The sequence below is a fragment of the Macrobrachium nipponense genome, chromosome 27 (genome assembly GCF_015104395.2).
Source record: "Macrobrachium nipponense isolate FS-2020 chromosome 27, ASM1510439v2, whole genome shotgun sequence".
Classification (NCBI taxonomy): Eukaryota; Metazoa; Arthropoda; class Malacostraca; order Decapoda; family Palaemonidae; genus Macrobrachium; species Macrobrachium nipponense.
The window spans coordinates 33,431,985-33,504,073 of record NC_087216.1 but is presented as its reverse complement, the minus strand read 5'-3'; the positions used below and the strand labels follow the sequence as shown (position 1 = coordinate 33,504,073).

Here is a 72,089-nt window from a genome sequence, read left to right as displayed (position 1 = left end):
ACCTTCATAAAAAGGTGCCAATTGAATATGCATTTTTGAGAACTCCCACAATTGGGCTATGAGATTTTAATAAATTGTTATAAATAGGTTTGTTTCCTATTTGATTTGTGATTTCAATTTTTATTTGCTTTTTATGAAAATTAAGTTAAACCTAGATTTTTGCTTATACAGTATTCTGTAAAATACAGCATTGCAGTTGTTATAAAAGGGTACCTTACTTTTACTACTTTGTTGTTGTACTTTTCTTAGTTTATTATCAAATATTGCTTAAACTTTTGCCTAATCAGCATGCAAGTTAAGTCTGCTTCGCATTTTGATTTCATATTATTGGTTTTGATTATCCCATGCTTTGTTTGATATTTTAAATTCTGATATATGCATGTTTTGTTTGCATGACTTGTATGACTATGCATGCAAATGAAGCATGTGCCATTTCTTTTACTTGTTTATGTTCTTTGCAAGAACATTTGTGTACAGTCGCTTAGGTATGTACAGTATACAGTCATAAGCACAAGCCCAAAAAAAGGAAAATAATTACTGTATACTATAATGGTGAAATAATAAGATAATATGAGAAGTTTTGTTTCATTCTAACTGCTTCTTCTCAGTAGATAAAGATTCATTAAGCAATAATGTTAAATGCCCTCTCAAGTTTTAGATAAAGATACTTAGCAATTAAAGTTACATTAACTGAAGGATTTTTATTTAATGATTCAGAAATGCCTAATATATAAGTCATAAGCTATGATAGAGCCCTATAATCATCTTAACAAGCAATATTAATCGATTTAGTATTCAATAACTTTTATTAAAGAGAGGTTAATGCAGCACTAAGAATAAATTTTAACATTTAAAAAAGCCGCGCTACGCCACAGCCGAGTTTTAGTGAGGGCATGATCAATAGATGGGCGCGCATTCTGACGTGTTGGATGATGTTTTTTTAATGGTATTAATAGTCAGTTTCCCATCTTTCGTGTATTGTCTTTGGTTAGGACTTCGGAAGTTGGGACTACCTCACTAACTTTCTATTTGGCAGAACGAACATTAGGCACTATAGAGACGCGAGGCTGCGAGGGGGGACTACGGAGCATGATGCATGAATATAAAGTCAAAATGTAAAATAGTCATAGGGACCGCATGCATAAACGATTTACACGTGTGCAGTATACAAGATGATTACAAATTACCTAAGGAATATATATATATATATATATATATATAATATATATATATATATATATATATATATATATATATGTGATGTATATATATATATATATATATATATATATATATATATATATATATATATATATTCCTTAGGTAATTTGTAATCATTGTATACTGCACACGTGTAAATCGTTTTATGCATGCGGTCCCTATGACTATTTACATTTGACTTTATATTCATGCATCATGCTCCCTAGTCCCTCGCAGCCTCGCGTCTCTATATAGCTAGTAGTGCCCAATGTTTTCGTTCTGCCAAATAGAAAGTTAGTGAGGTAGTCCCAACTTCCCAAGTCCTAACGAAGTCCTGAGGTATTCCTTAGTGTCATGGCTCCAGTAAGTCGTAGAAATAATAATATTCAAAGTATCCATTGTGTGAAAGGTATGAAATTCTCGAAAGTTCTTACAGTGTAGAAGGGTTGAGACATCATAGAATGACTGACAGCCATTCAGTAGTTAGGCTAAAGGTGAGGGTTAGTACACAAGTTTGCAAGTGTAAGGTTTAAAATGATAAATATTGCGTAGGAAAGAAGTTCCAGGAAATAAAGAAAGGTCTGTGAATAAATAGCAGAATTTTTTTTTATTTTTTTTTTTTTTTTGGTTTTTTTTTTTTTATAGTAAAGCTGGGTTTTTGGATAAAGGAATAGCTAAACAAAATGAGTGAAATACAAGGACCTTAAAATCGCATTGATAGGTAGGTTAGTTCTCATCCAGACTATACAATGTTTTATATATAATATATATATAATATATATATATATATATATATATATATGTTATATTATATATATATATTTATATATATATATATATATATATATATATATTTTACTTGGGGGGGATGGGGGAAACCCTCCCATGTATTTTTTTATTACCTGGTAAGCGTGGGAAACACTAAAAACGGGGTGAAGGCCCCAGAGGAAGGACCCCCCCCACACACAGGCTCCCTCTCTCTCTTCTCTCTCGGCAATCACCCCACATCTCTCTCTCCTCTCTCTCTCTCTCTCCCACCTCTTTCTCTCCATTCTAACAGGTAATGCAAATGAGAGAGTTGCATCATAACATAACATTTATTTACAAGAATAAATCAATTAACTAAGTAATCCAGTCTTACAGCTAACTTAAAACAACTCATTGTCAAGTCACCCAAAAGGTCACACCTTCCCTGGGAACTCTGTCCCACAGAATCCAGAACCATCTGCCAAAGATACAGAACACATTCTGGTAAGTACACACACAAGTTTAAAGACAAAGTTAATAAAATGGAACATCTTACAAGCATATCAAACAAGCCACCCCTTGGCTAAAGTAAAGGTAACACTTCACCCATTCCCACCACACTAAACACTATGTCAAAAAACTCCCCCGGCGAATGCCACGGCATCTTTGCCTATGACTCGAAGCCCTCTGTCAAAATCCCTCCCATAGGCTTGGGTATGAACGCTTTCAACAGAAAGAGGCGCACACGCACATACGAACACACAGTTCGCTAGCGCCTCGCGGTTCTAGCTGCATCTAGTTTCAGGCAAACTGCACTTTGGGAAGAGTTCATAAACTGTCGTACATTGACTCGACGAACTAAGCACTTTTATCTCACGCCATCCTCTGAGAAACTCATTCATCAGCTACTCTCAGGTCGTTACTCTGCACTGTCCTCCACATTCCACAGGTTACAGAGAATGCACAGACAATATAATAATTAATCAAAACCCTATGTCTTACAGATTGCTCGGCCTCGCACCTATATGCTAGCTCCCGCCTAGCAAAATTGCTTATACAATATAAAACATTGGCCGGCTTAAAATAAATAAGTAAAACTGCACGTCTCTGGCATTATAAAATAAAGTCTTTATCACGCTTTAATCTCCCAATAACACAAAACGCATTTTCTCTGATATTTTCTGCATTAGGATTCTTGAAACATCCCCTCTTCGCTTGTCTGCAAGTAGCTGAACAGACAGTAGACTGTAGCAACTGTAGGAAGACGGAATGCCTCCCTCATCGTAGAAGACTCTCACGGCTTCTTGTAGATCCCCAAAAAACACGCTGTAGAATTCTCTCGAACACCCCACGTGGAAAATACTTGTAATCACCCTGGACAACATGGCAGCAACCTCTCTTCACGGCTGGTGGACGTCTTGCTGGTGTCGGTGAACTTTTTTGGGCGTTAGTATGTCAGTCAGGTCTTTGGTCATCTAAGAATTACCCAACTACTACCTCTATCAAACAATGATCTCAAAAAGGTCAGAAATACTAACTGAACGTCTCCCAATTAACTCCCTTAAATATGACTACTAAAATGGATAAGTCATTATCGCAACTCTCTAAGAAAAAAAAAAAAAACATCAAGTTCTCCAACTCAATTCTCCAAACTCGCACATCAGCACACACACAACTCAGAAATCACAGCAACTCCAGGGGAATTCTGCACTCACATTTCGAACTCGAATGTGCTCACACAAAAAAAAAAAGAAAAAATTCGTAACAGCCCAAGAAAGAAAAGAATCACGTAACCCCCAGACCCAAAAAATATTCTCGCAAGCTGATATTTAAACAACCCACAAAATCAGTAAAATCTCCAACTTTTAACAGCAAAAACCCCTCTACTGCTCAATAATTAATCACAATGAGACTTAATGTCAAAAAAACTCCCATTACGTAAATAGCAACCCTCGAAAAATTACACCTCCCGGTAAAATCAAATCTCCCGTCCAAAAAAAAAGAAATGTTACTTAAAGCTCAATCCCCTAATCATATCTCTCATAGGAAAAGGAGAAAAACAATAATAAAAAAAAGGAATAATCACGAGTAGATTCCCCAATCACAAAATACATAATACATGTATAATATGCATAACTCCCGCGTTTTTATCCCCAAGAAAATGCTCCATGTAAAAAAAAAGGTTATGGAATTTGCCAGAAAGCAAACTCTCATACATGCGCTTTCCGTGAAATGCTATAGCCAACATTTTCCCAGATATTGCAAAAATTCTGATCTATCACCATCAGAAGAAAAAGAAACAGCACAGCTCAGCCCACACCACGGCTCATCACATCGCCTGTCAGCAGAAAAAAATCACCTGGCGGACGCATGCTCAAACAACAGCACAAAAATTGTCTAGTCAGACACATAAGTTTGGAAACTCATGATTCTCAAGAAAAAAAAGGTCCAACTGACACATTTCACAGAATTAAACTCCAGGTAATGACTAATGTGTTCAAAAATTTGTCTCGAAGACTTATTCTCTCAACATGACTTTTCCCAAATTATATTTCTCCAAGAATAACACACTTGTGAACATGAAAAATGCACACACATCTCCATATGACTCGTAATGCAGTAATGCCACTTCTCTCTAAATAGTCACGAAATCAAAAAAAAGGAGAACCACAGAAATCTTCTCTTGTCTCGAAAAAAAAAACTCCATAACCACAAAAAAAAGGGTTACCCGCCCAAGATTAATTCCAACTCCATTATGAGACATCATATCAATAATAACACCACTCCGGTTATAGAAATATTTCCTCCATTTGGTTTAATCCAACCCCCTTATATTATTCTCTTATTTCTCCAATAGCCACATGTCAGTAGAAAAAAAAAACACCACTCCAAGAATAGAGAATAATCACCTCTATTTCGGCAAATACAAAATATTTACCTCTATTTCCACAATAACTCCATGTGGAACAAAACAAGGCTCCAAACAATTATATCTCCAGAAAATGTGCAATCAAGGCATCTAACTCACACACTCCCAAATATTGCCCCATAATCTCCAAATATGTGTCTCCATTTGCAACAAAGATGGCTGCAAAATAATTGAACTAAACATAGCTCATACCACATTGGCAAATATCAAAAATGGCCAAAAAATATATCTCCATATATTATATCTCAAAATATAACTCCAAATAATATATACCTCCAATCTCTCCAAAATAATATATCTCAATTATAACTCCAATTCTCAGAGAATAACTCAATGTTATAGTAAAAAACTATAAAAAAACTCACTCCATTTAGCATAACTGCTAAAAAAAAGGGCAAAAACTCGGCAAATAAAACTGTCTAGAAAGTTCTAGAAAAAACCACCAATGTGCCACAAGTCATTATAACAGAACTCCAAATTCACAGTGTCTAAGCAAAGACTTCCCCATATGCACTACGACATAAGCCACTAGAAAACTTAACCAAGTTTCCTATCTCTCACAAAGTTGTCACAAATACAACTAATGTATTGTGCAAGAAAACTCACAATTTCTGGAACACAAATATCCAGAGAAAAAATGTAGTGCCATTACGTATGCATTCAAAACATGCAAGAAATTCTCCCCTATATTACTCTATAGCATCAAATAGCTAAAACACAAACACTTTCTCTTAAATGACTCTAAGTCACGAACTGAGATAATATTCACACTAACTGGAGAGAAAAAACAAATTCAAATTCACCCATGGTAAAAAAAACTTGTGTCAGCGATGGCTAACTTCCAAAAAAGGAGAAAAGAAAAATCAACGGCACCATTAACTATCTCCCGTAACTCACTAGATGTCAAGCAATTATCTGCTGAACTCATAAAAAAAGAAAAAAAAATACTAAAATAATGTGTTGTTAGTTCTTCCCATAATCACAAAAGATTTCACCTCCCTTGACAGCATTAAAACACCCACGTATTAGTATATAAAAAAAATCAGTATCAGAAATATCATTATCACAAAATCACCAAAAAAAATTGCTATCATCAAAATCATCAGTATCAGTACAAAAATTAACACCAAAGTTAATGCTTGTCCATTCTCCAAAAATTCAGCAAAAGTTCAGCAAAATTCCACACAATTCACCAAGATTCAGTCAGATTCATCAAGATTCAGCAAACAAATCATCCCCGTGAATCACTGAAAATATTCTCCAAAGTTACAAGAACTGAACAAATAATTAACACAAGACTTCTCCCATTAATTCATTGTAATAATTCTCCCTGAATAATTATCTGTAATAATTATTGAATAATCTCCCATGAAATATCTCAAATCTCTCGTAAAACAATTCTCCCGTAATGATAATTATACTTAGGCAAACCTCCAGTGACACATCTCAAGTATAATAATTAATAATAATAACAATAATAATAACTCTCCAAAGCAATAATTCTCTCGCAAAGGGTGAAATTCAAATAGCATACAACAGTATTGCTGATCCCTATGACATACAATTTTCTCAAGCATGCAACACCATGACATAACACCATTGCCACACAACACAGATACAACACCAATCATCGGCATTTCAAAATAATTTTCTCCAACACGATAAAAAAAACCAATCTGTGTATCCCCCTTATATTTGTGTCTTTCAAGGCACAAAGAAACACATAAACACATCCCGTGCATGTTAACTACTTTTTCCTCTCATTTCGGAAAAGAAAAATCTCTTTTCATTTCCTTTTCTCTTCATAACCAAGGGAGAGAAAAAAAAATATCTTTTTCTAAAAAAAAGACTCTAAACTTTCTACGGGCATTTCACTTCATCAACTAATCAATCAGCTGATATCTTAGCATCCAATGTCAAGGCCAAATCCATCTCCCAACACAAAGAGAAAAAAAAATTTCTCCCCCCCCTGAGAAACAACCCCTCAGTCAAGCGGCAGAACACTCCCCCGAGGCATGCCAGTAGGATCCCCATCCCTGCACTATCTCTCGAGTGAGGCTAGTGGTACCCATGCAAACTATCCTCCCAAGGGATGCCCGTACACCCTCGCAATGCAAGGCGCCTCTCTGCAGAAATATGCTGAGCCCTTAAATTGTGGCCGCTCTGTGTCTCTAAGCCAAAATCTGCTTATATAAGCACAGTTCCCATGCATAGAAAAATACACTCCTATGTTTTAAACAAAGACGAATGCATACGTCTATTATAAACACGTGCAAATAAAGAAAACACTTCACTATGGGGAAAGAAAAAATTGTTTTGACCTCTTGAACCAATCCCATAACCCTGAAATATTTAAACAACCCACCCTCCTTTCAAAACAATAGTTTTAACACTCACCCACTCCATAATGGGAACAAAAGGAACTCGAAATTCTTCGTAAAAACGCGGTAGTGATATAACAAAACGACCGCCGCACAGGTATCTCGGAACACTCGTCATTGCACAAAGCAAAAGTCACACTGGGTGCGCTCACTGCTTCAGGGGCTGACTCCCATGGGGGAAAAAAAATGCTGAGTCCCCCTAAAAATCCTTCCCTCCCTTTTTAAGCACAGTTTTAATCAGACAGACATTTTCTCATTTTTTCCACTAAGTAACTGAAAACTAACAGTTTAACGATTTTCCACAATCCCACAAGCTTTTGTCGTTCGCAAAACTATCGCTAAGTCACGGCCCCTTTTTATTTTTCTAACTGGCCACTCATATCTCTACATTGGCGTTCCTAGGCATAAAAAAAGAAAGAAGACTTTCTATATCCCCTTTTTAACCGTCTGCCACCACTATTACATGGGGAAACCTCCATGTATTTCATACGGTAAGCGTGGACACGAAACGGAAGGCAGACCCCCACACACAGGCTCTCTCTCTCTCTCCCGGCAATCACCCCACATCTCTCTCTCTCTCTCTCCTCTCTCTCTCTCCACCTCTTTCTCTCCATTCTAACAGGTAATGAAAATGAGAGAGTTGCATCATAACATAACGTTTATTTACAAGAATAAATCAATTAACTAAGTAATCCAGTCTTACAGGCTACTTAAAACAACTCATTGTCAAGTCACCCAAAAGGTCACACCTTTCCCTGGGAACTCTGTCCCACAGAAATCCAGAACCATCTGCCAAAGATACAGAACACATTCTGGTAAGTACACACACAAGTTTAAAGACAAAGTTAATAAAATGGAACATCTTACAAGATATCAAACAAGCCACCCCTTTGGCTAAAGTAAAGGTAACACTTACCCATTCCCAACCGGACACTAAACACTATGTCAAAAAACTCCCCCGGCGAATGCCACGGCATCTTTGCCTATGACTCGAAGCCCTCTGTCAAAATCCCTCCCATAGGCTTGGGTATGAACGCTTTTAACAGAAAGAGGCGCACACGCACATACGAACACACAGCATTCGCTAGCGCCTCGCGGTTCTAGCTTGCATCTAGTTTCACAAAGGCATTTGGGAAGAGTTCATAAACTGTCGTACATTGACTCGACGAACTAAGCACTTTTATCTCACGCCATCCTCTAGAAACTCATTCATCAGCTACTCTCAGGTCGTTACTCTGCACTGTCCTCCACATTCCACAGGTTACAGAGAATGCACGAACAATATATAATTAATCAAAACCCTATGTCTTACATATATATATATATATATATATATATATATATATATATATATATGCTTAAAAAATCACTGTAGATGCACGTGACTTCATAAGTAAGCGAATACCACAGGAAAATAATAGTCAGAAATCCAAGCGTTTTTGTCTTTACTCAGACATCGTCAAGGAGTTAATGAAGTACAATTGGAGATAAAGGTCTCAGGTACAAAACAAGATCAAGAATACCAGATGGTTAATTGTCAAAAGGGTAAAAATTAAAAGAGATAATCCAGGATTATCGGGTATCAAACGGTCACAAACCTAACCGAAACTACAAAGTATCTTTACAGTCCAAAACATGTAAAAACTGAATATATTAAATTTTGTTGCTTATATTTATCTACAACTTTTTTCATAATGAAAGCATCAAGTTTAAATAAACCAAGACTTAAATTTAGAACATTTCTATTATTTCGACTTGAAACAAGATTCAATGATATTCCTTTTAACTGTGTCATTATATGAGATTAAGGCTTTTGGTTGACTCCAGTTAATAGGATGGTCTAAATCTCTCATATGTACGAATAATGCATTCGATATTTGCCCAGTTCTCACAGAATATTGATGGTTGCCCGTTTGAGACATTGGTTAAAGAAAGATTTACATTTACCGGTCCTAATCCGTATAGAACTTTATCACATTTTGTATTATGCCTTTTACCCCAGTTTCCGTCTGATTCCCAAGGTGATCAGCAGGATGCTGGTCACCGCGAATCTTCAGATGATTCTGGTGGCACCCAAATGGCCCAGGCCGTTTTGGTATCCGGACCTGGCTGGGCTTTCTGCTTGCTGGAAGCTCCAAGAGAGATTCCCCCCTGGCACAACCTCCTGTCCCAGCCACAGTGGAACGGTACCACAGATTGGTTCGATCCCCTGTCTCTCATGGCTGGCTGGAGAGGCTTTTCTCTCCGAGCAGCAACAGAGATGGCTGGGTACCTCAGGCAGTCCTCTGCAGCTGTGTACCAGGGGAAGTGGTCCGTCTTCTGTGGTTGGTGTCTTGGATGGGGTCTCTCCCCTCAGAGCCACTATTCAGCAGGTAGCAGATTTCCTTGTCTTCCTTCGCCGAGAGAAGTTCCTCTCCATCTCCGCAGTTAAAGGCTACAGAGCCGCCCTGGCCCTAGTCCTTAAACTGCGGGGAGTGGATATCTCCAACTCGTTCGAGATCTCCCTTCTAATGAAGAGCTTCGAGAGGTCTTGCCCACCCAGGGAACTCGACTGGGGTGGGATGTGACTCTTGTCCTTAGGAGTTTGACTCGAAGACCCTTCAAGCCACTCCGAGAGTCATCAGACAGGGATCTGACCCATCAAGACCCTCTTCTGCTGGCCCTGGCATCGGCGAAGAGAGTAGGGGAACTTCATGGTCTTTCGATGTTAAACATACGAGGGGATGGGGATCTGTGACGCTCGATTTTGTCCCGGACTTCGTAGCGAAGACTCAGAATCCTTCGGTCCCTGACGACCGGTTCGAGTCATTCACGATCCCCTCCCTGAAGGACTTCACCGACGATGATGCAGATGAGATGCTGCTTTGTCCTGTGAGGGCGCTACGGTGCTATCTGAAGAGAACTCGGCACCTCAGGCCTGAGTGTCGACGCCTCTTCGTTAGCACCGGGTTACCAAGAAGGAGGTGTCCAAGAACACTCTTTCGTTCTGGCTTCATGAGTTAACCAGGAGGGCGTACGCTGGGGATAGGAGTGACAACAACCCATATCCCTCGCCCGAGAGCCCACGAAGCCAGAGGTATTGGTCCAACCCTTGCATTCCGCAAGAACTTCTCCGTGGCACAGGTGCTGAAGGCAGGGGTTTGGGCCAACCGGACCACCTTCACATCTTTTTATCTTCGGGATATCACCCACAGGTCCTTGGATACCTTCTCCTTGGGACCCGTGGTGGCTACTCAACAAGTTGTGTAGCTTATCCAGCACCCGAGCGGACAGAACAGCATCGCATCCTTGTGTGACTGCATGAATGGACGAGTGAAAGAGAGTGTGACTGGCTTCTCTTCCTCCTCTTTTCTCTCCTCTACCTGTGGGCAGAGGGCCGCGGTCGTCACTACGCTGGACAGGAGGCAGATGCAGGTAAGCTACGCTACTGAGCACCATCCTATCCTTTTCAGTAGGGATAGGAGTGGTTATCCACCACTCCCCTAACAAGGGGGGAAAGTTGACGCCAACAAGAGACAAACCCATGACTTCATATTGGCTCTTGAAGTAGGAACTAGTTCTTGCTTGCTATTCATAAGAGGCACGCTTTGCCTCCCTCTTATGAATTTGGTCCCAAGAAGGTCTGACCACTGATCCTGCGGTGCACCCACCTCGATCAGCTGGGCCGAGGCTAGGATCCCTCCCTCTGCTCTTACGACCAGGAGGGAACCAAGGTCAGATGAACACCAGTCCTGTTCATAAGACTCAGATTCCACCCACCAATAAGTGAGTCTTCCTATTGTTAAAGGACTGATGGTTTGTATTACGTATCAGATCAAATCACAATTTGTCGGAAAATTGTATTTTTCCCAACTGTACAAACCTGAGGTCCTTCAAACATAGTCCCACCTCATGCCATCCCTCACTGTTTCCTGGGCCTAAAGCAAAGTGATTCTTCACCTCTCAGTCGTGCGGGACCACCGACTGTCGGACAAGCAGTTAACTACCGAACCTCCTTGTTCGAAGCTTACGATTAGTTCCAGCTGCCGCTGATTACATTCCTTTTGTATAGTTAGGAAAAATACAATTTTTGACAAATTGTGATATTTGGAAGAAGGAAAGAAAGGTCAGAATGGAAGTAGCAAAAGTGAGAGTGAGAGTGAACGGGAAGTACAAAAGGCTGTGTATATGAGAGAGGTAACCCGATGTGCACAATACGAGGAATATGGTAGTAGGGACATAGGGGACTTTTTAAAGGAATATGAGAAGTATTGTGAGTCTAAGTATGGGGATAACAAGAGTCTGGGCAAGAGAATTAGGTAGCTTTTTGACAGGATTTTTGTTGAGTATGTTTGGGGTAATGATGAGTGTAGGGAATGTGCAGTATGAGAGTGTGAAAGCCAGGATTGTAGAACAGGCAAAGAGGATAAAGAGTAACATTTGATATAGGAGAAAGCCTGATTTTGAAGAGGCAAGAATGAATGTTGGTGAGTCGTTGTCAATGTATGTGTGCAGGTTGGAAACATTAGCCAGGAAAAAGTTTGGGGACGAAGGGATAAACGAGTGTCAGGAGTTAGTGCGAAAGTTGTTGGCGACTATACCAGAGAGCGTATACGAGTTTATGAATCTAAAACACAAGGAGAAAATGCGGTGGATGAATGAAATGTTAACGTGGAATGACATTTTAGAAATGGTAGAGGATTACGAGTTAGATAGGTGCATGAAAGAGAGTAGAAGTGTTAGTGTTAGTACTGAAGTAGCGAGTGGTTGATAGGAGCGTTAGAGCAACTAACGTGAGTGTAGTTAGTCCTAAAAGAGATAGGAGTGCAAGTGTTGGAAGAGTAGGATCAGTTAGTTGTGAGCGAGAGCAGCAGTGTTACAGATGTGGTAAGCCAGGACAAGGAAGAATGAATGTTGGTTGGGGCATTAGGAGCGTGCTTCGGGTGTGGGCAAATGGGGCAATTAGTGAGCGAGTGTAAGAAAGATAGGGATATTAAGTGTTACAGGTGTGAGCAGATAGGGCACATAGCTAGTGGATGTCGGGGTACCTGTATGAATGTGGTTTGCGGCAACTGCGGGAAGAACGGGCATTATGCTAGGATGTGTAAAGAACAACATGTGAAATGTGTTGAATGTGGAATGGAAGGTCACGTGGCGAGTGTGTGTAGGCGAAAGAGGATGAGTCAGGTTGGGAATTTGGGAAACTAGGTGTTGAGGGGATTCAGTCAGGTGGGTCCTCTAGTGTGCAGCAGTGTGTTCAGGGGAATGTGATGAGAGAGTGGTTGAAAGTGAATAAATGTGAGCCAAGTATCAGTGAGCAAATGGGTCTGAAAGATCGGCAGTTGGTGTTGGTTGAGTATGGAAGAAAGCAGAAGAAGGTAAGGAAAGGGAGAAACGTGAGCTGCGTGATAGAGGGGTTAGTGTTAGGGTAAAAATGGTGGATAAGGCATGTAATACGGATGACTTTGAGGGTTAGGAATGATACATATGGCGTGTGTGGGTTTGAATTGTCAGGGTTTAGTGAAGTTTCACCAGGAAGGGAATCAGATGATAAAGATGTGGTTGGCAATATGAATGAGTCTCTTCAGGAGTTTGGCAGAAGTGTAAATGAGGTAAGTGATTTGGTGGCAGAGTTACGAGATATATTGGGACAAGAGTTGGAGGGGGTAGATGAGATAGTGAGTGGGATTTGGGAGGATGGTAATGAGGGAGATGGTAATGGGAGTCTAATTAGAAGTGGTCTTGGAGAAGTGGAGGGCGGTGTAACAGTGTGTATGAGAGCCCTCAAACAAGATCCAGGGGGCCTGCGTCTGAGCATCCATGGGTGTTGCGGAAGGCTATTTAGTGTAGGTGTTGCGAGTGTAAGGAGACGTTGTCAAATGTAACCGGGGAGGAGATATGGAGGAGTTATGGGAGTTCCATTTGACAATGTCCTTGAGAGAGAGAGAGAGAGAGAGAGAGTGTGTGTAATTGTTGGATAGATAGTTAGCGATTGACTTGGCTGTTGGTGAGTTCTGGGTTGTCTGCTGGTGCAGCTGGAGTTAGTTGTTAGAGTTCTGTGTTTCAGTCAGTTTTTAGTCAGTCTTTAGTCAGAATTGGTGATGATTAGTAGAGTCAACAGTGGTCTATGAAGTGTTGGAGGCATTGAAAGTCAGTTGAGTTGTGTTGTTGGTTTGTTGTTTGGTTGTTGAGTTTGGTAATGTTTGCGGAAGAGTTGTTGTGCCTGTGTTGTTAGTTTTGTTGTGCTATGAGTTTTTGTTGAGTTATATGTGAGTTGTTGAGGATTGTTGTTGGTGAGCTGTTGTGATTTCTTGGTGTTGTTAGTGGGTGTGTGTGTGTTGCTTTTTGTGTTATTGTTTTTACATGTTGGTGATTGTTTGTGCAGTGGTCTTTTGTTGTGGTTGTGTTCCTTGTTTGTTGTTGTGTTGTTAAGTTGTGGGATTGTGGTCCTTGGGTGTTGTTTGTTTGCTGTGTTGTTGAGTTGTGGTTGTATTCCTTGTTTGTTGTTGTGTTGTTGAGTTGTGGGGTTGTGGTCCTTGGTTGTTGTCTTTGTTGTTGGTGGTGTCTCAGTGACCTCGACCAGCGGACAGCACAGCCCGGAGTATCAGGAGTTGGGCGAGTACATGTGTTTTTTTTGTTCTGTGTGTAGGTAGGTCAATTGTCCTGCGTGTATTCTGTAGTGCAAAGAGAAAAGTGTGACTGAAGGTGAGTTTGGTAGCTAGATTGATTAGGATTATGTTGGGGGGGAATTTGCCTGCTTGTTTTTAAGCTTGTGATCCTGCCACAACAAAACACACACACACACACACACACACACATATATATATATATATATATATATATATATATATATATATATATATATATATACATATATATATATATATAATATATATATACAGTGGGTCCCCCGTATTTGCGTTCTCCAGATTCGCATATTTTTATCTGGACCATATCTACCCATTGTTTGCTGTGAATTCGCCTATTCGCAGGATTTTCCGACGACAAATAATCACTAATTAGTGTATTTTGATGTTATTTTCATGCCTAAATACATTTTTATGATACAAAAATGATTTACTAATTTTAAAATATTAATATTGATCAATACTGTATTAGTAAGTTTAATAAGATTAAATGATATCACATAATAACTAAACATTCTCTCTCTCTCTCCCTTACAGGGATGTATGCTTTTTGTGTGATAAATGATTTACTAATTTTCTAATATTAATATTAATGTAAAGAGCAATCACTTCAATAAAGAAAATACTACATTGAATTAGTAAGATTTTAGTTTATAAATTTTAAAAATTATGTAAGAATGAAGGAAATCCCAGTCTTCACGCATCTTTCTTTCGAACTCCAATCTCTCTCTCACTCTCTCTCTACTGAGATGAGAGATTTTTATGGTACGCTATGTATAATATGTTTATTAATACTTTCTTATAATAATAATAATAATAATAATAATAATAATAATAATAATAATAATAATAATAATAATAATAATAATAATAACTGTAATTAAAGAAATCATATGTGAAAGTATTTTACAAATACTACGAAAATTCTCTCTCTCTGTCTCTGTCTCTTACAGAGATGTATGTTTTTTGGATGATAACTGATGTACTGAATTTCGAATATCAATATTAATGTAAACAGCAATAATATCAATTCATTAAAGAAAATACTAAGGTGAATTAGGAAGATTTTAGTTTATAAATAAAAAAATTATGTAAGATGAAAGAAAATGCATTTTACCCTGCATCTTTCTCTTTGAACTCCACGTAGTTGGCTGGGGTCCAACAACTCAAATTTATCAAGTGTCAGGAGGGGGAATGCCTGTTGCCCTCTGAGGATCACGTAAATTCTCTCTCTCTCTCTCTCTTTTACTGAGATGAGAGAATTTCTATGGTACATGTGTTTATTAATATTTTTGTATAATAATAATAATAGTAATATAACTCGTTTCAAAATTCATATGTGATAGTATTTTATAGAAGTACAATAATCTATCCATTTCAGACTTTTATATAAGGATAACCCCCCTGCCCATCTCTCTCTCTCTCTCTCTTTTGCCACACGAGATAGTATGTCCTAGTGGTAACTCTCGACCTCTGTTTGGGCTGGAAATGTATGTATAAGTGTATCTTTAAGGACATTACTACATTTTATGGTAAAATAATGATATACAGTTCTAGCTTACAAATAATATTAAGTTTAATGAGATTAAACAGTAACAATAACATTCTCTCTCTCTCTCTCTTTCTTACTTATGTATGTTTATTTATTTTGTAGTATAAATAAATGATTTACCTTATAACTAATTTTAAAACATTAAAGAAGAACTAATTAAAAAATAGCGATTCCCAGTCCTTTTTATACGTGGAGGAAAGGTGGGCAGCAGGGAGTAAATGACAGTTTGATATAGTATTGGCGGAGGGGAAGGAGTCGGAGTTTAAGAGTTATTCTCTCTCTCATTATTATTCTCTCTGTCTCAGAAATAATTCATAAGTTCACTCTTGATGGTCAGATATATGATGTTGCCATTCACGGGTCTCACTCTCTCTCTCTGTTATTGGCTGTAGGTATATATTTTTAATGTTAAAATGTTTTAAGATGACTGAAATGATATTAATATAACCTCAAAGATTAATACAGTAATAGGTTAGTAATTTTATGTATATTTGAATAGGATGTTATTAAAGGTGTACATTTGGTATCTGAACTTTCAAGATAGGCAGTTATAAGCATTTTTAGTGGAGGTTCTAACTATTCGCAGTTTTTCACTATTCACTGGGGTGTCTGGTACACATCCCCCACGAATACGGGGGGAACACTGTATATCTACCTTGAGGTATAGTATCTTACAAGAAGACTTTTTGAGGCAAGATACAGTTTTGATCACGGCCTTTCATGAAGACTACAATAATCTGTCAGTGTGAACTTGATGTGCATTTTACCATGCATACGAGTTGATCAGCGCACCAATTGCTATTGCCCCTTTGGCATGACTCATCTGGGCTGGAAACTGTGCAGAAAGCTTTGGATAGTCCTGACCCAACAGAAGTGACAGTTTGTCAATGTAGTTTCGTAGTACCACATTTGTCAATGTAGTTTCATAGTCCCACATCCTGTTCCCAGAACAGGTATAGTAAATTCTCAAGTGTAATCCAAATGCTGAATCCTTTGAAGTTTTATAAGATTTCCGAAATAAAGGAGTGTGGGTGCTATGATTATCCAAGGAAAATAATGTTAATTTAAATGTAGCATACATTTCCATAACATTTAATACAATATTCTTACACCAATCATGTATTTTATTCAAGTCTAAAAGCATTATGCGTATGGAGTAGTGACAGCTTTTCACACACTTAACTGCAACCTACTTATTTATAAACCATGGCATGCATTATAAATCTGTAGGTAAGTGCAAACTAATCATATTTTATTAATAGGCTTGTAATTTCTGTTGATTTGGACCATATTGGACAGTCTGTTCTACACAAAGATACATACTATCTTGGCTGCAAGAAACCCAAGTGACTTTAACCAGTCATGGGCTACTTTTTGTGAACTTGGACCTTTATTGTAGCTGTAGAACACAAGGAGCAGTGATCTACATGTACTCTCTTTTCAATCAACAACATTGAAATTAGACATACCTCTTTGTAATCACCTCATTACAGATTAGATTAGATTATAAAATTTTTAGCACATAGCCAAGCGCCGGAGCCGAGGGGCCATTCAGCGCATATATATCTTTAAAAAATAAAAGTCACTGTCGTTACAAACAAACATACACACAAACCGATTAACATACAAATCATTCATTCATAAAAACCAAACAAGAAACCTAAAGCAATTAAGAGAAAATTAAAATTCATAAAAAAGACCAATATTTTTTAAAATGTCATAATTTGCTCTGCCTGAGCACCTTCACCTAAAAATATTGCGAAGAGACTTATTTGCCAGCAAACAAGCTCTACGTTTGTTTTCAAAATGAGGGCACTCCACCAAAATATGCACCACAGTCAAATCCACATGACATAAGTGGGAACAGCGAAGGAACCTGCCTATACCGCTCCACTCAATCATTAGATACCCGTGAGTATATTTAGTGTGGCCAATGAGTAATCTAGCTAAAACTATCTCAGACCTTCTATCCATCCGGCTATGAGGCCAAGGATGAACAGAAGGCCTAATCGATTTCAATTTAAGATTATTATCTAAAGTAGACCAGTGGGCCTGCCACTGGTCTCTACAATAAAATCGAATGGTACTTTTAAAATCAGATACAGGGACGCCTATGTTGGAAATGTGGCCTAAGCCTAGTTGCAGCCTTAGCAGCAGCGTCGGCTCGCTCATTCCCAACAATTCCAACATGGGACGGAGCCCAACAAAACCTAACAGAAAATCCTCTTCTATTAATTAAAAGATAAAACCAATCTTGTACTTCTTGCACTAAAGGGTGGCAAGAGACTAGGCTTTTTAGAGAAGATAAAACACTCAGAGAGTCGGTAAAAATGGTAAAAACCCTGTTAGTACAAGAACTATAAAAAATATATTTAAGAGCAGTCAAAACTGCCAGCAGTTCAGCTGTAAATACAGAAGAATTAGAAGGAAGCTTCTTTTTAATGATATTACCACTAGTCACTACAGAGCAACCAACACCATCAGAACCCTTCGAGCCATCAGTATATATATGATGAGAATCACCATGTTCGGAAGCATGGTCCAAGAAACTTGCCCTCAACTGATCACCAGAATTGTTGCTCCTGCTGTCCCTAATTGGGCAGATCTCTAGGCATGGTCTATTCCAAGGAGGAAACTTTGAGGGCAAAATTTCAGCTACTGCAGGGGAAAGTAATCCCACCTCCCTGGCAGAGCTTGCTAGTCGGACCTCAAGCGGCTTTGGCAGTCTCGGTCTATTTGGGGCTCTATCAGTTGGTTCTCTAACGTACTTATAGTTAGGGTTTAGCTTTGACGTAAGTATTCTTGATATGACTCTCAAGCCTAATTCCTCCCTACGGATAAATAGTGGGGTAAAACCCGGCTCAACATATAGGCTTTCTACTGGTGAAGTTCTATAGGCTCCCGTACAAATAAGTAAAGCCATATTATGGACATCTAATTTCTGCAGTGTTGTCTTGCACGCACATTACATACTTTACTCCTTATGATTTTTTATATCTTGTATTATTTCCCAGCCTCTTTGCATCACATCTCATTCACAAATTGTGCCTCTAAATGTATGCTGGCCATAAATCTCAGCATTTTGCAGCCTCACCTCTTAAGAATTACCTCAGCTCCTTTTCAGTGTTTAAAGCTGATTCCAAAGAGCAAATGTTTTTGTAAAGGAGTCAAGAGTTGGAATCTACAGTATTCAATTTATCAGCTGTTTAGTAATCTCTTCCCATTTTTCCAGGCACCGCTAGACTATATTTTTAATACCATCCCAATGCTACTATCAAAATCCAGTGTATTTCTAAGGTAACAAAAACGTCATATGAAAAACTAATATCAAAGTTAATAGTAATTTATTGTCATCTCCATAAAACCATAGAATTAACTTTTAAATGTGAAGCCTACAAAGTTATCATGTACTAATGATGTGAAAATCAATTTTATGAACTAAACAGTTCAAAATGACAACAATAATTAAACTTTTGTTTTGCTGATACAGTTTTGAATTCCCTGGGTTCAAGTTCAAAGTGCTGTAAGCATGCATGTATGAGAACAGATAACGAGGAAAATGAGCAGTAATCATTCTGGCATTACTGAAGATTAGAACCAGGAATAACAGCATCACAGATATATAATCATAAACATCCAATGCACAGAATCAGTAAGAGTGATAAAAGAAATTACAAGTTATATATACTGATAGTTAAATATTTATGGTTAAAAGTGTGCAGCCAAAGGAACATCTTGGTGGTTTGTGGATATTGAAAATACACTTCCACACTCATCTAAATGATATACATATATATACAGTGATGTCTGAGTGGCCATACACATCATACATCCTTCTTGCATGTAAAACGAAGTCGATATTATTCAGTGAACAGATTCTAAAAGCTGTGCCACTCGAGCACATTCTCTGGGGTTTTGCAGACCGAGTAGCTATAACTGACTAGTAAACCTCATGATGTCAAATACATTGATTAATGCAGTACCAAACAAGTAAAATTGCGCACAGTAATCAGAGACTGTGAAGTGTAACATGGCCCTAAGAAAAAGAATAGGTAACAAAAATGACATAGTATGATACAGTGCTAAAAACAGGTTGAAGTAAACAAAAAATAATATAGTATACTGTATAATCTAATCTAATTACAAAATGCCTACAGTAACAAAAAAAAAATTGATCATATCACATGTCATGGATTTATATATCCAACTAGAACTAAAAGCAAATAGGAATACTCTGTATTTTACATATTAAATAAATAGAGCTTTATTGTTACATGAAGCAAATACACCTCCAAATAGAACATGTTTTCAATGATGTACAAAACAAACGATGATGATGACAACGAAAATGATAACTTTAAAAAACCAGTCTTGAATAAGACACTGGGTGAGTGTGGAGAAAAAAAAAATGCTGACTGCCTGATTCTTTTAACTGAAATAACTGGCACTTCTACACTCTCTTGGAGTGAAGGTTTACCTCTTCAAAATACTAGTCAAATTTATGCATATTTTAAAGACTTTCTTGATACAATAACCATCAAATAGCCCTGTAAATCTTTTCATTACTGAAATGAATGGAGAGTTTAATTTTTCAGCTTTTCTAATTTATTTTTCAATTATTCTCTAAATATATTTATGGTAAGGGACAGTCAGGTAAGAAATGCAACATTCTGAACCACGTGTGAGATCATCACTGGTAAGTTTAATGTTTGTGATGTGCAATATGGCAGAGATGTTAAGTATTTCATAGATCTGTACTAAATCTAACAATGCCAATGTCCTTCACTTCCTGTGACCTATCTAAATGTTTTGGATTCTTATTTCCTCTGACCTGAAAATAGAGAATTTTCTCCTGAACAAAGGGTATGAATTTTTATCAGACCAACTGAACAAGTGTTTTATCAGAAACGTTACCATACAACTGGTTCTACATTTAGTGATTTAGCTTCCATGCACTTTTAAATAAGCTAATAATAATATAAATCACTACAATTGAAAAAAACGTGCGATATTACCAAATTCCTATAAAGCACAAATCTATTGGAACAAATTGGCAAATGCTTGAGCCGCAGAATGCTTTGTATATAAAGTAACTAAAATTAAGAGAAATCAAGCATTGATTAATGAGGAAAGATTGTCAAGTCAAGAGTATGCATACAACACTGGAGATATATTTGCTTCTCTTTGGAAAGCTGTACAAATCTACTGAATCTACTGAAGAAATTTACAATCCTAACTTTTCTATATTTAAAATAGCAACAGTTATATTGTCTTGAGATCCTCTATAGTACGCATGTAGAACTAAAGACTTGGCCCCATAATCTGGCTCGTGAATGTGTTCGCGGACATATGCCACAGCCTCTTCATTCGTTAATACGTCCCAAAGCCCGTCTGTTGCTAGGATTACAAAGTGTGCCTGAAACAAAAAGAACACCAGTGAATAAAACGAGAAAAAAGGGTGTTCATGGACAAGGTATGGAGGAGTAATGATGGTAGTTTAAATTTGACAACGTCTCCGAGGGTTGCGTGAGAGAGAGAGAGAGAGAGAGAGAGAGAGAGAGAGAGAGAGAGAGAGAGAGAGAGAGAGAGAGAGAGAGAGAGAGAGAGAGAGAGAGAGAGAGTGGTTTGATGGCGGGCGTAAGCACATGAGCTGTTGTCTGTTGTGGCTACCGCCGAGTATATCAGTGGCAGTAGTGTGTTATGGGAGTCATGAGAAGCGAGGAATTCGGTGAAGTCAGAGTCATACTAAACAATTGGTTTGGTAGCAGTGTTGTCCATTGAGGGTCAGTGATATTGCGTGATTTGAGTGATTTTGGTATTGTGAAGTTGTTGTGCATGTGTCTGTCTGGTTGTGGTGAAGATGAAGAGGTTGGTTGTGTGTTTTGGTGTCTGAGTTGGTGGTTTGGGACATTGTTGGTGTTGTCAGTTTGTTGTTCTGGGTTGCAGTTGGCATATGATTTGTCATGTTGTTTTTGAGCTGTTGGTGTAGTTTGCATGGTGGGTGTTAAGTTGTTGTATGGTTGTGGTTCTCGGTTGGTTGTTTTGTTGTGATTCTCAGAGGTGGTTGTGTCTCGACTAGCCTAGCCTAGCTATATCCAGTAGATATAGCTCTGTATTTTGGTAAGCCAGTTGTCCTGTGTGTAAAAAAGTAACGTAAAGGGGATAGTGTGGCTGTGGGAAAATTTGTCAGCCGATACAATTAACATAACTTTGCTTGCTTGTGACCCTGCCACAAAGGTATCTTTAACTCACTGAAGATACCTGGGTTTATTGATCTCATTATATTTATCACAAATTAATCAATTAAACTCTCTGAAAACAACAAATGTACTAATAGTTTACCATATGAAATAAACTACAGAATGAGCTTGTTATTTTCTAAACTCTATGAATAAAATACCTAGCAAATAACATGAAAATTATCATTTGCTTCTTCCTATTATCTAAAAAGTCTTGAGTAAATTTTTTTGTGTTTTACACTAAGATCTAGTGTTTACAGAAACATCTAGTTACAGCTGAAAATCTCAGCACTGAATTTCCAATCAAATATTCATACTTATTGAGGAGACTCCTATGAGCTATACAGTTATGATTCTATGGTATGGTTATTACATTTGATGCTACAAAAAAAATTCACAGCAAAATTTTACACCTATAACATAATATTGACCCATACTTTACTATGAAGAATAAAATTAAATGTTAAATAATCATTAGAATGGTGTCTGATATTTGCTATCAGCACCCAGATGCCCTTTGATGAGAATTATAAAAAAAACAATCCTTTTTCCTTTGTGCTGGTTGTGAGGAAGATTTCTTCTGACAAAGGGTTTGCACTGTATACTCTACAGTACTGGAATATTTTACAACAAGCAGCAAAAGTCCCTGTAACCCTGATTACAAGGATATGGATTTTATAATTGGTACTGGTAACACATTGCCTTTCTCTTCAACTGAAGGGAGGGATATCCTGCTTCCAGAAAGCAGGGCGATTATCAGAAATAAAAGGAAACATGGAAAGAAAGTTGATAGTTCCCAATAGAAATTCAATGGAATGAGCAACATAACTTATCCATTTCCACAAAGTAAATGGCTGATAAACCAGCTCGGAAGAGTGACTGTCCTTCAATAGGTGCATTCATCCAATCAATTGCTAAAATCCCATTGGCTAACCCATCCATCATGAGTTTCCCCCATTACAGACTGGATTAACAAAGAGTTTCTGTACTGCTTACTGCACAAAAGAAAGTGCCTCTTCAAACCCTTTCCCTCTAACAACTATTCCTTCTTCCTTTTCGAATCTTAGCGCCAGAAAAATATTTTTCCAATAATTTATTTCTCACCCCAAATTCAAATTTATCCAAAACAATTTCCACAACCAATAACTTCAGGAAAACTCACCTTATGGTCACGCAGACTAAACGTAAGAACATCAGGCTCGGCAGTGACTAGCTTACGAGGCTCCTTCAGTGGAAAATCTCCAAATGCACGTGAGGTGGCTAAGATGCCAGCCACTCTCCACACCCCAGTGAAGGTGATGAATCCACCAGCTTCCTTAATTCTTCGTCTTTCCTTCAGCTGGGCAAATGAAAACTCTAGTTAAATACATGGATTCTGAAGTGTTAGAGGTGAGAATATTAAAAGAAAATTTAACTTTTAATACCTCATTTCTTTATGATTTTTCCATAATATTATTTAAAGACATATGTGACAACCTAACTGTACACTGTGTAACAATTTGGCCATACTTGTGTTTAATGTTTGAAGAGAAATAAAATCCATCAAAAAATCATAAAAGATTATAAAAAACCCACCCTTTTTAGCTCAAAAGATAAATCTCCTTTACAAATTAATTATTGTATGGAACAGAAACTCTACTTATTAATTTTCTGTACTGTACAGAAACACCTACAACATCAGCACTTGAGTTGTCCATACCTTCTGTTGCTGTATTTTTTATTATCTTTATACCTCCTGTTACTGTATTTTTTATTATCTCTATAAAAACTAAGTCACTTTCCCTCCCGTGAAATCTGTTAGCAAGGGCAATTTGCATTTGTCTGAGGTATGAAAGTATAACGCTACTTGTATGTTAATTGTGCATTCCTTGGTAAAGTATCTGACATTCAGTTCATTTCTGGGAGTCGTACATATATAAAATGTTAAGGAACATGAGTCTGAAGAAGGCTATGTTAAGTTGTGCCAGAACAGATTTGTGATGCATATCTCAGGATTGGTGGAAGTCAAGGCAAGGCTTGCATCCCAGTGACACTCATATATGCTAAATTTAATTTTTGATTTAAGTAGAAAATGAAAGAAGTCTTAATAATTTACCAATGAAATAAACACACAAAACAATAAATTACAATGATAAAGTACCACAATAAATTAAATTACCTATTCACTAAAACATAAAAGCAAGAGACTCAATATATCTCCTTTTTCTACACAACAAAAGTGTGTAACTCAGAAATTTAAGTGCATTTCCCTTGTCACATTTTTCAAGCCTTTACTTGAACAATCTTACCTGATTTGGTTTATGGTCAAATGACAAGGGGATGGTTGAACCCTTCATATCTCCCATTACAGCACGGGAGTCGCCTACATTACCGATGATCAGCAGTTCCCCATCCAGAACTGCAATCACAGCTGTTGTCCCTATAATTAAATCATTATCAATATAGTAGTACTATAATTGCAGCTGGTGCATTTGTAAGTACATAAAAATTTCTGGTAGGTAAAACAAAAATATTCCACAATAGAAAACCATAACCAGTTACAATATGCCTGTAGAGAGTATGCTTGTGCTTATGAAATATGGTCAACCACTAGCCCCACACCTACCCTCTCTCTTCTCTCTCTTCTCTCTTCTCTTCCTCTCACTCTCCTCTTCCTCTCCTGCTCTCTCTCTCGTCTCTCTCCTTCTCCTCTTCCTTCTCTCTTCTCCTCTTTCTCTCTCTCTCTCTCTCTCTCTCTCTCTCTGTTTTTTTTCTGAACATTATTGACAAACAACTTATTTCAACGAACAGTTTGTTTTTGTGGGTCTTTTTGCACACTTCTGGAACTGCTCTATTCAGTAAAACCTCATTCAGCAGGTTACTAACTCTTTGGCTTCCTCCATAAACAAAATTATCCAAATTATGCAAAACAAAAATAATGCATGAATAGTATTTAAAAGCTAATCAAAATTAATTAAATGGATTTATTTAAAGAAATTATTCTTTTCTTTCTTTTGCAAACATTAAAGAGCATTTCAGCACAGAAATGTCAAATTTGTTTTTAGATATGAACTACAATGTAGCTAAATGTCCCTAGGCTTTTATGTCTTGAAGAAGCTTGTCTATACTGGCATGCTGAAGATACTAAAATATTTAAGGTTATTTCTTCATATTTCTGTAATTGTGAGGGATTCAAAGGTTGTCAGTATACTAAAATTCCTGAATAACAGTAAACACTTGAAAGTTGTGACAAGTGTAATCCTCATACAATGATCATTGAAGATACAGTTTATCCTAAAGCTAAATTTAAATCCACAAAATTAAACTGTACTTCATGCTTGTCATTTAATTAAAAAGATTTACTATATGGCAAATTTCCCTTCACACGTTAAAATGTTTAAAAAAAAAAAAAAAAAAAAAAAAAAAAAGTTATATATATATATATATAAAATTATTATATATATACGAATATACAATTATATTATATATTATTATATATTAATATATACATATATATTATGGTTTTATAATGTAATATAGATATATATATATATATATATATATCTATATATATATATATGTGTATATATATATATATATATATATATATATATATATATATATATATATATATATATATATATATATATATATATATATATATACACACACACACACACTACTGAGACTAAGGTGACATACCTGACATATCCGTTCTACTTTTACACTCTTCCACAACCTGATTATCGATAGCAATAATCTGATCTGTCAGCAATCTTGTGTAGTTGACATTCTTGTTTATGTCAATGTACAGGTCATCCACCCCAGAGGGTTCTTCTCTCTTCTCCTTGTTTCCGTTGGAGTTGCTGTTACTGATGATCGAATTTCTCTTCTTAAGGCTGACGGTGCAGTAGCTGTCATCTTTCTTCATTGGCGAAGGGTCAGGGTCCTCTTCACATGAGATGTTCTCCACGCCAGTGCCACTCGAGACTTCCTCTTTTAGATTGCCTGTCGCTTTGCAGGATTCACTTGTAACAGCCTCTTCGTTTGTGCCACTAGGTTTTTCTGGCTCGTCATTCTTGGTGACCAGTTCCTTGTTGATGCCATTTGTGGGTTTGTCCGAAATGAGGGATGCCTTCCTTGGCGGCACATTCACCTTTGAACTTTTGGTCCTGTCGCATGGGTCTAGAGTCCGGAGCTGTTTGATCTTCTCGATGACATTATTGAAGAGGTGTTCCTTCACGAATTCTGCCGTGTACTGTAAACAGAGAATAGAAGCCATAACTTAAATCCACAGTCTGGAGTTTACCAAAACATCCAATACTAACATCTTGGTTCAGTGTGATATCAAAATAGTCTTCATACTCTAATAAAAAAAATTAAAATATCCAATCATACACTGTAATGCTTTAAAATGTTTCTTCAAAATACCATCAAAATCTTAAATATTAATAACTTGATGTTTCAATTATACATAATGTAGAGTAAGTTTGAAAGCTCTGTATATAAACAGTTTCAATACTAAAACTCGTTTAAGCTGGTCTTATGCCAGCACTTACTCCTTAAAGAGCACATATCACCAAAAGGCAATGATGAACTGGTAAATACATCACTTATAATATTCATATAAAAAGTAGGTACGTACTAGATGTGGACTCGTAAAAATAAATATTACACTATCCAATACATTGATTTCTTTAAGCTGGCATTGCAAAACCTATGGTTATTGATTGCTCATGTATATTTCTTCAAACAAATAAATTTTTGATTAGGATGTCTAAAATACCATTCATGATATGCCACATTCATTTGCCTAAATTTTTCCAGATTTATTTTGAGTGAATGTTTTTTTTTTTTTTTTTTTTTTAATTTTTTTTTTTTTTTTTTAACAATTTCTGAGTAACTGGTCTGACTATGGGCACAGTAATGTGTGCAGACTTCATTAAAAATCATAGTATTATATATATATATATATATATATATATATATATATATATATATATATATAATTTAAAATCGATTACCACCTTACAAATGGTTATCATTTATGACAAATCTGAAAGATAATTGCGATCTTACACATGCTCATTAAAGATAAACAATCGACAACGGTATATATGATAATCCCAACTGGATTATTTAGCTTAATAACAGGTACTCTGAAAATGTACTCATGCTTCACACAGGATTAAAAAATTTTGAGAAATGAAGTTCGCACTCTTAATTAGCTTGGTAATCATCACCAGTGTTTCTTTGACATAAAAGTTGGTCAACTGGTAAACATAACCTACTCTTCTGTCCCTGGACGATATATCACCAATTTACAAATAAAAATAGGGAGGTTATGCTTTGGAAAAAGTGCCAGGTATTGTCAACACTTGAAATGATACACCCTATCAGCAATGACTGAAACGGTTATTAATAATAAAAATAAATTGAAATAAAGGAGGTCGATCAGTTGTTCAGCTTTGACCAAAATCTTTTGTTTGCGCTACGACGAATTACTGTAATTTTCCGTTCGATAAATCAACTCGTGTTACCCGTGCATTGCTCCTTCAATGAAGGCGAGTTGAAACGAAGACAACCATCGACGCAGGTTGAATAAAACCCGATGAATCAACGTATTTAAACAAAACGCATTTCCTGGTTCACTGAAACGGGGGCGATGTTGAACCTCTATGAACTGCTTTTAAATTTAGCGTCGCTACTAAACATTTTCTTTTTCTCTTCATGTTCCTCCCAACCACGCAGCCAACATAGGTGATAAAAAGTGAAGTCGTGTGCTAGCTTGTCCTGGTGTGACATCACTTTACAAACCGTCCGTGACAAATTCAGCATTGATAAACTGATGATCACTTGTGCCAGATTTCGAGTTTTTTATTTGTTTTGTTTTGTTTATGATATCGGGGAAAAAATGTTGGCGTACTCGCGGTCAAGTAAACAATAAACGGATATAGATTACGAGAGAGAGAGAGAGAGAGAGAGAGAGAGAGAGAGAGAGAGAGAGAGAGAGAGAGAGAGAGTCATTTATATCGTTTCAAATCCTTCCTTTGTTTTAATGCCACTAATACCCCAAACTACAAAATGAATTACTTAGAATCTGATTCTTTTACCCATAACTTTAACACTTACACACGTATACTATAAGGTATAAAAATAAAAGTGCCTATTACAGGGAGTGTGTAGGAATAAAATTAATTTACCATTTAGCCCATACGAATACATGTACGATCAAAGGGAGGTTTCACGGATATGCGCTCGGTGGGGGGGGGGGGGGGATTATTCGGGTTGATAACATAGGTAGACGATCTTGGCATCAACTACCAAAATACGCAGTAAAAGAACACAAGAGACAATCTTCTCCATCTCCGTCTCTTAACGCCTGCCATGGTTGTTAGTCGACAATCGTTCGTCGCAGCTGAGAGACGAAGAAGAGAAGTTTGAAGAAGCAAGAAGAGAGGATCAGTGTGTGTCTCTCTCTCGCTCCCTCGCTTTGCCTGCCTCTTTTTCTCCCTCCGTCTCTCTCTCTCTCTCTTTGTCTCAGTCTGTTTGACTCCCCTCCCTGTCTTCGTCTCTTTTTCTCTTGTCTCTCTTTCCGTCTCCCTTCTCTTATACCAAGAAAAAATCGGGAAGATCTGATAAATATACAGAAAAAAAGTCTGCAGTCATCTTCACCTACTAATGAATTAAAACGCTCAAAACATTCGATTATATATATATATATAGATATATATATATATATATAATATATATATATATATATATATATTAGTGTAAACCGTTTCAAGATACGGATGTACTTTCGGGATGAGCCGCAGTGACGTCACAGAGGACGGGGGACTTCTTGGTTTGTATCTCCTGGGTTCAGTGAGTCGTGTGATTTTCTTTTTTTGTTTTTCTCTTCTCGAGGAGTTTTTATTTTTGCGTATTTTACGAGTCGGTATTGACAAACATGAGCCCAACACTATTCAGAGCCAAACTTTCTAGGGGGAAGATGGGTATGTATGGATGTAGCCTACGATATATATATATATATATATATATATATATATATATATATATATATATATATATATTCTGGGCAGTTATACAATTAATTTCATCAATTAGCCAATGTATGAAACCAAAAGTGGGTTCTGTAAAAAAATAAATAGATAAGCTCTAATCACGACTCAATCAAAAGCCAGGCATATTTTCTGTCTGTGTCGGTATGTATGTCTTTCTCACGCCCTCTCACGTTGAGCCCAACGTGACATGCGTTCAAAAAAAAAAGAGAGAGAGAGAGAAAAAAAACTTTTTATTATTGCCCTAGGTCCTATCACCCCTCAACACCCAATTCACCCGGCCCACCACCGCCGGCGTTCAGCAAAAGCCTTCTTTCATTTCCGAATCTCTTCCGTAAAGCGCCTGAGACTGAGTGGGTCCCGTTTAAAGCTCTGTGTGTGTGAGAGAGAGAGAGAGAGGTCTCTGCCCCTTCCCGCCAGGGGGAATTCATGGCCACGAAGTGTGGGGCACGCTGCCAAAAAGCAGAGTGCCCATGGACAAAAAAGTTTTCTGGCCTGACGCAGGAAGAGTTGGCACCTGAATTCTCTCTCTCCCTCTCTCAAGAGTACGCACTTCCGATCGTAAGCTTTGCCATTTCTCAGTTTCAATATACATACATATATGCATATACATATATACACGCGCACACACAAATATACATATATCTGTAATGAGGGTCAAATGAGTGGTATGTATGACTGTATACTTTTTATCAAAGACTGCCCTAGGATAAGTTGTAAAAAAAATCTACTATAAAGATGTAATTGGTTTCTATTCCTCTTGGATGATACGATGTCAAATTAAATAATAATAATAATAATAATAAAATATACATAATTAATCCCTACAAGGGTAAATAACAAATACTATATAAATAATACACTATATATATATATATATATATATATATATATATATATATATATATATATATATATATATATAATTTAACCAAAAAGATATATGTTGAAAATAAATATGCAAAAAGAAAGAGAAATTGAGAGATAATACAATGACGACGATAAGCAGAGAGAAAGATTAAGAGAGGTAGATACGAACAGTTTATGCAAATTAACCACCTTGCCTTATCTTTTAAACCACTCCTTTTATCAACATTGGGAGTGAAATCTTCTAGCGCCATTAAAACAGAAGTATTATTAGTATCCTCATTATTATTCTATCTGCTAAGACATTGCTCTACTGGCCAAGCAAACCCATGTGATGAAATAAATAAATAAATACATAAAGAGGCATAAAAAAAACTGCATTACGCAACATCCATGTATGACGTCATGAAGGTCACGTCTACCAGCCAATACGCGAGATCATTCTATGACCAGATCTGTCTGCTTTACGGTCACCAGGCTTAAAATAGCTGTTATAAGGTCACCAGGCTTACAATAGCTGTTATAAGGTCACCCAGCTTACAAAAGCTATTATAAAGTCACCAGGATTACAATAGCTGCTATAAGATCACCAGGCTTACAATAGCTATTATAAGGTCACCAGGCTTACAATAGCTATTTATAAGGTCACCAGGCTTACAATAGCTTTTATAAGGTCACCACCAGGCTTACAATAGCTTTTATATGATCACCAAGCTTACAATAGCTGTTATAAGGTGGTCACTGGGCTTACATCAGCTTCCTAAAAGGATGTATCACTCGATTCTTATTATGGAACGAACAACAACTCAATCTAAATTGAAACATCATATGTGAAAGACCGCTAAGAGCAAATATGTTGCTTTCTAACCAAACGATCACATGCACAAATAAATAAGCAACCTTGGAAGGTGATGTAAGAGGACGTGTTGGCATATAGCTAGTTAGTGCAGTCTATTTGCACTGGCACTCGAGGTCCCTTGGCTCATATTTACGGTTTTTTTCAATAGTTTTCATTAATTCACGTAGTTATGATTACTAGTTACGAATGCAAACATATAACAATAATAAAAATAGCTGTTACACTTCACGCACCACTTAATAACAACCCATTTGGGTATAAAACAATTAAGTAACACTTAAAAAAATGATTATAAGTTTTTTGGCACAGAACACGACGGCCATTACGCATAAATCGATCACGCAAGTGAGGCATGACGCAACCGTAATGAATGACATCGAAATGATGCGAATTACGCGACGAATCACCCTGACGCCAATTAAGACACGTACTCAGATACCTCAGAGGTGTTCTGCATTCGCCATCAAAGGCGTCTGTGTGTGTGTTGATGCAGCACTAAGTGATTGGCTCTCTCTCTCTCTCTCTCTCTCTCTCTCTCTCTCTATATATATTATATATATATATATATATATAATATATATATATTATATATATATATATAGATATATAATATATAGATTCTTTTATAGTCTTTTATGGTGTTTTTACGTTGCATGGAACCAGTGGCTCCTCAGCAACGGGACCAACGGCTTTACATGACTTCCGAACCACGCCAAGAGTGAACTTCTATCACCAAAAATACACATCTCTAACCCCTCAGTGGAATACCTGAGAATCGAACTTGCGGCCACCGAGGTGGCAGACCAAGAACATACTGATCATGCCAACGAAGCGCTACACACACACACACACACACACACACACCACACATATATATATCTATATATATATATATATATATATAATATATTATATACACACACACACTAATATATATATATATATATATATAAATATAATATATATATATACACACACACAACAGTACATGGGAAACACGCAGTTTTACATTAGGACTGGACTGTTCTTCATACGCTGAACAATAATAATAATAAATATGTCAAGGACTAAACTATCCTGATATGTGATAAACAGGTAAACGAGAGAGAGAGAGAGAGAGAGAGAGAGAGAGAGAGAGAGAGAGAGAGAGAGAATTTTACGTTCTCTGTCAGTATGCTTGACGTATCATCGCCACTACAACTTGAAGTCAAAAGCTCTCTTGAACGAAAATTATAAGGCACGGAGAAGATGATAATAATAATAATAATAAAACTTCTGTTTTACTGCCGTAAAAAAACAATGTAATTTTAAATGCCGACTGGTTTTAACTGCAAAGTAAAGTAGCTCTCTCTCTCTCCTCTCTCTATTGAATTTTGGAAATGCTTAAGTACGACGTGCACACACATTTCCTCCGTCATGTCTCTTGCTAAAACTCATACAAAACCTTTTAGGATCCTTTCCCCGAGTTGTTCATACGTCAAACCTGAAACATGATCTGCGTCAATAGAGATCTGATGTTCGTACACGCAACCACACAGTACATACCAGACGACACAGTAACAACACCGATTTGGTCTTCTTGTAAAAAAAAAAAAAAAAAAAAAAAAAAAAAAGGCAACTTAACAGCGTATTTTTTATTGTTATCATATCTAATCTATTATAAATATCAATATATTTTATATTTTAACTAAATCCTAATCGCGTGAGTCACTGAAACGAGGAAACCCACTGATGTCAGTGTATATATATTTTATATATATATATATATATATATATATATATATATATATATATATATATATATAATATATATTTACGCTAACACCATTGTGGGTATCACGAGTAAATTGTATTATTTGCAAACTGCATTAGATTTTAATATGATGATAAAAATACGGGCATTTAGTTTAATGATGGTTTTCTCATAATTGTTTTTTCTCTTTTTCCATGGGATTTTTTTATGGGGGGGCGGGGGGGGGGGGGGGGATAAAATCTCGTCATTAAACTAAATACCCCTACTTGCATTAAAAGATTGAAATCTAATGTATTTGTATATACTGCACCATTTGCAAGAGTTAGAAACTTGAACTTTTTACCAATAATACAATATGCATACCGACATAACTGTGGATCTTTAATGAAGAAAGACTTTATTTATTTATTTACGCTAACACCATTGTGGGTATCATGAGTAAATTGTATTATTTGCAAATTGCATTAGATTTTAATCTGATGATAAAAATACGGGCATTTAGTTTAATGACGGTTTTCACATAATTGTTTTTTCTCTTTTTCTTTTGCCGTGGGATTTTTTTTGGGGGGGGGTTTTTTTAAGGGGGGGGGGGGGCGATTAAACTCGTCATTAAACCAAATACCCCTACTTTCATCAAAAGACTGAAATCTAAAGTATTTGCATATACAGTACCATTTGCAAGCGTTAGAAGAACTTTCTACCAATAATACAATATGTATACCGACACAACTGTGGATTTTTAATGAACAAAGACTTAATTTCGATGCTGAACTTGTACATATTCTTTGATAAAAAAAAACTCAAACTATTTCCTCATTATTTGTGTCGCGAGAATGATTTATCTTACTTTCATGATCTTTCATTTCCTTCGGTACAAAGTAATCACAACTCTTCCTGGTTGGCCCAAAGCAACGCCCCGTGCTGGCATATGACCAACTTCACCCCGAACGAGCAGGACCACAGCTGAATGTCTCATGGCGGGTTAAAATTGTAGCTCGATTTGCAGAAACACCACAATAATGGACCGAATTTTCCTCTAGTTATGTCCTAAAGTGAAGTCAATGATTTTCACTGACATCTTGATCAATTTCATGACAACTGGCTCGAGTGGAAAAAGGGTTAAACTGAAGTTAGGTCGAATTTATTCTAATTCAATTATGCAGCTGCAGGAAGGAACGAAGCTCAAAAATGTGCACCTCTGCCACCAGGGGGTACTACACCCGACACGTCAATTCTTCCGAGGTGGGTTCTGCCTTTAACTGCAGTCACATTTCACATCACGTGTCTCCTGGCTACACACTATAATTAACCACAAGCAGACACACGCACGCACACACAGAGAGGGAAATTTTACCTGGTGACTAGAGAATTTCCCGGGAGCTCCACCTGCCCCAAATGAAATTCTGGCACCTCACCTTAAATATGTCACTAGGCCCCAAATTAAGAAAAGAGAAAGTCACTCACACGTATTTATATATATGCAGCACACTTCTGCTCCCTAGGAACACGACAAAATAAAAATAAAAGTTTCACAAAAAATATGAAGCCTAATTAGAAAGTGAATATACCTTCATTTCTCTCATGTCAATATGAAGATTAACATCCACAAACTCCAAAACTCCCTCCTGTCCCCAAACCCGGCCCCACCTCTCTCTCTCTCTCTCTCTGTTAAAATGAAGAAGAACGTAAATCTATCTGCCTCAGACCTGTATAGACTATCCGTGCTTGAACATCACGAGAAACACAAGACTATCTCTTTATCTTATTTTCGGTTTTCCAGCCTAAATATAAAAGGATAAATATCCTCTCTACGCCTGAATGTCAACATGAATATTTAAAAAGTAACACTCCCTTTCATGGTAAAAATGACAACAAAAATATGAAGAAGCATTTAGAATTGCTCGAGCTCTACAAAGAAACCACCACAAAATGCAAAGCATCAGAGAAAGAATAATATGAAAGTAACGTCAGGCCTTTTGCCAACACCATCCATGAAACATCCTTCGGCTCTGCAACGCTTGCTTTTTTTCTCGGAAAATCAAGTCACAGAGAACTAAATACTTCCGAATATGGATACGAAGCAGCGGCAACTTCTGCCTTTTGTGGTTTTCATCAGAATCCTGGACGTGCTGCCAATTATTCTTGCAGAATTCAGTAATACCCCAAGTTACTGTACTTCAGTACGTATCAGGTTCAAAATCATGATTATTTTTTCCTACACAACCATTTTAGATGTGATAACATTTTTAGATAAATCTCTTGATTTGTGTGTCAATTGTCAATGCTGGTTACTTTACATTAGGAACCATGTGGAATTATTGACAGCTGTAAGATATCTAGAAAATATTCAAGCGCAGACTATAATATAAAGTCTTTGTTACTTATCAGCAGTCCAGATCTCCAAAGCGTCGGTTAAGTTGAGGGGCTATTGAATATTTAAATAGCCTCGATTTCTTGCTGGGAGCCTAAGGTCGATTCCAGGCAAGGGAAAGTTACTTATTTCCTGAAATAAACACTATACCCTCTTTCAACCAAAAACTCAGGATTATATACTTGACATTTAGTTGACTATTGTGGAAGTCACCAGACCAATAAGAAAGGACCATGAGGCTAAAGTAATCAGCATAGAGGGAAGAGAGAACCATGAGACTACAGAAGTAGGCAGACTGAGAAAAAGCATGCAACAGTAGTCAGCAGACTGGGAAGAAATGATTGTGAGACTACAGTATTCAACATATTGGAGAAAGGACCATGAGTCTATAGTACTCAGCAGACTGAGAAGAAAGGACCATACAGCTACAGTATTCATCAGAGTAGAGAGAAAGGACCATGAGTCTAGAGTATTCAGCAGAGTGGGAGGTGAGGACCACGAGGCTACAGTAGTCAGCAGAGTGGGAATAAAGGACAATTAGGCGTATTCAGCAGACTGGGAAGGGAGGACCATGAGTCTACAGAAAGAACCATTAGGCTAAAGGACCCCGAGGCTACAGTAGTTGGTAGAGACTAGGATGAAAGGACGATGAGTCTACAGTATTCAGCACACTGGGAAGAAAGATCAATGATGATACAGTAGTCAGCAGACTGGGAAGAAAGGACCTTGAGGCTACAGTAATCAGCAGATATTTCTCAAAAGTTACTAGATATGTCTCAAAAGTTACATCTTGAATAGTTAAAGCTTCAGATTCATTCAGCAAAGATTCATCCACCTGAAGGGGAGGATGATTATCTATGAGTTTTATAAATATGACTTTTTTTATGATAAGATTTTGTGTATACTTACCACGTAGTTACATAGCTATAGTTTCTAAAACCGTAGGCAGCTAGAATTTTTGAAATTCGCGGAAGCGCTAGTTTGTTTTGGTCAGGTGATACCCCCCGCCCACTATCGGGGGAGTGAGGAACCAACACCGTCTGAAAATCAGTTGTTTATGCCCTATTATCCATGTGAGGGGAGGAGGGCGGGCTTTGATCATGTAACTACTTGGTAAGTATACAAAAATCTTATTTTATCATAAAAAAAAGTCATTTTTATGTATGCAACTTACCAAGTAGTTACATAGCTGAATCCCACATTGTAGGAGGTGGGATCCATGGAAATGCTCATAACTTTTTAAAATTTAATAAATACAAAATATATATTTAGAGCTAGCATCCATGCAGATGCTTGTTGGTTCCTTACTTGTTAAGAGAGCTGAACAGTTGATTACTGCCTCTGGAAGTCACTTGTCTTAACTCATAGGGACGTGGCGGTATAGCCATGGCTCGTCCTCTAAACAGTGGGACCCATACAGCTAAGGAATGTCCGTGGCTAGCATGGTCAACCAAAGGATGCCCCTGCCCAGGCCGCAGTACCAAATAACCAAATGTTACCAGAGTAAAAAACATATCACCTTAACCATAACCATAAAATTCATACCCAACTCTACACTTGACTGAAGGGTACTCCTAGTACATCCATAGTACCTCCAGGCTCCCGTAAAAAACTCAACAACCTCGTTCAAGGCGAAGAGATAGGCTAGGAAGGTATGACTTCCTACACACCCTTAACCAATGCTGTGCCCACCGCTAAATACGGACCTAGGGTACTGCAATTTTCATATACTGTTTCAATATCACGCAAGTAATGTGAGGCAAACACTGATTTACATTTCCAATACGTTGCTTGAATAATCGAGTCCAAAGAGAGACTGTGTTTAAACGAGAGAGAGGTTGCCACTGCTCTTACCTCGTGAGCTTTCACTTTAAGTTTATTAAGGTTGGTTTCTTTCACTTGTGAATGAGCATCTGCAATCACGCTACGTAAGAAGAACGCCAGGGCATTTTTAGACATCGGGTGCACCGGATTCCTTACAGAACACCATAAACAATCGGACAGGCCCCTCACTTTCTCTGTCCTTTGTAAATAACATTTCAGAGCTCTGACCGGGCAGAGCAACCTCTCTTCTTCTTCTGGTCCTACCAAGTCCGTGAGGTTTTTGATACTGAACAAACAAGGCCACGGTTTGGACGGGATCTCGTTTTTTGCCAAAAACCCCAAGGTTAATGCGCAAACCGCATTACCCTGTGCAAAGCCTATTCTCTTGTCAATGGCATCTATTTCACTCACTCTTTTAGCTGTAGACAGAGCTACTAGGAATTAGTTCTTTCTCCTTAAATCTCTTAACAATGCTCTTTGCAACGGCTCACACGGAGTTTCCGACAACCACTTAAGTACTACATCTAGGTTCCAAGATAATATCTTCAAACCTTTGGGTTTTTCTATATCGAAGGACTTAATGAGATCTGCAAGATCTCTATTCGACGACATTTCCAATCCTCTGTGCTTGAAAACAGACCCCAACATCGCCTTATAGCCTTTGATAGTTGCAGTAGACAGATTTCTATCTGTTCTCAAATATAATAGAAAATCTGCTATTTCTGTTATAGTTGTTTTAGAAGACGAAACATTATGCTCTTTACACCAGGCTCTAACCACAGCCCACTTTGCCTGATAGACTTTACTTGAAGATTCCCTTCTGCACTGCGCAATAGCTCTCGCCGCTTGTCTTGAAAACCCCTTCGCTCGTAAGGGTTGTCAGACAGTCTGTAAGCGGTTAGAGACAGAGTGGATAGTCCTTGATGGAACCTCCTGAACTGGGGTTGTCTGAGTAGATCTGTTCTCCGAGGAAGTAACCATGGCCAATCCACTAGAAAATCTAAAAGATCTGGAAACCATTCCTGCGCTGAGCAGAATGGAGCAATGAGAGTCATCGAAACGTTGTGATGCGTTTCGAATTTGTTGATGACTTCTCTCACCATCTTGAATGGAGGAAAAGCGTACATGTCTTTGTTCGACCAGTCCAAAAGCATCGCATCTGTCGACCATGCTTTCGGGTCCAGGGCTGGTGAGCAGTGAAGGGGGAGACGATGGTTTCTTGCTGTGGCAAACAGATCTATCATAGGTTTCCCCCAGTTTCCACAATTCAAGGCATACCACTGGGTTCATCATCCATTCCGTGTGAAGTACTTGCCTCCTGCGGCTCAGTTCGTCCACGAGAACATTGAGTTTCCCCTGAACGAACCTTGGAATTAATGTGGTTTGATTCCAATTCGCCCATACCAGCAGGCTCCTTGCCATCTCGCAAAGAGAAAACGAGTGTGTCCCTTCTTGTTTCTTTATGTAGGAGAGTGCTGTCGTGCTGTACCAGTGCATCGCCACTACTCTGTTGCGAACTTCGTCCGCGAACTTCAGCAATCCCCAGTGGATGGCGGTCAGTTCCTTCCGATTTATATGCCACTGTTTTTGTTCTGCATTCCAAACGCCTGATACTTCATTTTCCCCCAGAATCCCTCCCCAACCTTGATCTGATGCGTCTGAAAAGAACACTAGGTTGGGGCTCTGTGGGAGGAGGGATCTCCCTTCCGCAAATCTGTCTCTTAACTTCCACCATTGCAGGTCCTCTTTTATTTCCTGTGAGATAGGGAACACAAAAGAGTCCGGAAACTTCTTCCTGTTCCAATTTGCTCTGAGGAAGAACTGTAGGTTCCTCATATGCAGTCTCCCTAGTATTACGAACTGTTCTATTGAGGATAGAGTGCCCATAAGACTCATCAAATCCTTTGCAGAGCATTCCTGGAGAACTAAAAATTTCACTACCTTCTGTAGGGACGACTCGATTCTTTGTGGGGATGGAAAAGCCTGAAAACTCACTGAGTTGATCCTCATCCCCAAATAGACTAATTCCTGACTGGGGAGTAACTGCGACTTTCGTCTGTTTATTAACAGTCCTAGATCCTGAGCTAAAGTGCACCTCTCCTTTGTTTGTGACTGGAGAAGCCAATCGTCCAAGTAAAGGGATATCCTTATCCTGACTAGATGTAACCATTTCGCAATGGGAGCTAGCACTTGGGTGAACATTTGTGGTGCGGTCGAAAGCCCGAAACACAGTGCTCTGAACTAGTAGATTTTGTCCCTGAAGACAAAACGCAGAAACCTCTTTGAGTTTTGGTGTATTGGGATGTGAAAATATGCATCCTTCATATCGATGGAGATCATCCAATCCCCTTGACGGATTGATGAAAGGACAGACTGATTCGTCTCCATCTTGAATTTTGTCTTTTGAACATAAAGGTTCAGAGTGCTTACGTCCAATACGGGTCTCCATCGCCCTGATGACTTTGGGACAACGAACAGACGATTGTAATACCCCAGTGTTAGTGGCTCCTCTACTAACTCTATTGCTTTCTTTTGCAAGAGAAACTAAACCTCTTCTGATAGGGCGATGAACTTCTTTGAATTTTCTGAGTAAGCTGTCAAAGCTATTGGAGAGCCTGATAACGGTGGCTTTCTCTTGAACGGAATATCGTATCCTTCTCTTAAAACCTTTACGATCCAAGGTTCCGCCCCTCTTGCTTCCCATTCTTCCCAAAACTGATGGAGCCTCGCTCCTACTGGCGCACGAAGGACTGATACACTACTTCTTGGTCGAGGGGTTGGTTGAGGATTTTTTAATAGATTTAAGGGTGAAACGTGTTCTGCCCCTTGATCTTGGGAAATATCTACCGAATCCCTTGCCCTGAAAGGGTTGTCCTCGGCTGGTTGGCGAGGGGCGTACACTTGGGATATTTTCTCTAGTCTGTTTAGTGGAATGTGAGAGAAGATCCTGTGTTGCTTTCTTCTGCAATTTGGAGGCAACTAGCACTACTGTCTCTTCTGGAAACAGGTGCTTCTTATCCAAGGGCGAATACAACAAGGCAGACTTTTGGGTACGAGATACTCCCTTGGATGTAAAAGAACACCATACAGTAATACCTCGAGATACGAAAGGCTCAACTTACGAAAAATCCAAGTTACGAAAGCCAATGCGAAAAATTTTACTGCTCTACATACGAAAAGTTTTCAAGATACGAAAGGTTTCTGAAAGTCCGAGATTCGCCCGATAACAATTTTGAAACTCACGCCGCACGCCGCCATCTTAGTGCTAGTAGACTCGCCACCATCCTCCTGCTCTCCCATTGGTTCCTGATGCTAGCCAAGCCATAAGATCCTTCTCTCTGATTGGACAGCATCCCTCCCATCATGCATCTTCTATACGTACGCGCTGGCGTCCCTTAGCTCGGCCACTCCGCACCCGAAACTTTACCGTACGCAATTGGCATTCGTTCGCTCCAACGATTTCGTTTAGTAACGTAAATTCGTTGGTGATTTCGTTGCAGTACATATTATCTGTTGTGCGAAGACTGTATATTGTGTAACTTTACGTAAATTAACGTAGTCATGGTCCCAAGAAAGTTGAAATTCACGGAAAGAAGCGCATGCTCTCTTCAGCTGAAGAAATAGGTGTCCGAGCACTTCAGACTGGTCCCTCTGTGCACTTGGTTGCATATATACCTGTGGATGCTCGGGCGCTAGTGGGCGCTCGGGAATTCTCGGGCGCTCAGGAGCTAGTGGACGCTCAGTTGCAACTGTAATCCTGGGCACCAATGGACGCTCGGGAGCCAAAGGTTGTTCTAGCGTCACCGCGGAAGTTCCGGGCGCCAAAGGCTGCTCTGGCGAGCGGGCAAACTGTTGCGCCAATGGGCGCTCGGGAGTCAGCGGGTTCTCATGCTCCGAACGCTGAAGATGTCTCCCAGGAGGACTGATGGAAGTCTTACCTGTCCTTCAGTATTACAGGTGCGGACCGGTGCTGAAGACATCTCCGGAAGTCTACTCTTCCCCATACTCTTCACCTCTGAACGTCTGCTAGAGGAAGACTTTCTCGACAACGACTTCAACTTAGAGGATGTGATCCTCTCACTACGATGTCCCTCTCCTGCCGTATCCTGAGAGAATCTCTCTGGAGAGTCCCAAAAACTACACGAAGGCTGTTCCTTCCGTAAAGGGCTAGCCTTTTTACTGGGGACTGGAAAGGGAGACAACTTACAAGCCCTCCTTTTCAATGGACGGGACTCGCCATGGAATCGCCACTGGCGCCTGGGAGAGGACTCCCTGGAGCTGGAAGCACTAGACGACAGTGGTACTCCTTTAGAGACGCCTTTCCAATGGCGCTCTGTTGCGATCTGGGATTTGTCAACAGAATCGCCTGAGGGGGCGACTGCTCATGGGCAGACCCCACTAACCTCCCTTGGGCTACCAGTATGCCTCCTCCCAGGTTCTGGGGAGTTTGACAGGGACCTTTGCCTAGGAGAATCAGTGGGCCGAACAGCCACCTCCTCCACCACACTTACACTTGCACTCACTTCACCACTTACCTTGTCCATTAGGGTTTTCACGGACACTCCTAATTTCTCCATTGCTTGGAGCATGATAGAAAATTTCTGATCGACTCTTGCCTCTAAATTGGCCACAGCATCGGGTGCGGGTGTGAGAGAGCCAAGATTAGGACTGGGAATGACAGGTGGAGGGGAAGGTTCAGACAGAGACAAATTATCATTAGACAATTCCTGACTAATTAAGCTTTTTGCTTAAGCTCTAGAAGCCGCTTTTCTCTTTTTATCTCTCTCTAACTTGTTTGTGTAACTAGTCAAGATCTTCCAAGTTCTTTGATCCCAATTAATACACTCCCCACAAGTTTGATCTGGTGTACAAGTCTGTCCCCTATAACCTGTGCAAATTGAATGTGGATCATTACCCGCTTTAGTGATCCTAGTATTGCAGCCTTTACTACAATACCTAATCCCAGATGAACTAGCGTCTGACATTATGTAGACCAATTCAAAACTAGTGAATTTCGGTGCAAAAATATTCAAAACTATTTGTTCCTAAATAGCTATCACCGAAAACAAAACTTCCAATATTCAGAGTACTTCACCAAATAACTCGAACAATGAGTGACGGCAAAGAATTCCGAAAATTCCGCCGCTACTGAAACTGTTGACAGTACCAGCCGGCAGAAACAACTGATTTTCGGACGGTGTTGGTTCCTCACTTCCCCGATAGTGGGCGGGGGGGTATCACCTGACCAACAAAAACTAGCGCTTCCGCGAATTTCAAAAATTCTTGCTGCCGACGGTTTTAGAAACTATAGCTATGTAACTACTTGGTAAGCTGCATACATAAAACTAATTATTATTATGTTGTTATTTTAATTTTCTGGCTTAGTGAAGTAGGTATATGCATTATACATTCAAGAAATGTACACAAAGTACACGGTTAATTTTATATATTTGTAAAGCAATGTGCTCATGTCTGAAATGTTATAACAGTTATTGTTGACGTTAAGATGCCCAGAAGATGGGAGTTTGGTGAAGAGTTCGGTGGCGGGAAGTGACAAGTAAGTGGTGGTGGTGTAAGGTTGAGAGCGTCCTTGTTGGTGGTTTGTAGGTCAGTTTGTAAGTCTGTCTTTTGTTTGTTGCAATCATGAGCTGGATTGGGCAAAAAGTACAACAAGAACAGGTGTGTAAATTGTGTAATTGTTGCAGTTTGTTCAGGCTGGGAGTTTATTCAGTCCATGTCCAAACTGAGGCCGTGGGGGGGCTTCATTTCTCGTAATTGGAGACTTTTTCCTAAAATGGTCACTTGCAAGGACCAGCCTGTATAAGACCACTCAAAGCTTCATGAAAAAAGATGTACTACAAAGTAGTACTAAGATAAAACAAGACTTCATAATGCTAACCTTATGATCTTATAAACAAATAATATTTCCTGGGTCCTGTTAATTTTTGAGATTTTCATGAAAAGTTTGAAGAGAACATACAAAATAACCTTTGTCATGCAATGTGGGTACAGATAATTAATAGTCTGGCAACAAATTAAGAAAAATTTAAATTAAACTTGTATTTTTATTAGGATACAAGCATATGATTTCATTAATGGAGTTGTTTGCCTTGTGTGAGCAACCCCATTTATGAAAGTGTAGGTTTGCATTTCTGTTGGGACACCTAAAGTTTGGGTGTGAATGGTTTCAATTTTCTTCTCAAGAGCAGTAACAATTGGAATGAAAAAGAAATCAGGACATACATCCAGACACATCTCATAATCTTATAAACAACAGTTCTTAGGCATCCAGTGAACACAGATACAAACAAACGCAGACACTGGTGAACAAAGATTTTAAATCCAAGACTTCCATGCCTTCAAAAGGGAATATGTAATGTGATGTATATCATCATGTTTTTTGCAGCCTCACTGTATGCATCAAGCTTACATAAAAGATTGAGAAAATTTCTTTTTCCTGATTCATTTCATCTCCTTAATTAAAAAAGGTAATTTTTCATCATCTGAGAAAGAAAAGTTTAATGACACTCATTTTTCTAGCTGTGACCTGTCCTTTTCATCATTTGAGAAAGGAAAATTTAATGACACTCATTTTTCTAGCTGTGACCTGTCCTTTTCATCATTTGAGAAAGGAAAAATTTAATGACACTCATTTTTCTAGCTGTGACCTGTTCTTTTCATCCTTTGAGAAAGGAAAGTTTAATGACACTCATTTTTCTAGCTGTGACCTGTCCAAAGTCTCTTTTTCCTATAAAACCTCAGAAATTATAAAGGGAGGAATCTAAATATGCACATAACTTATGTTTTATGATATGAGAAAATTTACGAAGGCAGTTTGTCCTTAATTTGTGGTCTCTAGGATTGGTTGTAAGTGAGATACCCAAGTCTGAGAAATGTATGCTTGTATGCAATTCAGGTATGGGTATGGTACAGTTACAGTATGTCAAACACACATACTGTCCAAAAGATAAGATGTCCTTAATTTACATCCACTTACACTTGAGAAATTTCAAAAAAAATATACAACTACAATGCATCATTTTCAATACTAATACAGTTACCTGACTACTGGATAATGGTTTCCAACCTTAATCAGTTACCAAACCAAAATACTGGCACATAATGGGACTGCACTTTTTAGACGATTAAATTTCTGATATACATATCTATTCACTCTCTTAGGTATACTAAGTGTATAAAACATACTGTAAAAGTAAGAAGTGTAGCTACTTGAAAATTCTGGTAGTCATAATTTTAGTTCATACCAAGCCTTCCACTTTCCCTAACTCTGACAGTGTATAATTTCCTTGAGAATTCCAAACTTAAATTCCCCTCTCTTTTACATTTTTTTTCATCCCTCTGCCTACACAAACTTCCAAGACATAAAGTGTATCATTTTTTTGTTATATTCCCTCATATGTATCTATTTATCACCTTTCCCTATAACTTGTCCCTTTCCACATGCTGATTTCCCTTTGGAGCTCTCTTGGGTTTATAGTCTGCCAACTCTGTCCATAAGGGTTTTCAGACGAAGATTTAAAAAAAAAAGACAGAAAGAGAGAGACATATCAAATGACGTCCTACAGATCTTTCGAAGTACTCCAACCTCCACTCTTTTATGCAGTCATATTTCTCTATGATGTCTCAATGCCATACCATCAAAACAGGTATGCAATACAAAGGTATGTGACAAACAACTGGCAACGTTCACTGTCAGCGAAAAAAGTGTTATCAATGATAACCTCTTTTTCCTACCATGAATAATTGTTTTGTTACTGTCATACTCTTCTGCAAGCCTCAACCTCATAGCTTGCCAAGAACATAAAAAAAACCCGGATTTGTGAGGGACACACATGACAACATTGTCTTGATCTCAAACCTTAATATATCGCACACCATCTGCAAGCCAACCTAACTCATGAAAAGAATTCGGGAAATAAAAAAACTGACAAAATACTTTTTTATCTTACAAGAACTGCACTTTCATAGTATGGTAGTATCATATACTACTGGTAAAATATGTATAGCATCTGATCTATAGAAAGAAACCTTAAAGATCATTAACTTTCTGAACAAGCTTTCTGAGAATGGAATGCTTGCAAGTGAAAAACAGAAAAAAGATCCATCAACAGATAAACAAACTGTTGCATATACTGCACTGTAAATATGCAAATCTAATACAGTAAGTCCTCAGGTTACGCTGGTCTCGACTTACGATGTTTCGTGGTTACGAACGCGCCCCCATAAAAATATAAAAAATAATATTTTGCGTCGTTCCGTCTTACGCGGTTTAGCGTCGTAAGCAACGTAAACAAACGCGAACTAGTTCCAGGCGCACGGCGGAAGAATACGCTTTGTGGGGGAGAGGACGGCGTCGCTTCGCTACGCTCATTCCTCGCCCATACGCCATTTTGGTTGTTTACACTGCCTCTCTCTCCCTCGTGTTGTATCGTTTTTGTAACTTTTTGCTCTTTGTTATGGCTCCCAAGCGCAAGGCGGACTCTTCTGATGGTAGTGCATCGAAGAAAAGAAAGGCCATCACCATGGAAATTAAAGTGGACATTATAAAGCGATCTGAGAAGGGAGAAACGCCAACAAACATTGGCCGCTCGCTTGGCCTTAGCCGTTCGACCGTTGCTACCATTATCAAAGATAAAGAGCGCATCGTTGAACATGTGAAAGGATCTGCTCCTATGAAAGCGACAGTGATAACTAAGCAGCGTAGTGGTCTAATAATTGAAATGGAAAGGTTATTGGTGCTTTGGTTGGAAGACCAAAATCAACGGCGTATCCCAGTCAGCCTTATGGTGATTCAGGAGAAGGCGAAAAGATTGTTGCATCTCCAGCAACTTCTGGAGGTTCTTTTTCTCTTCACTAACCTCCCCCACCCCAGTCCTCTCCAGCACCGCAGCTTCCTCTCCAGTGTGCAAGCCAATCAAACTAATAAAGGTAAGGAATTGTTCTCTCGTTGTTATTGCTATGTATGGACATTAAATCATGTGGTATTTTTCATGTTTTCCGACTTACGCTGAAAATCGTGTTACGATGCATCGTAAGAACGGATCAACGTCGTAACTCGAGGACCCCCTGTACAGTCTACCATAGATGAGAAAGATGGGGTAATGGAGATGGGGTTGCTAGTAATTGGGAAGTGTTAAATAAATAAAAGCAAATTTTATCAAATTCTCAGATCAGGAATGAATAAGTTGAATAAACACTGAATGAAGTGGCTGCATGCCCTTTCAGCCCAATGTCTGGTTTCCCCAGGTTCTGATGTGGGTGGAGAGTGGTCTTTGGTGCTGATCATATGCGACGTTTGGTTTCAGGACTGCACATGTATTAGTGCCAATCTTTTGATCAGATAAAGGTGCTTTACTTCAACAGAAGTTCCAAGGGCTCAACTTGCTCTTATTAACAGTATTGTTAGCATAGTATTTGAAATGTGCCTCCATTCGTATTGAACTAACAAATTATGAGGAAGTTGTTCATCCCAATCACAGCATCACATTCCATAATCCCAAAAGACATGGCTACAGGGTTTGTCCCTAAATGATCAGTGAACATGAGTGAACATAAGAGCAAAAGTTAATCATTAATATTATTATACATACGATGTCCCTTAGTATTCATATGGAACAAGCCTACATGGGCCATTGACTTGAAATTCAAGCTTCCAAATATGGTGCTCGCTTGAAAAAAGTTATTGAAAAAAAAATTAAGTTTTTAGAATAAAACAAAAAATGATAAATTAATAAATGCATACACAAAATATAAATAAACATAAACATACGGTGTGAATTGTTTAAGGGTGGTAATGCATTGGATCCTTGCTTGAACTTTTGAGGTTTTCATTGTAACGGATGAAAAATCATGACAAAGAGCAATGAAACAAACTTAACAAGGGGGAGAAAAACAGGGTCATTGGAAACGAACTATGGTAAAACAAAGATGACAATTAAAATAACACAAATCAGTAAATAAAACTATCAAGAATATTGTCACATACAGTACAGTACTACTTTCTCAAGTTTTAAAAAGTACAAGCCATTATAATTTAAGTACGTATATCTTAGTTTAACCAGACCACTAGGCTGATTAATTAACAGCTCTTCTAGGCCAGGATCAGATATTTTTATGTGGCTAGGAACCAATTGGTTACTTAACAATGGGATCTACAGCTTATTGTGGGATCTGAACCACATTATATCAAGAAATTAATTTTTAATCACCCAGGTTCTGCCTTGGCACACCAAGGAGCGAACTGGGGCTACCATATCGATAGGCAAGTACGCAACCCACTCATCCAATGAGGAACACAAGATCCAATATAATCCAGTTCTCTCTAAGAGATGAAAAATATTGTACTAATTAAAATAACACTAGTTTATGAGATTCATAATAAAGACTAATGATGAAAAATATCTGATCAAATGGAACAGCCCAAATTGTAACCTGAATCATTAAATACTACTGGATTTTATGTTGTACTGTACACAAAATACAAAATCTATATAAACTCAGATCTTTTTTATCCTACATTTTAAAACATTCCTTAGGTACAGCTTCAAAGACTTGGATACTCTTTCTGAAGAGATGGCCATGAATTCAAATATATTTGGCTCACATTTTAAAGTAAATCACTGCCACCTTTTTTAATCTTTATCTTTGAATTGACTGTGCTCTATGCTATGTGTTATGTTTATGCTGGCTAGGAAATATACTGCAGTTAAATCATGATGACATTGGATTATACATTACAAAGAAGTACTTTTTAAGTTCGGCCTCATTAAAATGCTTTTCATACTAAATGCTAAAATTAAGAGTACATAGTATATAACTGCAAAAAAACAGCACATATTCTAGTGCTCACTAGCTTTTGTTCCATTAAGTATATATTATATGTAGTCAATTAAGTAAAATTATGCTCTTAAAAGTTAATCTGCTCTAATGAGTTTTATCACAACTTCTACCCTATAGTTTCCAATGTTGGCAAACAAGTACTTCTTGATATTGATGTCAATTTTTTTTTTTTCTTATCGAATGCATCCATACAAGAACTATCCCCAAAGTCTGTTGCTAAGTACCATCGTAAAGTTAAAAACACAAAGGAGTGTATAAGGAAGACCCCTGGGAGCTGCTATATGCACATACCCTAGCGCCACCCACAGAATCAGAGCGATGAATAAAATGTATGGCAATTAGAAAAGTAGCAAAGGAAAAAGGACAGTTAGAAAATGGCCATTTGGATGCTGTGGAAAAGGTGTGGCAGTGAACTTATTGCAGTGTTGTGCATCTATCAGCCTCTTGCATCTCAACAAACTTCTTACATTCTTCACTATGTGAAGAAAATCACACTCACTACCTTTACGAGTAACTCACACCATGTGACCATCATGCCTATCTAAAAACATCTGGTTTACACAAAACTCACTCCTACATAACCTAATACTTTCATTTCTGCTTGCTGTAAATGACATAATGCAAAACAGAAAGGAAGCACAATGTTGTACAAGAGAAAATAGGACAAAACAGTCAAAATTAGCACTACCAATTCACAACGTATGATGGTAGGAAGAACTTTGACAAGAACACACAGTACACATTCTAACCCCACTTGGTGGGAAACAAGTGATTATAGACGCATTACCTGGGTCAGCCAAGTGCTATTCTTTGGTTAATTTTAAATGCCAATTGCATTTGCACCTAATGGCACGAAGTAGTAAGCTAACTTTAACAGTAAGACTCATCCCAATTCATTTCTGTTATCTCATGGACTAACTCAACTGAAACAGGTACTGACAGGGTGAGGAGAGGCATAGCAATGGTCTTAATAAATAAAGGTATCCCATCCGTTATCCCATCAGTAAACAAAGAAAAATTTATTAAAGGCTAATCAGGGTTGTATTACTCCATGTTGCAGAGACAGGGTCATCAAAAAAAATAAATAAATAAATAAACAAAAATAAAGAGAGAGAGAGAGAGAGAGAGAGAGAGAGAGAGAGAGAGAGAGAGAGAGAGAGAGAGAGAGAGAGAGAGAGAGAGATTTTGGATACAAAAATTCATGGCTAGAGTGAAATGAGATCGAACATGGTTGCCTGACATGGTGTCCAGCAACTGGAAAACAAACAAATCTTAAAGACAGATTGTCGGAATGCAACCTGAGTTGGGATGATTTATATTTAAATCTGAAAAGTAGCTGATATGAAAACTAAATGGGATGAAGACCAGATGGAGTGGAGAAAATTGAGCCATGTAAAGGACAAGACCTAGTAAAATGTTAATGTTAATGAGAGAGAGAGAGAGAGAGAAATGTTTACCCTTAGATTTAATACTGTAAGAATGACAAAGAAGAAAAGTATGGATGTAAAGTATATAAATTTTTTGTTCCTGCAGTATATTTGCTTTCTTTCTAAACAGGGGTTCAATTTGTATTATTGTTACTAATCATTACATTGATCACAAGTGTGCACAAAGCCTAGGTCAGGGTAGTCTACACCAAGGGTCAACCACAGGTGCATACCATATACTATGCTGAATCCTGTCTGTAAATTGCATTATATTAGTACTGAATTTGTTTGACTATTTATCTGTGAGTCAAACTGTTAAGTGTAACTGGCCACAATCTTTTCAATACAACAACTGTCATAACTCAAAATATTCTGTTTGGCCTTCACCAAATGATAGTTCAATTAGAATGTTTGTTAAAATAGTGCACAATATGTACCTGCCCATTTAAGAATGGGTTTGTAGCAGATTAGAATGGCCAAAGGGTTGGTCATCTAATTTCCATTAGGCTTTGCACTTAAGCTGGACAGGTTCTGGGGTTATAACTAGTATGACTAAACAGGTGTTATGCTACAAGACTGTGTTTTCTATACCCACAAGAGACAATACAAAAATATATGACAGCAATAAATATCAACTTCAGAGTTAACAGTATGACAGTGAGTTACAATATAAACTGTATCGTTCTTCATGGCTGGTCCTAGTTTTAAAAAGCTGTTTTGAGATCAATCCTTGTAAATAGGTACAAATGTGATTACTTTCATGAGGATCAATTTAAATATCTTGAAAGAGACAAAAACAAAAAGCAAAGCATTAAACTAAATAAAAATAAAACAGCATACAAATATATAGAAAATAATCAATCAAGAGTGAGAGAGAATTCAAAGAAACTCTTTTAAAGATAGTAGAACAGAACACTAAAATCAAGATATGAAAAAATAGTATTACTGTTGCAAAATTTCTACCATAAATTTTAAAAAGGCAGGTTAAATTCTTTAAGCCAGGTTAGCAAGTTAAACTTTACTCCAATTCTTGGAATATTACCTGAAAAAATCTTCCAAATAATCTTTAAACTGACATGTTATTAAAATATGCAAGAGGAAATTCTGTTTCTTGTTTCTAATTGCTTTCACATGGTAAGGCAAAAATTAATTGCAAGTAATGTTAAATTTAAAGTATTGCAGTCAATCCAAGTTGTCAAAAAAAGGTCGTAACTTACAGGTGGGTTAAGGTGACAAGTCCTAAAGCTTGGACAAATTCTAATACAGAAGTCAAAAGTGACAGAGGCTGGCCATAGATTAGTTAACAATGTAATTAATAGTGATTTAATTACCTCAGCCTGTTATGGTTATAAAGTCTAAAGTATATCATTAAATTGCATCTATTTGAGATTTTACTTCATGAAAGTTAAGTTATACCTACAATGAAGCAATTGTACATAGGTCATAAAGTGTCCTAGCCTGTACAGTATTAATGTTTCTGCAATAGAGAGAGTAACTGCTGTACAATGAAAATACTCCATCAACATAGTTGTTCATTAGCTGATAGGTAGGACTATCGCATGCTTTTCTGAGACTGGTTTTTTGGTTGACATGTTACATAGCTTAAACACTTTACTTTAGATTTATATTACGCGGTGAAATATAGCTAAAACACTTTACTTTGATCTATATTTAAGAGGTGATTTTATAACTTCACAAATATTACTATTGCTAATATTTCATAAGAGGAACAACTGGCCTTACCATTAAACGAAGGGTATGTTAGGTTACCCATGGCAAGTGTTAGCTCAATAAAGACTTGGAACTAAGGTGTAGGCACAACACTATGAAAACTAACCTGTCCTCCGTGGCCATCAAATACGCCAAAGAATGACATCTTCTTGTCCCCAACGTCAACATCTTGTATGACACGATAGCGGTCTTCCATGTTGCCCCTTCTGCCCTGCATTCCGTATATGCCAGCAATGCCCTCATGAAAGTCCCACGTTACATTATCGTTTCCAAGAGTGGTAACCAAATTCAGGTCACCCAATGTCTTAAACCCTCCACTCCCAACATTATCTAGTCCCAAGGCATAGTGAGCTTTTACCATAACCTGACGCAGAATATTACTGCTACTCTGCAAAACCACGCTTGCAACGATTATGAGAAACATGAAGAACATGAAGGGCCAAGGCTGCAGGAGCTTTGTCTTGAAGGTCTCGCCTGGTCCCGGGATTATCATCTCGGCAAGCCCAGCGGTAGTTACCCCTAAATAACGCCAGATGATGTGAGCGTGAGCAGTGAACAATTCATAAATGATCTCATCTTCCATATCATCATCCATACCTCCTGGTTTCTTGAGATTTTGACAAATGTCGGTGACTGTCTGACTGTCGATGTCAAATTGTAATTTAGCTTCGTAACAGCCTTGAACAAAATGGCAGGAAGACACTCTTTAGTTTTAAAGTCCCGGCTTCAAATACTGTCACGAGCAAGGTATCCTCAAAAGACCACAACTGACCTAATCTATATAGGTAGCTATGAATTCTCAGCAGTAGTAGTTAGGCTAGGAGTAATTAAGATTGGGCTTTTGTTAGACGATGCAACACCATAATACTGAAGGCACTACTGTGTGAGTGGGATTCCTTGATCTGACCTGACTTGTCCTGGATAAATCTTAACCTAACCTGTCCAAGGAATTCATTAAACATCGAACTACTATTCGTGTAGCCTAAAACCCATCGCCTCCTATATGACAAGGGGCAAAGTTGACCCGATAACCTAATCACACCAACCCATCTAAGAATGGCTGTACAAAAATTGCAACTGCAGCCTCCGTAGCAACGAAAGGATATCGGTCAATGGCTTATACTACCTAGGTAGTAAACTATAAGGAACCCAAACAAACACGTGATTCACTCCAGACAAATCCCCCAAAACTTCTTCCATTCCCACACAAACAATTACATTCTCGTGAGAATTTTACACGGCGAGGAAACCTCTTCTTCCGCTCCCGGGGACAAACTGAGATTAAAATAGCCTTGTGTCCGAGTTATATCTGGCAATACATCGCTCACTCTCTCTCTCCCTCTCCCTCTCAGTCTCGGTACTTTTCGTCTTTCTCGCAGAGAAGACGATTAACACAACACTGCTTCGTCATTTACTTGGGAGTTAAGGAACTTAGTCCTTATTTAATAACTGCCCTTAATCTTGAGACAGAGTTTTTGCGACTTTATTCACTGGGAAAAAAACTAATGCTATCACCGACTTGTGACCTAACACAGGTGATGCAAAGACGTAGTCGTGTCTCATGTTATAGTACGGCACATCTTGTATTTGCTAAAAATTTAGATATTCACGTATAAAAGGTCAATTAGCAATGATTCACTTAGAATTACAAATAATCACTATTTATCACAGGAAAAAATCTATATAATCTCATGATTTAGCGTTTTATTATAGCATTATTTTCGACAGCATTGTAAGATGGATGACGTCATTTGTTTACTACGTACTGGATAAGGAAATTCCTTTTAAAGTCGCCTGTTTTGGTTGCTGTTGGCAACAATTGCTGAGGTCCACACTAGCCTCCAGACCCACACACATACCTTCAACATCTTACCACCAGTAAATAAAATGTAATATATGAAGTCCATGGTGACATATAAAACAAGAATTATTAAATGAAATCTGTGATAAGAGACTCGGTTTTTAGTTCTCTATAAAAGAAAACTATCGAGATGGCTATTTAGCTATATGACCATCCACACGTTTTCTGTCTGCCCTCAGATCTTGATTAAAAACTACTGAGGATAGACGGGGTGCAAATTGGGATGTTGATCATCCACACTCCAGTCATCAAATATAGGTACTAAACTGCAGCCCTCTCTCCAGCCTGGTAGTTTTTATTTTATTTAGAAGATAGCCATGATTGTATGTCTGACAGCACTTTAAGTGCAGACAACACAGGCCGCCACTGGGCCGTGGCGGAAAATTAATGGGTCATAACTGGGAGTTTTGTGGGCCGTGGCTGCATTTTATGCTGTATTAATGTAAGGGTTACATTTAGAAATACATATTCAATATGTATAAATAAACTAATGACCTAAGAGGTCACTGTTGAGATAACAAGGAGTGTGATAAGAGTTGATAAACAGGACGCAAGCTAGGCTTGATGTATTGAATCAGCAGTGCCCTGGTTTGCATTTGCCTGTGGTAATCAAATCTACTATTGTGTCAAACAGGTCACAGTGCTTCGCCTGAGCACCTATTGACCTATAACCCAGGCGTCTACGTGACTTCCTCTCATATGTTCGTCTGTCTGTATGTTATGTATGCTGAGCTAAGCTGTGCTCTCCTATACCTTTGTAAATGCATTGTAACTTAGAACTCTACTTTCCCTCCTAGAATCAGGTTCTCCTAACCACCTTCTTGCCTTCTACTCAAGAGATGTAGTTTTGCAAATATACCGTTGTTAAGTGATCATCATGAGTTTGAAACATCTCCGCCTTTATACCCAAAGAAGATACTGAATTAGAAATTATCGTCGCAATCTCAGACGAGGATGGGAAGTATACCACACGATACTTGCGTATAACATTGCAGGTCGAAATAACCTCACAGTGCAGCCTCATTGTACAAGGCTCAGCACAAACAATTATGCCTGAGTAACACATTGATGATCGTAATGGCTGGGTTTAGCGATCAATCACAATCAGTTACGGGCCTTGGGCTACAAAAAAAGAAAACTAGCTAAAATACAGCCAGGTGATTATGACACCATGATGTCACACATACTGAACTATTTACGAAAGCATTTCGCACGTCGAGAAGAGATTTTGTTGTGTATGCACAAGTTGCCGATGATTTAGGCCATGCTCGCATTTAACTTTTTTTACAGGACAGCGACTTCTGTGAAGGCATGAGGAGTCATAATGATTTAATTGCAATTTAATTGTTATGTCTTCCATAATCAAAAGCTGAAGCCATTGCGGCAGTCGCAACGTCATTATGGCACCATTGTGTCTTCCGGCATGACATGGCAACTTTTCACAGTTGTGACTCAGCTGCGTAGGTGCTAGGTAGCCTAGTTGTAAAGGGAAAAATATTCCTTTCATTATTAGTGATTTATTTAGGAATTGATTCACCATCCTCCTCTAATATCTTCACACTACTGTTGTGAGAGTGATTGGAACTGAAAAATGTTTTCGTTTTTGTTGTGGACACGAGTGTGTGGCAGTGTAGCCAGTCCTCTGTTTTGTTTGTCTTTCGCTTTGAGTATGGAAGCGCTGTCCTGAATCTTTCATCTGCAATTTGATAACACTAGCAACACATGTAAGGATCACGAATGCTCTCGTGAGAGAAGGACATCAACTGGTCCATCCTTCATTTTTGGGCTATTTTACCAAATTATTAATACAAATGATTATTTATCCCTCGTAAGGGATCTAGTCCAGGAGTTCTGAAGACTAAGTAAATTCACCAAGTCCAGGAGACTAGGCCTGGGAGAAATGTGGCATGATGTAATGAATAATAAAGAATCGAGCTGAGTACCAGGAATTTTCTTCAATACCATCGTACCTTACCCCCAAAATGGAAATCAGTGCTTCAATTGCCTCCCAGTGGGAAGACATCACCTGGCCTCATCAGTAATAAGACCCATACACACAAGCATAAACGCCAGTTTTCATACCCACCGTGTCAGCTATGACACAGTACCATTCTCCGACCCCTGTCTCCAGGCAAGAAGACTGACAACAGTGCACATGTATAGTAGTACCTAGTATTATTATTCTCGTATATCGTAATGTCATGGTGAGGGAAAAATCCTCCCGTGACATTGTACATCCACCACCACTTGGCAGATGTCATCAAACTCGCCAATGGGTTGCAGATCATGCCGAGTGATGGCTTCTTGCTCGTAATTGCACCGTTAAAAGGCTGGGTCTCACATCGGCGATTTGAGCCCACAACCGTTGTAAAAGCCATATTACAACCGAATTATGATCAAGTCTCCATGTTTATTCATACTGTCGCCGAGTTTTACGACGTATGCTGAATGATTGTGATAACTAGCTGCTGCGGTTAGTTGTCCCGGTCGAGCCACGACAACTGTCAAAAGTCTCCATGTCATGCCGTACAAGAGAGTGAGTGATTGCTCGTTTTGATTGACGTAACGCGATTCCAGCAGGCGTAATTAGCAATTTCGATGTACATTGTCCATTATGACGTAAGTGATATGCTTGGCAACCCCTCAAGTTGCATGGAGGGGGTGTGCAGTAGTCACATTGTGAGTGTGACACATGCATTTCCAGTTATAAAAGGCAGCACCCCAGAAGCCAGGTCAGCACTCTAGCTAGACCTTTAGGGGCCTTTGGTGCTTTCCTTGTTGTGTGCTTTCACTGTGGTCTTTGTTTGACCATCATGCCCCAAAACATTGTGAAGGTGGTGAGGAAGAAGGTGGTTTCTGAGCCGAGTACATCTTCAGCAGCCAACCCCAGCCATGGAACAGATGACCCCCCATCAGTTCCATTTCAGCCAAGATTCTTCATCTCAGTCAGCGTCATTGGTCCTGACTGACGTCGAGGAGGAGCTAGTTGGGTACTTCCCCTCAAAGGTGGATATGTTTGCCGAGGACGAGGAGTCTTTGACGGAAGCAGAGAGGGTCAGCGAGGGATCTGAGCAGCTTCTACAAATGAAGAAAACTCCTTGCGTGGTCCTTTCAAACTATGAGGAGAGGATGTTGGAGGAATGGGCTGCATGAGCACCCCTTCCTCTGTAAACAGTATCCATCAGAAAAAATGCAAGATAGAAGGATTGAAACAGGTAATTGTTCTTCTCTATAGTGGTTTCATATGTTGCGCTTTTCCTGATTATTAAATATCATAATATACAAGATTTTCATGTTTCATATATGCTGTTTCCGAATAAAAATAAATTTCCCTTTTCCTTTCCCTACAATCCTCTGCTGCTGCCGCTGGCCTTTCTGATGCCCCTGAAGGAATTGAAGTTGCTACTGGTGAGGATGATGGGGACGTGACCACCATCTTCCCCGCCACCGAGGAAAGTAGGCCAACACAAAATGACACCAAAGGTCAACAAAGGCAAGACAGTGCCCATGACAAGGTTAATATTTCATTATTTTCCATATTGTTTTTTTTTATAAAAATAACAAAAGTACAATATTTACATTATTTCAACAATTAAAATTTTGTACCCAAGAATTTGTTTGTAACAATTTCCTTCCATTTTTCCCATTTCAAAATTATTACAAACCTTTCATGTATATATATCTTGCCGAGTCTTTACAACTATATGACACTCGTTTAATTAAACAAACAGGCAACACTCTTACCTCTCGTTGCTGGTTGTCCTTCTGCAAGAGCTAAAAATGCAAGCTGGGCTAATGAATCCTCATAGATACAAAAATATGCTTTTTATTTCCCAAATTAGCTAAACATTAAATGGAACAAATTGAATATAAAATGGAGTAAAAAAAAGAATAAAGTTTGACCCTCAAAAACCGTAAACTGTCATTCTACTCTCCTGAACTAGATCAAGTAATCATCCCCCTAAAGCCCACAGTCTGATTAATTTTACATTTAAATGGTCAAAGTCTTTTAGAGAACCCATTCTCTATATAATCCCATGAACCCATCTGAAATAAAGAGACATATTTACTATATATCACTCCAACATGTAAAGATAATCAAAATGAACGTGTACACACCACTTCTCTCTCTCTTTTCAAGGGGTAACTTTTCCAAAGTCTTAAGGTTACACTACGTTGCGATGGGTGTGCCCTCGAGTCTGCTCCAAATGTGTTCTATACCACAACACTGGTAATCAAAGAGTGTCATCTTCTATGGCACCTCGTACTGTCAAAATCAGCCATGTAAACTTTGCATAGGCTATCCTTAGCAATTTCTGAAGTGGCCTAGGCTAGACTATATCCTGTTAAAAGGCACCTTAGCCTAATTTTACCTCATTTTAGTTTAAGTTTTTCTCAGAAATCTTTCAGGTAGCCTTATCCATTGACATATATTGTGTACAAACATTTAGTACAGTGTGGAGTAGGGTATCAAATGATTGACACCTTACTGCACATTAATTGATTCCAGGGCTGCTCCACGTTTGATACTTATCCTGTTATGAAGGAAAAGCAATTCCCATAGTATGTAGTTGATATATTTTCTTGAGGTCTCTCAATATAAATAGTTATTTTTGTTGTTGTTTTAAACTATTCACTTGTATTGTTTTCTGGAAATCAAAATTAAATAAAACTAATATTTCCAGGGATCTAGTCCAGGAGTTCTTAAGACTAGGTAAATTAACCAAGTCCAGGAGACTAGCCCTGGGAGAAATTTTTCATGATGTAATAAGTAATAAAGAGACGAGCTGAGTACCAGGAATTTTCTTCAATACCATCGTACCTTACCCCTAAAATGGAAATCAGTACTTCAATTGCTTCCCAGTGGGAAGACATCACCTGGCCTCATCAGTAATAAGACCCATACACACAAGGAATATAATGTAATAGCAGGTAGGACAGGCCTACCCTAATTCCCAGGCAGCGTCAATAGCCCTCATACCCACCATGTCAACTATGACAGTACCATTCTCCGACCCCTGTCTCCAGGCAAGAAGACTGACAACAGTGCATATGTACCTATTACTATTGTTCTCGTATCTTAATGTCATGGTGGGGGAAAAATTCTCCTGTGATACCCTGATTTCTACAAAAAGATCTGGTATGCACGCGACTGGATAACGGTCAGGGACTGTCTTTTCATTTAAACGTCTAAAATCGATGCATACGCAGACAGAACCGTCCTTCTTAGGAACTGCTAACAGAGGAAAGTTAAGCCTGGTACACACTATGCCATCACGTATCAGCTACGTGATGCAGTAGTGGTGTTGAAAAAAATTAATAGCTGCCAAACTGTACTGCAACACTGCTCACTTGTTCTCGCAGTTCAGCTTTCAACGGCAAGATGTCTGCCGATGATGTACTTTGCCAGGAGACTCTACTGTGGGGTGTAGTTGCTCTGTGTGCTGCAAAAAAGAAACTTTTGAGGAAGAAACGTAGAACCTTGTGGTGTAAGCAATGGCTTTCTCGGCGACTTCTTAAGGGAAGCTTCTATGAAATATTTTTGGAGCTACAAGTCGAAAATCCAACAGACTTTGAAAATTACACAAGAATGCCAATCCTTGCATATTATAAATTGTAGGAAAAAAATTGAACCATATATCTGTAAGCAGGACACCAGCTTTCGAGACAGCATATCACCAGGAGCTCGTTCTTGCAGCTGGAGGATCGTATACAAGCCTCCAATAATCAACCAGGATTTCAAAACAGAGCCTCGGTCTAATCATCCCCGAAACCTGTGAAGCCATCTATAATGTCCTTAGGGAGGATTATTTGAAAGTAAGGTTCAAATATAGGTACAAAGTACACAAATATTTTTTTATTACAAGAAACGCAGCTCATCAAAACACCATAACTTTGGAGCTCCAGACTTCTGTGATGCTTTGATCGCAGAAATTTCCGTCGAATTGTGTGCAGCTTTTTAGTAATGTCTTCATTCCGCAATGTACAGTTTACAAAACTCGATAACTCTGATTTTATGGTTTCCAAGCTTGCACTCCTGATGTTTCTCATCTTGTAATGCTTGCATTTGATGTTCCAAACAGATGGATGTTCCTTCAGTAATTCAACAAAATGTAATGTTAGTCCTTGTCCTCTCAAGGGTTTGGCGGGTGGTGGTGAGCGGACATCCTCCCCCTCTGAACGTTGGTGAATCACTAAGCTGCGCAATGAAATGGCTTGGCCCCATCGACACATTCATGATGCTGCTACGTGTTGAAAAAACCATTTTTCAACGCATCCATCTAACACTGTGAGCATCATGATGCATAGTGTGTACGGGGCTTTATATGGAGACACACTAGGCCTAATGATTCCTTCTTCTTCCCATTATTGACCTCTTTCTCCACCTGTTCTCTGATTTTGAAAGGTATGCGGTATGCAAGAATATAAATAGGTTTTGTGCCATTCTCTAAGTTTACCTTATGTTCTAACACATTAGTCAATCCCAGTTTATCACCTTGTAAGGCTACTGTATCCCCAAATTCTGCCAAGAGCTCGCTTACCGCTTCAACGTGCTTACTATAATCCGCATTAGCTAAATGTTCTCTAAATATTCGCTTCCTTGATTGCATTTCTGCCTCTGAAAACTCAGATTTCCCCTCTACAACAGCTACTGAACCACTGTTACTACTCCAATCATGGAGATCTAATACATATGTATTCCTTTGGTATTTCCTAACTGAATCATTACAGTTCAATAATTCTAACCATGTAACACCAGTGTTTGATACACTGTTCACTGATGCCGTGCTAATAATCCCTCTTAGCTTCTCGCTACCCTCAATTCCACACACATCCGTGGGTTTTCTCACTTCCCTCAACTTGACTTTTACCATAGTCTTTGAACCTGGCATTAAAACAACATCCTCTGGTAAAACACCTTTATATTTGTGGTTAGTACCTCCCCATTCCACGATCCCATGAACATCACCACCTGTGGTTCTCATTACATCCACCCCATTGTTAGTATCAGTAATAATATGAATATTAGTATCAGTACCACCACCCATAATGCCATTGTCACGTTCACCAAAATTGTTACCACCGTGGACGCCAATATCTTGCAAAACATCACCGTAGTTATCCCCCGTATCATCAGTGTGGGTTTTGATATTACCACTCCCCATAACCATAGTATCATCACCATTAGCACAGCCAAACACATCCCCTTTTTCAATAATCTCAATATCCTCAGTACTAATCGCGTCCTCATAAGGAAGAAAAACGCCAGGTATTCGAAATCTCGTGTTTCCTACATGCAGGATGACCCAGCAAAAGTCTGTTGCCCAACGCAACCCCTTTCATAACCAAAAATGGTTCTATTAATACTCTATCACCGAGAGTAAACCGTATTTGAACACAACTCAGGGTGTTTAATCTATGGGCTTGCACATCACACACCGTCTCCATTGAGGGTTTCAAAGGGTAATGGGAGAACATGGATTGATACAAATTGTGATCCATCAAGTTGATGCTCTCGCCAGTATCAATAAATACTGGGATATCAACATCCTCCACTGTTCCATAAACTATAGGGCCTGGGCTCTAGGGCGTCCTCCACGAGACCACAATGGCACATACCAATCACCTGTACCCTTTTTGCTGATCAGGCTTCCAAAAATTTTGCCGATCCCTTTGCCCTCTGGTTTGACCTGCCTGGGATGTTCTCACAATATAATTATCAGAACTTTGAGGTGTAGGCCTCACATCTTTCTGTATCTGAGACAGAAAAGATTGCCAATAGTGGTCCACACTCTTACACATTCCACAATATTTTACTCTACACATTTTCTTTGGGTGCCCTGGTTTATTACATTGTAGCAACACAACTGCTGTTGGCTTTGATCGATCGATCTTCTATTATATTCAACTTTTGCACACAAACGGGGAGAAGAAAATTCTGTGTCTCTTTGCACCGTATTTCTCGGGCCGGTCCCAATAAAAAATATACTATCTACAGTGGGACATTTAGACTTATGTTTCTGAATTTGGGCATAAATTAACTCTTTATCTGATGTAGGTTCAATCTTTTCATCAAAACTATCTACTATTGCATCCGGTATGTCGTGCAACATCGCAAAATGGATCAGTTTATGTATGTTGTCAAGTGAGACACTACCCCCTTTAACCCACTTAGAGGTTTTCAATTTTTCTATCCATTCTCTCGCTGAGTCAAAAAGTTTTGAGCTATGTTCGATGAGGCTAGTTGTGCCTTTCCGTATTTTATATAGCCCTTTTAGATCTCTCACCATATCCCCGTGTTCCTTTGAGCCATAAGCTGCTCTTAAAAATGCTTGCAAATCAGCCCATGTCTGACATTTTGCATATTGAAAACCCCTGCAATGATAGGAAAGATCACCCTTATTGAAATCTAACAAAGTTTTGCCTCTCTGAATGACGCTACATCATCTGTTATCCCTTTGGCACTTAAATAATTATTTACACCTTCAATAAAGATTTGTACTGGTTGTAGAAGAACCCCGTCCACAACTCCATGAAATGGACTCACGCACGCACTAACATTCGTAATGCGGTGAAGCAGAGTCTGAGTACCACTTGCGTCAGCCATTTTTCTCTCTTTACGAAAGCTCTTATACCTTGCAATCTTCCCCAACCTCAATAACATTAATGTATTTATACACACAAATCCCAATCCAGAAAAATTAATACCAAACATCCCCCAATAAAAGATAAAATACAAACATGCACCGTGCCCAGTAAATCACCACATGAACAGCTGTTAATATTAAATACAAGGTCGCACCGGGGAAAAAAAAGGGAGAAGACAAAAAAAAAGTTCGAGAAAAAGACCGCTTTGCTCAGCAAAACCATCCGCCCGTTTGCCTCTCTCTCTCTCTCTCTCCATCTCAGGGGACACTCCGTCCTTTCTCTCCTCTCTCCTCTCTCTATCTCTGATATCTCTCTCTCTCTCTCTCTCTCTCTCTCTCTCTCTCTCCTCTCCAGAAAGTAACCCACAACACCAAATATCCCAGCATATGCTACCAAAAAATCACCAATGTCCACCGAATCTCGAGGTACATCAAAAATAAAAACACACTTTTGAGCAAATTAATCACCAATAAAAAGAGAAAAAAAAGAAAGAAAGGAAAGGAAACATGAAATTACACTCACGTCTTCATATGACTGGAGCCCAAACTTGTATACCCATTGCAAGTGCGCATAACTTATTCACCGCTCCCGATAAACACTTTAATATGCCAAAAATTACACTTCAATTTCCCAAAACCCTGAAACATGCACTCCACGCTAGCTGTTGACTAGGAACACTGGCTCTGGCATACACAGAGAGACACACAGCCTCAAACCCTGAGACCCTTAATCCCTAACTCAGCAATAACACAAGTTGCCTGTGACATAATTACAACCTTTCTCCCCCCAAAAAATATGCCTAATCTAGCTATAGTCTCTTCGGAAGCGTACCTACAGCCTATATAAAGCTTTTTACCTGCTGCCACCACCTCTTGCCGAGTCTTTACGACTATATGGCACTCATTTAAACAAATTAAACAAACAGGCAACACTCTTACCTCTCGTTGCTGGTTATCCTTCTGCAAGAGCTAAAAATGCAAGCTAACCTAATGAATCCTTGTAGATACAAAAATATACTTTTTATTTCCCAAATTAGCTAAACATTAAATGGAATAAAATGAATATAAAATGGAGTAGAAAAAGAATAAAGTCTGACCCTCAAAAACCGCAAACTGTCATTATACTCTCCTGAACTAGATTAAGTAATCATCCCCCTAAAGCCCACAGTCTGATTAATTATGCATTTAAATGGTCAAAGTCTTTTAGAGAACCCATTCTCTATATAATGCCATGAACTCATCTGAAATAAAGAGACATATTTATTATATAACTCCAACAGGGGTTACTTTTCCAAAGTCTTAAGGTTACACTACCTTGCGATGGGTGCGCCCTCGAGTCTGCTCCAAATGTGTTCTATACCACAACACCGGTAATCAAAGAGTGTCATCTTCTTTGGCACCTCGTACTGTTTGGCCCCATACATTACATGTCATGAACACACACATGGACACGCCTTTTGGAATGCCGCACCCAGTCATGTGATCTCCGAAGGGGTTGTCAAACTCACATCGCATGAGACGACATCTTGGTGACAGGACTTTATTGTACGAGACCAGAGAGCCGACTGACTCACAAACACATTGCGGGTTATTGCCCGGCAGTGCATTACAAAGACATATTGTAAATCCCCCCCTCAAGATTATACTTATAAATAACAAAAATTAAAGGGGACAATGTCACTATAAACATGGAAATGAGCTACGAAGAGAAAAATGTTTTTAACTAACTTTTCAGTACAAAAACATGCAGTTACATACACTGAGTGCGTTGCTTAGTGGCACTCAAATGCATGTAATACACATACACAGAAAAAAAAAAAATTCTTGATACAATTGTACAACTGCATATCATATGAACAAACAACAAATAACATCAGCATTATATAAAGTCTTGGAGCCACTTGGGTCTACCAGCAGCCCATTTTGGCCTACCAACGAAGCCGGGTCCTGCATGGAATGTGTTACTGTTTCTATGGGCGTAGGGCTCGCGGAGGTGTTGTGCTGAGATGCAGGGGCGCTGGGGGACAGAGCGAGGACTCAAGTGTCGTCTGATCCTTTTTGAGAGTCTGCCGCTCCCGTTGAGCTTGACTGTGTACTGACGATGGGGCTTAGTTTCCGATACCACACCCGTTCTGTCCCACTGCATTGCGGGAAGACGTTCAATTTCAATGGAAGGAACCCCAGGCGGAGAGTTTTCAAAAGCTCAAGGATGCGCTAATGAATCCCCCTGTTTTGAAGTTTCCAGATTTTAGCGAACCTTTTACATTAGCGACTGATGCAAGCCAGGAAGGTATAGGTGCTTGCCTTATGCAAAAGTTCGATAGGAAATTCCATCCCATAGCTTTTTATAGCTGGAAGTTCAGGACAAAGGGCAGCAACGAGAGATCCATGGCGACCATAGATAAAGAAGCCTTTGCAAGTGTCGAGCTTAGTTCATTTTAAAATGTTACTGATGGGGAATAAAGTAGTTCTTACAGACCACAAGCCATTATTAGATCTTTTTAATAAACCCGATTTGTCGCCTAAAAGAGCTCGTTGGTTTTTAACTATCAGAGATTTTGATGCAAAGCTCAAATATATACGGCAAATTTAATGTAGTTGCGGATGCTCTCAGTAGGAGTTTTCGCGACACGGAAGGATTCCAAGTCGCGAAAGTCACTAGCGAGGCCATACAATGGGATATACCTCTCATAGAGCAAAGGCAAGATGAAAATGAGATTCTAGGAGATGCAAAAGCATTTCTAAGAGGGGAATTACTAAGGAAACGTTATATAGTTCACTGCAGGTTCGGTAGTCCACACTTGGGAATAGAAAAAATGTATGATGAGGTTCGTGCTAAATACATTTGGAAAAACATGGAGAAAGATGTGGAACATTTTGTAAGGAATTGTACGGTGTGCAACGCATGTAAACCTGCAAGGACAACTTCATGCAAATTAGGATCGTATCCTATACCGAGTAGACCTTTCCAGAGAATACATATGGATATCCTGGGGAATTTTTGTGAGTCTAGGTATGCGAACAAGTACTTGATAGTGATAATAGATGAACTTACAAGGATAGTAAAAATTTTCCCACTTAAGCATAAAACGGCCGAAGAAGTAGCCATAGCGTTTTTCAATGGTATCATTTGCAGATATGGCTCACCCGAAGTTCTATTAACCGACAATGGTAGAGAATTTGTGAACAAAACTTTGGAATATTTAGCGGAAGTCATGGGGATACAGAAAGTAACAATTATTCCATACAGACCCGAGAAAACAGGAAAGTGCTCGAGGCTCTCAGGAAAACTGTAGGTGGTAATGATAAGAATTGGGACAGATATGTTAATGTTGTTAGACATAGTATTAACACTATGGTTAGTGATTCCATTAAAATGTCCCCATTTGAAGCTTTGTTTGGTTTTCCAGCACAAGGCACATTTGATTTGCTAACTATACCTCATCATGGGGAGGATACGATCGAGGCGTTGGTATCCATAGCGAGAGAGAGACATGCTTGTCTCAGCCGTAATCTCGTATCCACAACCAGAGATATGGTACAGAAGAGTAATAGTAAAACATCTGATCCCAAGAGCAATGTCTGAGACAAGGTATTTTTAAAACTTAACGTGAGAAATGAACTAAATTACAAGTTAGGTTTGAAGTTTGAAGGTCCTTTTAAAGTCATTGAAGAGAAAATTGGAAACAGATTCGTAGTCCTAGAGGAAAAAACAGGTCGGTCGAGGTTAGCACATTTCTCGAAATTGAAAAGAATTGGTTGTGGTGATTAATATATTGTCGTGCAATTGCATTTTTTTTTCTTGCTGTCTTTTTTTGCAATTCGGTGGCGGAATGCTTTTACGTTTTTTTTTTCTCTTTTATTTCCTTCTACTGTTTTTTTCCTTATTATGCGCAAATCTGCGGTGTTTTGGCGTGAGATTTCGGGGTTAATATTTTACGTGGGAAGTTGTTGAAAAACGGCAAATGTTTGTCTTAGCTGAGAAACGTGATAATAAACATGTGATAATTCCTGTGTATATGATATTTGGAGAATAAGGGTTTCTGGCGTTGTGAGTCTGACTAGACAAATCTGTAGTGCGGTTCGAAGCACCTGAGGTGTTCACAGGTGGATTTTTTGCTAATGATGCTGTAATGAATCGGGTTGCGGATTTTTCCTTTTGAAATTGATTACTCGGAGATTTGCACTATTCTCGTAGATGTTGACTATGGCATTCCACAGAAATGTATCATGTAAGGGGATTCATTTCCGGTCGTTTCTGGTTGATGGGATTGTTGCGGCAGCAAATTCCGTGATGGTACACATTCTGTTTTGGGAATAATATTGGATTATGTATGTTTTCCTCATCTAAAGTTATGTCATAAGTCCAGATTTTCCTACTGTTCAACGCCTCTAATTTGGTTGACAGCACCAAGTCAGAGGAAAACCTCACGCTCTCCCTTCATAACGGCAAGTACTGCTGAAGTTTGAATTGTCTGTCTTATAACCGTCACTCGTTTGTCTGGTTGGGCCACACTCGCAGAAGACGGAGACGCTTATAGACGGATAGCCATGTTGCACGCACGCGACGCGCCGCGACGGATTTGGTGGGGCCTTATGCTAAGGTCACACATTCACGTATCAACGCACGCACGCCCACGCATGAGCGGAAATTGGTAGTTGGCAACAGTTTACGTCAGTAAACTGTAAATGTAAGGTAAAACATACTTAAAATCGTCGATGTACAGTGATGGGTCGTCCGGGCTCTAATCTCCGCCCACTAGGGCGCCGTCGCCCGCTCCAGTTTTGAAATGTTCAAAACAAGTCGTGGGTGGTCACGCTATATGTCACCTGACGTAGCTCCAGGCATTGCACGTGGGACCCACGGTGACTGTTGCGGGGTAGTCGCTTGGGTCACCTGCTTCGTTCGCCGTCGTTGTTTTCTCTCCGCCGCGAAGCACGTGGGCCTCCTAATTGCGCTGTAGCCTACGGGGAAACCGATTCGCACATTTACAACCCTGTACGACATGGCAATGCTGTAGCGTGGTATAAAAGGTCATGTCGGCGCCCTCAGGTCAGCTGTTGTTTCCGTCTCCCTAGACCAGCATTTTCCTCCAAGTACTCTCCACAACGCCCTTCAAGATGCCAAACATCCTAAAATGACCAAGGAAGGGACTATCAACGTCACATCTTCTTGCAGGACCTTCTTTCGGCCCGGAGAAGACTCCTATATACAGCCACTCCTGCAGACACTTAGGTCGAGGAAATGTCATCTTCCAAGCCAGCACCGTAAGTTGCGCCGCAAATGTACGTGCAAAGAAAGCAAGGTCGGACGTCTACCTGGAACTTACGCCGATAGTGTAATGTTCTATGTATGTCCACTTCACGTCGTTATAATATACATACCATTGGAAGTCCCAATATCTTGGGCTTCTTCTGACGAACAATGTGAGGCTTGAGGAAGTAGAATATGTTCAATATACACTTCTCCCTGTCCGTCAGTCGTCTTCCGTGTCGCTGTCATCACTTTGTATCTCATCCAACTCCGACTCCTGTAGGTGGAGATGACATTTCCTCGACCTGAGTGTCTGCAGGAGTGGCTGTATATAGGAGTCTTCTCCGGGCCGAAAGAAGGTCCTGCAAGAAGATGTGACGTTGATGGTCCCTTCCTTGGTCGTTTTAGGAGGTTTGGCATCTTGAAGGGCGTTGTGGAGAGTACTTGGAGGAAACCGCTGGTCTCGGGAGACAGAAACAACAACTGACCTGAGGGTTAATGTTGTTGTATTGAGCGCTAACCTGACCTTTTATACCACACTACAGCGTTGCCATGTTGTACAGGGCTGTAAATGTGCGAATCGGTTTCCCCGTAGGTTACAGCGCAATTAGGAGGCCCACGTGCTTCGCAGCGGAAAGAAAACAACAACGGCGAACGAAGCAGGTGACCCTAGCGCCTACCCCGCAGCAGTCACCGTGGGTCCCACTTGCATGCCTGGAGCTACGTCAGGTGACATTTGGCGTGACCACTCACGACTTGTTTTGAACATTTCAAAACTGAAGTGGGCGACGGCGCCCTAGTGGGCGGAGCTTAGAGCCCGGACGACCCGTCACTGTACGTCTATGATTTTGCGTATGTTTTATGTTACATTTACGGTTTACTGATATAAGCTGTTGCCAACTACCAATTTCTGCTCATGCGTGAGCATGCGTGCGTTGATACATGAATGTGTGACCTTAGCATTAGCCTTAGCCTTCCAGCTCGCGTGGGACACTCCCGGTGCCAGCCATCTCTTTGTTCACAAAGGCATTCATTCACCACCTAAAGCTTTATCTCAATGATTTAAGCCAAATAACGTAAATCTTGAGATTTTAACGTAAATAATATTAATCTCCATACTAATGTTAATTCGTTTTCAATAAGAAATTAGAATTTCTTCGTTGTAAACCGCTCTCGTTTACAGTGACCGATCAGCTGTTTCAACATCGCATGTAGCAGCCAGACTCTGCTCACCTCCCGCCTGTTTCATTTAGCATCGCTCACTCGCTCGCTGAGCAAAAGTTTACACCTTACCGTAACCTTTGTTATTTACAAATGTTTTGCTAACATTTCTTCAAAATCCTTACCGTCATTTCAATTGTCACAGGGAGCTAGTTACCTTATGTAAAGTAAATATAAATCTTAACAAATTACATTAAAAGAATTGTTAAAGTAAACGCATCATTGTAAATCACTCATATTATGGAGGAGTTATGAAGTTCCATTTGACAACGTCTGTGTGTGTGTGTGAGAGAGAGAGAGAGAGAGAGAGAGAGAGAGAGAGAGAGAGAGAGAGAGAGAGAGAAGACGAGAGAGAGAGGGAGAAGAGGAGAGGAGAGAGAGAGAGAGAGGGTTTGTAATTGCTGTATGGATGGTTAGTGGCTGAATTGGTTGTTGGTAGGTTCTGGGCTGTTTGCTGTTGGAGGTCTATGTTTTGAGTGAGAGTTTTTGAGTCAGTCTTAAGTCAAAACTGGTGATAGTCGGTGGTATCGGCAGCGATCTAGTGAAGGCGGTGAAATACGTTTCAGTTGTGTGTTGTTGATTTGTTGTTGATTATTCTTAAGTCTGATGTTAATTGATTTAGAGCTGTGTTGTTGGATTGTTGTGCTTGTGAGTTTTTTTGTTAGGTTATTGTGAGTTGTTATGGTTGAGGGTTGTTGTTGGGAGCTGTTGTGATTTCTTGAAGTTGTTAGTAGGTGTTTGTGTTGCCTGTGTTGTTGGTTGTTGTTAATTGTTTGTGCGTTGGTCTTTTGTTGTATTGCTGTGTTGTTTGGTGGTTGTGTTCTTTGGTTGTTGTTGTGCAGTGGTCTTTTGTTGTGATATGTGAGGTTGTGTTTCTTGGTTGGTTGCTGTGTTGTTTGGTGGTTGTGTTCTGGTGGTTGTTGTGTTTTTTGAGTTGTTTTGTGGTTGTGTTCCTTGGTTGTTGTTGTGTAGTTGTGGTCCTTGGTGGTTGTTGTTGGTTGTTGTTGTGTCCTCGACCAGCAGACAGCACAGGATAGCCCCGGAGGTACTGGAATGTTGGTAAGTAAGTGTGTTTTGTGTTGTTTTTGTTTTGTGTTTTGTTTTGTTTTTGTGTAGCTGTTAGGTCAACTGTCCTGCTGTATTCTGAAGTGTAAAGTAGAAAGTGTGACTGGGGTGAGTTGGGCAGCTGGACTGATTAGGTATATGTGGGGGGGATTCTGCGGCTTTTTTTTCTAGCTTGTGATCCCGCCACATTATTTTTTGGCGCCCGAACAGGGACTGTTGGTGCGGCAGCTGCAGGGCAATTGGGGTGTTGAATTGTGTGATTGGTGGAGAAAGTGAGGATGGAAGGGTTGAAGGAGATAGAGAGGCTGAAGGAGGAGCTGAGGTTGGCGAGGGAAGCTAAGGGAAGGCTGGAAGTGGAGAATGAGAGGTTGAGGGTAGAGTGTGAGGAGCAGAAGAGGGAGTTAGAGGAAATGAGAGGAATGTTAAGGAGTGCGAAAGTGGAAATGAAAGAAGAGGTGAAAGGAGCGGAAGAGAGAATGGTTGAGAAAATGGATGAAAAATTGGGGGTAATGATGAATGCAGTGCAAGAGATGATGCAGGAAATGATGAAGGGATTCGTGGGAGAGGGAGCTGTAGGAGGTAGGCCTACTGGGTCTTGTGACGGGCCAGGAGTGGTAAAGGAAGCAAAAGAGCGAGTGGATGAGTGTACAAGTGAAGAAGGGGATTCGGTTGTGATAGGTAAGGGAAAGAAGGGGAAGACACAGGATAAGGATAAATCTGAAGACAAGAATAAGAAAGTGGCTGAGGAAAAGAAGAAGACTAAGGGAAAGAAGGTTAGTAAGGGTAATGGACAGGATGAGACTATGACAGAATACATTGGGGAAAGGGCTGAGAGTGATTTGGATAGCGGTGAGTGGAAACAGGTAGGTAGAAAGAAGAAGGGTAAGAAGAGCGTAGTTAGGGGTATGGACGTGAGTATGGAAGTGGATTCGCTGTATTCAGAAGAGGGAAAGAGGGGTCAGAATGAAAGTAGCGAAAGTGAGAGTGAGAGTGAGCGGGAAGTACGAAAGGCTGTGTATATGAGAGAGGTACCCCGATGTGCACAATACGAGGAACATGGTAGTAGGGACATAAGGGACTTTTTTTGAGTAATATGAGAGGTATTGTGAGGCAAAGTATGGGGATAACAAGAGAGTCTGGGCAAGGGAGTTAGGTAACTTTTTGACGGGATTTTTGTTGAATATGTATAGGGTAATTATGAGTGTAGGGAATGTGCCGTATGAGAGTGTAAAAGCTAGGATTGTAGAACAGGCAAAGAGGATAAGGAGTAGCGTTAGATATAGGAGGAAGCAAGATTTTGAGGAGGCAAGAATGAATGTTGGTGAGTCGTTGTCGATGTATGTCTGTAGGTTAGAAACATTAGCTAGGAAAAAGTTTGGGGACGAAGGGATAAATGAGTGTAAGGAGTTAGTGCGAAAGTTGTTGGCACACTGTACCAGAGAGTGTATATGAGTTTATAAATCTGAAGCGTAAGGAGAAAATGCAATGGACGAATGAAAGGTTAACCTGGAACGACATTTTAGAAATAGTAGAGGATTACGAGTTAGATAGGTGTATGAAAGAGAGTAGAAGTGTTAGTGTTAGGACTGAAGTAGCTGAGGTTGTACCGGAGTTTAAAAGCTATAGGGAGGCAGTTTTGGAAGGGCCAAGGCGAATGGCAGAGCGAGTAGTAGATAGGAGTGTTAGGGCAAGTAATGTGAGTGTAGTTAGCCCTAAAAGAGATAGGAGTGCGAGTGTTGGAAGAGTAGGGTCAGTTAGTTGTGAGCGAGATCAGTGTTATAGATGTGGTAAGCCAGGACACAGGAAGAATGAATGTCGTTGGGCGTTAGGAGCTTGCTTTGGGTGTGGGCACACAGGGCATTTGGTGAGTGAGCGTAAGAAAGATAGGGATATTAAATGTTATAGGTGTGGACAGGCAGGGCACGTCGCTAGTGGATGTCGGGGTACCCGTATGAACATAGTTTGCGGCAACTGTGGGACGAATGGCCATTATGCTAGGATGTGTAAAGAACAGCGTGGGAAATGTGTTGAATGTGGAATGGAAGGTCATGTAGCAAGTGTGTGTAGGCGAAAGAGGATGAGTCAGGTTGGGAATTTGGGAAACTAGGTGTTAAGGGGATTCAGTTGGGTGGGTCCTCTAGTATGCGACAGTATGTTCGGGAGAATGCGATGAGTGAGTGGTTGAAAGTGAATAAATGTGAGCCGAGTGTCAGTGAGCAAATGGGTCTGGAAGATCGGCAGTTGGTGTTGGTTGAGTATGGAAGGAAGCGGAAAAAGGTAAGGAAAGGGAATGAAAGGGAGAAAGGTAAGCTGCATGATAGAGGGGTTAGTGTTAGGGTAAAATTGGTGGATAAGGCTACGCAGTGTAATACAGATGACTTTGGGGGGAGTAATGATACATATAGCGTGTGTGGGTTTGAATTGTCAGGGTTTAGTGGAGTCTCACCAGGAAGGGAATCGGGTAGTAAGGATGTAGTTGGCATTATGAATGAGTCTCTTCAGGAGTTTGCCAGGAGTGTAAATGAGGTAAGTGATTTGGTGGCAGAGTTACGAGAGATGTTCGGACAAGAGTTAGAAGGGGTAGATGAGATAGTGAATGGGATTTGGGATGATGGTAGTGAGGGAGATAGTAATGGTAGTCTGACTGGAAGTGGTCTGGGAGAAGTTGGTGGTGGTGTAACTGAGTGTGTGTATGAGGGCCCTCAAACGAGATCCAGGAGACCTGCACCTGAGCGTCCGTGGGTGTTGCGGAAGGCTATTTAGTGTGGGTGTTGTGAGTGAAAGGAGACGTTGTCAAATGTAACAGGGGAGGAAATATGGAGGAGTTATGAAGTTCCATTTGACAACGTCTGTGTGTGTGTGTGTGAGAGAGAGAGAGAGAGAGTGAGAGAGAGAGAGAGAGAGAGAGAGAGAGAGAGAGAGAGAGAGAGAGGGTGTAATTGCTGTATGGATGGTTAGTGGCTGAATTGGTTGTTGGTAGGTTCTGGGCTGTTTGCTGTTGGAGGTCTATGTTTTGAGTGAGAGTTTTTGAGTCAGTCTTAAGTCAAAACTGGTGATAGTCGGTGGTATCGGCAGCGATCTAGTGAAGGCGGTGAAATTCGTTTCAGTTGTGCGTTGTTGATTTGTTGTTGATTATTCTTAAGTCTGATGTTAATTGATTTAGAGCTGTGTTGTTGGATTGTTGTGCTTGTGAGTTTTTTTGTTAGGTTATTGTGAGTTGTTATGGTTGAGGGTTGTTGTTGGGAGCTGTTGTGATTTCTTGAAGTTGTTAGTAGGTGTTTGTGTTGCCTTTTTGTGTTGTTGGTTTTTTGTTGTTGTTAATTGTTTGTGCGTTGGTCTTTTGTTGTATTGCTGTGTTGTTTGGTGGTTGTGTTCTTTGGTTGTTGTTGTGCAGTGGTCTTTTGTTGTGTTTTGTTGTGATATGTGAGGTTGTGTTTCTTGGTTGGTTGCTGTGTTGTTTGGTGGTTGTGTTCTTTGGTGGTTGTTGTGTTTTTGAGTTGTTTTGTGGTTGTGTTCCTTGGTTGTTGTTGTGTAGTTGTGGTCCTTGGTGGTTGTTGTTGGTTGTTGTTGTGTCCTCGACCAGCAGACAGCACAGGATAGCCCCGGAGGTAGTGGAATGTTGGTAAGTAAG

General features: G+C 39.2%; 1 protein-coding gene across 1 annotated transcript; it reads right to left on the bottom strand.

Moving 5' to 3' along the window:
- Positions 1-18,762: 18,762 nt before the first annotated feature.
- LOC135201007 (protein phosphatase 1L-like) lies at positions 18,763-51,967 on the bottom strand. The gene is made up of 5 exons (XM_064229829.1): positions 50,516-51,967; positions 25,356-25,911; positions 23,963-24,093; positions 22,837-23,013; positions 18,763-20,851 (listed from the first exon to the last, which is right to left on the bottom strand). The coding sequence occupies exons 1-5, from the start codon at positions 51,002-51,004 to the stop codon at positions 20,660-20,662; spliced, it is 1,545 nt and encodes a 514-aa protein (XP_064085899.1). The 5' UTR covers positions 51,005-51,967; the 3' UTR covers positions 18,763-20,659.
- Positions 51,968-72,089: the final 20,122 nt, after the last annotated feature.

Coding starts and splice junctions, on each gene's coding strand:
- LOC135201007 (XM_064229829.1), bottom strand. CDS start 51,004: ATGGATGATGATATGGAAGATGAGATCATTTATGAATTGTTCACTGCT. Junction 23,014..23,962: donor TTGACCATAAACCAAATCAG/GTAAGATTGTTC, acceptor TCATTTGCCCAG/CTGAAGGAAAGACGAAGAAT. Junction 20,852..22,836: donor TTAGTCTGCGTGACCATAAG/GTGAGTTTTCCT, acceptor TTTTTGTTTCAG/GCACACTTTGTAATCCTAGC.